The sequence below is a fragment of the Ambystoma mexicanum genome, chromosome 2q (assembly GCF_040938575.1).
Source record: "Ambystoma mexicanum isolate Mex_15411 chromosome 2q, UKY_AmexF1_1, whole genome shotgun sequence".
NCBI classification, from domain to species: domain Eukaryota; kingdom Metazoa; phylum Chordata; class Amphibia; order Caudata; family Ambystomatidae; genus Ambystoma; species Ambystoma mexicanum.
Window position 1 is genome coordinate 1,489,929,976 of NC_090924.1, and position 72,089 is coordinate 1,490,002,064.

At 48.4% G+C, this 72,089-nt stretch overlaps 1 long non-coding RNA gene across 1 annotated transcript; it reads right to left on the bottom strand.

The window, feature by feature from the left end:
• Positions 1–37,341: 37,341 nt before the first annotated feature.
• On the bottom strand, positions 37,342–44,307 carry LOC138569106 (uncharacterized). Its single transcript, XR_011303130.1, has 2 exons — positions 44,234–44,307; positions 37,342–38,639 (listed from the first exon to the last, which is right to left on the bottom strand). It is a non-coding gene; the product is annotated as an uncharacterized lncRNA (long non-coding RNA).
• Positions 44,308–72,089: the final 27,782 nt, after the last annotated feature.

A 72,089-nucleotide genomic window follows, 5' to 3' on the forward strand; every position in this document is an offset into this window, starting at 1 on the left:
TGTGCAGTGGCATAGGTAGTTTGACAGCTGCAGGGTAACACTGTTTATATTACCATATGTGGGTTAGCTGCAGGTGTGTAGTGTTGCAGTGTTTGTGCAGTGGCATGGATATTTGACAGATGCAGGGTAACACTGTTTATAGTACCATATGTGGGTTAGCTGCAGGTGTGCAGTGTTGCATTGTGTGTCCAGTGGCATAGGTAGTTTAACAGCTGCAGGGTAACACTGTTTATATTATCATATGTGGGTTAGCTGCAGGTGTGCAGTGTTGCATTGTGTGTCCAGTGGCAAAGGTAGTTTGACAGCTGCAGGGTAACACTGTTTATATTATCATATGTGGGTTAGCTGCAGGTGTGCAGTGTTGCATTGTGTGTGCAGTGGCATAGGTAGTTTGACAGCTGCAGGGTAACACTGTTTATATTACCATATGTGGGTTAGCTGCAGGTGTGCAGTGTTGCATTGTGTGTGCAGTGGCATAGGTAGTTTGACAGCTGCAGGGTAACACTGTTTATATTATCACATGTGGGTTGGCTGCATATCCAGGTTAAACTGCTCAGCCATGTTGTGAACATCAAGCAATAATAAAAACGAATGAGAGCCAAACCTTTACAGCACCTAAAAGCAGGTGCACATCTTCTGAGAGTCCCTGTAAAATAACTGTGAATCAGATATTAAAAGAGGCTATTGACTGAGGAATGCCAGACATGGGTGTCAGGCCTCGCTTCTGGTTGCATTATGTATGTAACTGAGGAGGGGTACAGTGGGTCTTATGCTGAAATTCCCACTTAATTATTCCACAGAGACCGCAAGAAACAACTGCTTACACAGCACAGAGCTTTTCACTGCAATGTTTATGGAGGACGAGGTGGTGCAGGACCTGCAGAGACCGGCCCAGCCATGGAGAATAGCCAAAGGTTGTCCTGACTGAGCATGTCACCCACCAGCGAGGCAAGGCAATGAACCTTGGCACGCTACATGCTTGACATGGACACCATGAAATGGCTGATATCCAGAGTGACCTAGATTGACTGACCCAGCAGTGGAGAATAGACAAGGGTTGTTCTGACTGAGCATGTCACCCACCAGTGAGGCAAAGCAATGACCCTTGGCCCGCTACATGCTTGACATGAACACCATGAAATGGCTGTTATCCAGAGGGACCTAGAGTGACTGACCCAGCAGTGGAGAATAGCCAAAGTTGTGTGTCCTGAGCATGTCAGCAACCAACGAGGCAAGGCAATGACCCTTGGCCCACTACATGCTTGACATGGACACCATGAAATGGCCGATATGCAGGGTGACCTAGAGTGACTGACCCAGCAGTGGAGAATAGCCAAAGGTTGTCCTGACTGAGCATGTCACCCACCAGCTAGGCAAGGCAATGAACCTTGGCATGCTACGTGGTTGACATGGACACCATGAAATGGCCGATATCCAGAGTGACCTAGACTGACTGACCCAGCAGTGGAGAATAGCCAAAGGTTATCCTGACTGAGCATGTCACCCACCAGCGAGGCAAGGCAATGAACCTTGGCACGCTACATGCTTGACATGGACACCATGAAATGGCTGATATCCAGAGTGACCTAGATTGACTGAACCAGCAGTGGAGAATAGCCAAAGGTTAACCTGACTGAGCATGTCACCCACCAGTGAGGCAAAGCAATGACCCTTGGCCCGCTACATGCTTGACATGAACACCATGAAATGGCTGATATCCAGAGCGACCTAGAGTGACTGACCCAGCAGTGGGGAATAGCCAAAAGTTGTCCTGTCTGAGTATGTCACCCACCAGTGAGGCAAATCAATGACCCTTGTCCCGCTACATGCTTGACATGGACACCATGAAATGGCTGATATCCATTGTGACCTAGAGTGACTGGCCCAGCAGTGGAGAATAGCCAATTGTTGTCCTGACTGAGCATGTCACCCACCAGCAAGGCAAGGCAATGACCCTTGGCACGCCACATGCTTGACATGGACACCATGAAATGGCTGATATCCAGAGTGACCTAGAGTGACAGACCCAGCAGTGGAGAATAGCCAAAGGTTGTCCTGAGCATGTCACCCACCAACGAGGCAAGGCAATGACCCTTGGCCCGCTACATGCTTGACATGGACACCATGAAATGGCCGAAATCCAGAGTAACTGACCCAGCAGTGGAGAATAGCCAAAGGATGTCCTGACTGAGCATGTCACCCACCAGCGAGGCAAGGCAATGAACCTTGTCATGCTACATGCTTGACATGGACACCATGAAATGGCTGATATCCAGAGTGACCTAGATTGACTGACCCAGCAGTGGAGAATAGCCAAAGGTTATGCTGACTGAGCGTGCCACCCACTAGCAAGGCAAGGCAATGACCCTTGGCAAGCTACATGCTTGACATGGACACCATGAAATGGCTGATATCCAGAGGGACCTAGAGTGACTGACCCAGCAGTGGAGAATAGCCAAAGTTGTGTGTCCTTAGCATGCCAGCAACCAACGAGGCAAGGCAATGACCCTTGGCTCACTACATGCTTGGCATGGACACCATGAAATGGCCGATATGCAGGGTGACCTAGAGTGACTGACCCAGCAGTGGAGAATAGCCAAAGGTTGTCCTGACTGAGCATGTCACCCACCAGCTAGGCAAGGCAATGAACCTTGGCATGCTACGTGCTTGACATGGACACCATGAAATGGCCGATATCCAGAGTGACCTAGACTGACTGACCCAGCAGTGGAGAATAGCCAAAGGTTGTCCTGACTGAGCATGTCACCCACCAGCGAGGCAAGGCAATGAACCTTGGCATGCTACATGCTTGACATGGACACCATGAAATGGCTGATATCCAGAGTGACTGACCCAGCAGTGGAGAATAGCCAAAGGATGTCCTGACTGAGCATGTCACCCACCAGCGAGGCAAGGCAATGAACCTTGTCATGCTACATGCTTGACATGGACACCATGAAATGGCTGATATCCAGAGTGACCTAGATTGACTGACCCAGCAGTGGAGAATAGCCAAAGGTTATGCTGACTGAGCGTGCCACCCACTAGCGAGGCAAGGCAATGAACCTTGTCATGCTACATGCTTGACATGGACACCATGAAATGGCTGATATCCAGAGGGACCTAGAGTGACTGACCCAGCAGTGGAGAATAGCCAAAGTTGTGTGTCCTTAGCATGCCAGCAACCAACGAGGCAAGGCAATGACCCTTGGCTCACTACATGCTTGGCATGGACACCATGAAATGGCCGATATGCAGGGTGACCTAGAGTGACTGACCCAGCAGTGGAGAATAGCCAAAGGTTGTCCTGACTGAGCATGTCACCCACCAGCTAGGCAAGGCAATGAACCTTGGCATGCTACGTGCTTGACATGGACACCATGAAATGGCCGATATCCAGAGTGACCTAGACTGACTGACCCAGCAGTGGAGAATAGCCAAAGGTTGTCCTGACTGAGCATGTCACCCACCAGCGAGGCAAGGCAATGAACCTTGGCATGCTACATGCTTGACATGGACACCATGAAATGGCTGATATCCAGAGTGACCTAGATTGACTGAACCAGCAGTGGAGAATAGCCAAAGGTTAACCTGACTGAGCATGTCACCCACCAGTGAGGCAAAGCAATGACCCTTGGCCCGCTACATGCTTGACATGAACACCATGAAATGGCTGATATCCAGAGCGACCTAGAGTGACTGACCCAGCAGTGGGGAATAGCCAAAAGTTGTACTGACTGAGTATGTCACCCACCAGTGAGGCAAATCAATGACCCTTGTCCCACTACATGCTTGACATGGACACCATGAAATGGCTGATATCCATTGTGACCTAGAGTGACTGGCACAGCAGTGGAGAATAGCCAATGGTTGTCCTGACTGAGCATGTCACCCACCAGCAAGGCAAGGCAATGACCCTTGGAACGCCACATGCTTGACATGGACACCATGAAATGGCTGATATCCAGAGTGACCTAGAGTGACAGACCCAGCAGTGGAGAATAGCCAAAGGTTGTCCTGAGCATGTCACCCACCAACGAGGCAAGGCAATTTCCCTTGGCCCGCTACATGCTTGACATGGACACCATGAAATGGCCGATATCCAGAGTGACCTAGAGTAACTGACCCAGCAGTGGAGAATAGCCAAAGGATGTCCTGACTGAGCATGTCACCCACCAGCGAGGCAAGGCAATGAACCATGGCACGCTACATGCTTGACATGGACACCATGAAATGGCTGATATCCAGAGTGACCTAGAGTGACTGACCCAGCAGTGGAGAATAGCCAATGGTTGTCCTGACTGAGCATGTCACCCACCAGCGAGGCAAGGCAATGACCCTTAGCCAGCTACATACTTGACATGGACACCATGAAATGGCTGATATCCAGGGTGACCTAGAGTGACTGACCCAGCAGTGGAAAATAGCCAAAGCCAAAGATTGTCCTGAGCATGTCACCCACCAACGAGGCACGTCAATGACCCTTGGCCCGCTACATGCTTGACATGGACACCATGAAATGGCCGATATCCAGAATGACCTAGAGTGACTGACCCAGCAGTGGATAATAGCCAATGATTGTCCTGACTGAGCATGTCACCCACTAGCGAGGCAAGGCAATGACCCTTAGCGAGCTACATGTTTGACATGGACACCATGAAATGGCTGATATCTAGGGTGACCTAGAGTGACTGACCCAGCAGTGGAGAATAGCCAAAGGTTGTCCTGAGCATGTCACGCACCAACGAGGCAAGGCAATGACCCTTGGCCCGCTACATGCTTGACATGGACACCATGAAATGGCCGATATCCAGAGTGACCTAGAGTGACCGACCCAGCAGTGGAGAATAGCCAAAGGTTGTCCTGACTGAGCATGTCACCCACCAACGAGGCAAGCCAATGACCCTTAGCCAGCTACATGCTTGACATGCACACCATGAAGTGGCTGATATCCAGGGTGACCTAGAGTGACTGACCCAGGAGTGGAGAATAGACAATGGATGTCCTGACTGAGCATGTCACCCACCAGCGAGGCAAGGCATTGACCCTTGGCACGCTACATGCTTGACATGGACACCATGAAATGGCTGATATCCAGAGTGACCTAGATTGACTGACCCAGCAGTGGAGAATAGCCAAGGGTTGTTCTGACTGAGCATGTCACCCACCAGTGAGGCAAAGCAATGACCCTTGGCCCGCTACATGCTTTACATGAACACCATGAAATGGCTGTTATCCAGAGCGACCTAGAGTGACTGGCCCAGCAGTGGGGAATACCCAAAGGTTGTCCTGACTGAGCATGTCACCCACCAGTGAGGCAAAGCAATGACACTTGGCCCGCTACATGCTTGAAATGGACACCATGAAATGGCTGATATCCAGAATGACCTAGAGTGACTGACCCAGCAGTGGATAATAGCCAATGGTTGTCCTAACTGAGCATGTCACCCACCAGCGAGGCAAGGCAATGAACGTTGGCACACCACATGCTTGACATGTACACCATGAAATGGCTGATATCCAGAGTGACCTAGAATGACTGACCCAGCAGTGGAGAATAGCCAAAGGTTGTCCTGAGCATGTCACCCACCAACAAGGCAAGGCAATGACCCTTGGCCCGCTACATGCTTGACATGGACACCATGAAATGGCCGAAATCCGGAGTGACTGACCCAGCAGTGGAGAATAGCCAAAGGATGTCCTGACTGAGCATGTCACCCACCAGCGAGGCAAGGCAATGAAACTTGTCATGCTTCATGCTTGACATGGACACCATGAAATGGCTGATATCCAGAGTGACCTAGATTGACTGACCCAGCAGTGGAGAATAGCCAAAGGTTATGCTGACTGAGCGTGCCACCCACTAGCAAAGCAAGGCAATGACCCTTGGCACGCTACATGCTTGACATGGACACCATGAAGTGGCTGATATCCAGAGGGACCTAGAGTGACTGACCCAGCAGTGGAGAATAGCCAAAGTTGTGTGTCCTGAGCATGCCAGCAACCAACGAGGCAAGGCAATGACCCTTGGCCCACTACATGCTTGACATGGACACCATGAAATGGCCGATATGCAGGGTGACCTAGAGTGACTGACCTAGCAGTGGAGAATAGCCAAAGGTTGTCCTGACTGAGCATGTCATCCACCAGCTAGGCAAGGCAATGAACCTTGGCATGCTACGTGGTTGACATGGACACCATGAAATGGCCGATATCCAGAGTGACCTAGACTGACTGACCCAGCAGTGGAGAATAGCCAAAGGTTATCCTGACTGAGCATTGCACCCACCAGCGAGGCAAGGCAATGAACCTTGGCACGCTAAATGCTTGACATGGACACCATAAAATGGCTGATATCCAGAGTGACCTAGATTGACTGAACCAGCAGTGGAGAATAGCCAAAGGTTAACCTGACTGAGCATGTCACCCACCAGTGAGGCAAAGCAATGACCCTTGGCCCGCTACATGCTTGACATGGACACCATGAAATGGCTGATATCCATTGTGACCTAGAGTGACTGGCCCAGCAGTGGAGAATAGCCAATGGTTGTCCTGACTGAGCATGTCACCCACCAGCAAGGCAAGGCAATGACCCTTGGCACGCCACATGCTTGACATGGACACCATGAAATGGCTGATATCCAGAGTGACCTAGAGTGACAGACCCAGCAGTGGAGAATAGCCAAAGGTTGTCCTGAGCATGTCACCCACCAACGAGGCAAGGCAATGTCCCTTGGCCCGCTACATGCTTTACATGGACACCATGAAATGGCCGATATCCAGAGTGACCTAGAATGACTGACCCAGCAGTGGAGAATAGCCAAAGGATGTCCTGACTGAGCATGTCACCCACCAGCGAGGCAAGGTAATGAACCATGGCACGCTACATGCTTGACATGGACACCATGAAATGGCTGATATCCAGGGTGACCTAGAGTGACTGACCCAGCAGTGGAAAATAGCCAAAGCCAAAGATTGTCCTGAGCATGTCACCCACCAACGAGGCAAGTCAATGACCCTTGGCCCGCTACATGCTTGTCATGGACACCATGAAATGGCCGATATCCAGAGTGACCTAGAGTGACTGACCCAGCAGTGGATAATAGCCAATGGTTGTCCTGACTGAGCATGTCACCCACCAGCGAGGCAAGGCAATGACCCTTAGCGAGCTACATGTTTGACATGGACACCATGAAATGGCTGATATCCAGGGTGACCTAGAGTGACTGACCCAGCAGTGGAGAATAGCCAAAGGTTGTCCTGAGCATGTCACCCACCAACGAGGCAAGGCAATGACCCTTGGCCCGCTACATGCTTGACATGGACACCATGAAATGGCCAATATCCAGAGTGACCTAGAGTGACCGACCCAGCAGTGGAGAATAGCCAAAGGTTGTCCTGACTGAGCATGTCACCCACCAGCGAGGCAAGCCAATGACCCTTAGCCAGCTACATGCTTGACATGCACACCATGAAGTGGCTGATATCCAGGGTGACCTAGAGTGACTGACCCAGCAGTGGAGAATAGACAATGGATGTCCTGACTGAGCATGTCACCCACCAGCGAGGCAAGGCATTGACCCTTGGCACGCTACATGCTTGACATGGACACCATGAAATGGCTGATATCCAGAGTGACCTAGACTGACTGACCCAGCAGTGGAGAATAGCCAAAGGTTATCCTGACTGAGCATTGCACCCACCAGCGAGGCAAGGCAATGAACCTTGGCACGCTAAATGCTTGACATGGACACCATAAAATGGCTGATATCCAGAGTGACCTAGATTGACTGAACCAGCAGTGGAGAATAGCCAAAGGTTAACCTGACTGAGCATGTCACCCACCAGTGAGGCAAAGCAATGACCCTTGGCCCGCTACATGCTTGACATGGACACCATGAAATGGCTGATATCCATTGTGACCTAGAGTGACTGGCCCAGCAGTGGAGAATAGCCAATGGTTGTCCTGACTGAGCATGTCACCCACCAGCAAGGCAAGGCAATGACCCTTGGCACGCCACATGCTTGACATGGACACCATGAAATGGCTGATATCCAGAGTGACCTAGAGTGACAGACCCAGCAGTGGAGAATAGCCAAAGGTTGTCCTGAGCATGTCACCCACCAACGAGGCAAGGCAATGTCCCTTGGCCCGCTACATGCTTTACATGGACACCATGAAATGGCCGATATCCAGAGTGACCTAGAATGACTGACCCAGCAGTGGAGAATAGCCAAAGGATGTCCTGACTGAGCATGTCACCCACCAGCGAGGCAAGGTAATGAACCATGGCACGCTACATGCTTCACATGGACACCATGAAATTGCTGATATCCAGAGTGACCTAGAGTGACTGACCCAGCAGTGGAGAATAGCCAATGGTTGTCCTGACTGAGCATGTCACCCACCAGCGAGGCAAGGCAATGACCCTTAGCCAGCTACATGCTTGACATGGACACCATGAAATGGCTGATATCCAGGGTGACCTAGAGTGACTGACCCAGCAGTGGAAAATAGCCAAAGCCAAAGATTGTCCTGAGCATGTCACCCACCAACGAGGCAAGTCAATGACCCTTGGCCCGCTACATGCTTGTCATGGACACCATGAAATGGCCGATATCCAGAGTGACCTAGAGTGACTGACCCAGCAGTGGATAATAGCCAATGGTTGTCCTGACTGAGCATGTCACCCACCAGCGAGGCAAGGCAATGACCCTTAGCGAGCTACATGTTTGACATGGACACCATGAAATGGCTGATATCCAGGGTGACCTAGAGTGACTGACCCAGCAGTGGAGAATAGCCAAAGGTTGTCCTGAGCATGTCACCCACCAACGAGGCAAGGCAATGACCCTTGGCCCGCTACATGCTTGACATGGACACCATGAAATGGCCAATATCCAGAGTGACCTAGAGTGACCGACCCAGCAGTGGAGAATAGCCAAAGGTTGTCCTGACTGAGCATGTCACCCACCAGCGAGGCAAGCCAATGACCCTTAGCCAGCTACATGCTTTGCATGCACACCATGAAGTGGCTGATATCCAGGGTGACCTAGAGTGACTGACCCAGCAGTGGAGAATAGACAATGGATGTCCTGACTGAGCATGTCACCCACCAGCGAGGCAAGGCATTGACCCTTGGCACGCTACATGCTTGACATGGACACCATGAAATGGCTGATATCCAGAGTGACCTAGAGTGACTGACCCAGCAGTGGAGAATAGCCAATGGTTGTCCTGACTGAGCATGTCACCCACCAGCGAGGCAAGGCAATGACCCTTGGCACGCTACATGCTTGACATGGACACCATGAAATGGCTGATATCCAGAGTGACCTAGACTGACTGACCCAGCAGTGGAGAATAGCCAAAGGTTTTCCTGACTGAGCATGTCACCCACAACGAGGCAAGGCAATGACCTTTGGCCAGCTACATGACATGGCTGATATCCAGAGTGACCTGGAGTCCACCATTATTATCATGACTACCACCCCCCCTCTGATGGAAGTTTCACAGTCGTGCATTGGTTTGGCCACTGGGACTTTCCAGAATGCAATTGCATTGGTGTAGAGAAGACCCCACTTTACCATCTGTCAGATTTTGAAATGTTGGGTTCCGTGGTTTTCAGCTACGTAGCCTGCATTACAAATCAGTACTAAATTAATAATTGTAAAGGACATATTTGATACCATGTGTTGCTCCAGTCCATTTGTCTGCACCCATATAGTTGTCAGACTGCATAAAGCCATGGACCTTGCTACCGAGCGTGTGATGGCACATAGCTCTACTGGTTGATGCTGACTCTTGGTGAGAAGCCGCTGTCCCTCCCGGTTATAGATGCTAGCGGGTGAATGGCCCCCTGAGGAAACCCTTGCGGGGAAGAAACACCACTCTGAAGACAGCTACCGGAAGGTACTGGAGACAGACTTGAAGGAAGGCTGGTCTAGTAGTGAAGGCTGGACCTGAAGAAGTAGCTATAGGCTGGATCACAAGGGCTGAAGGTAAGTAGCAGCAGGTTGGAGAACATGGCTGCAGGTAATAAATAAGAGCAACACGAGTAACACCAGGACAAGAGGAAGAAGGAAGAGGAATAGTGAGTCAGGGATCCAGAAGGGTGAAGAAACCAGACGGAAACAACTAGGAAACATCCACCTAGAAGTGTTGTGAAACGAATTGTGGCAGCAGCGTTCAGAGTACACAGCACCACAGGGCTGGGCGCCATCTTGCCTCTGACATATGACGTCATTGTAAGGTATCAGCTGGAGCTCCCTGTGGGGCGAGGGAGCTCCGGTGTGCCATTTGTGGGCCTTTGGGCCGTGGCGCAGGCAAATTAGAGACGTCCACACAATGTGAGGGTTAGCAGGGAACTGCCCAGGCCTTCCGTCTCTTTAATTACTGTACATCACGTCCCTGTGCACGGAAACGTGACGCGTACACAACATCCCTCATTTTCCTTAATGACTAAATACATAAACAGTCTCAGATCCTACAACTTACTTTACATCTGTGATAAGCTTGAGTTCATATTAGCACACATAGGGCCTCATCACGAGTTGGGCTGTATTCCCGGCTGTAATACCGCCGACTGTAATAGCCCTAGCACCGACCGGTCCGGCTGTATAACCGCCGGATCACGAGTTAGGTGTTAACAGTAAATCCCCATTCCCCATTGGGTCCATTGGATTCAATGGGGTATTTTCAGCGCTAATTATGCGGGCTAATACAGCCGGCGGTAATACAGCCAAAAACAGGGGATTTTCACCTCCAGAGAAAGGCTGGAGTTAAAACAGCCCATTTAGCACCCAACAAGTGATAGGGCCAGCCCTTAAATGCAGCTGTAATACCGTTACCACCACATTTAAGGGCTACAACCCAACTCATGATGAGGCCCTACATGGTGCTGCTTCTGCGTCTTCCTCCGCGTCACACTTTGCTGCCGGCTAGGGGGCCAACTACTCTTCTTCTGCTTGGTCAATGGGCACTGGACCCTGTGCTGTCTCCCCCACTCAGTGTAGCATCGGGGAGGCGTGCGCATCGTCACTCTCAGTCTGTTGCAGGTTCTGATCTACAGTCCACATCTCTTCTGGGGCACGCTTGAACCACAATTCATTCCTCGTGATGATCTCATGATCTCTGCTGCCTATATCATTGTCCCTTCTCTCCTGATTACCCTGCATGGTGCAAGGTCATAACAGGTTGATAGTTTGGCTTTCGTTGCACTCTTCAACACCAATATCTGGTCCCCCACCTTGTGTCTTGATTTCCTTGCGCGTCGCAGGGTGCTCAAGCGCTTGGTGGCCGCCATCCGCCTGCAGTAGGCATGCTCCTTGTTTAGTTTCCTCACCGACCGGCTGGGTGGTGTGGTATTGAAGAGTTGAGAATTGTTCCATACATTAGATCTGCTGGTGGCATGTCTGTGGAGCTATGCGGGGTCATCCGGTAGTTTCACAAAATCTGGTACAGGTCCACCCTCCATGGGCTGCTCTGGGCTTTCTTTTGCTATGCATGACACTTGTTTATGCTTCTCATGAACTGTTCAGTATCACCATTTGCTTGTGGCCACCTTGGAGTAATGTGGTGATGGCGAATGTGTAGACCGTCCATGTACTTTGTCAGTTCTCTTCCTTGACATGGCAGACCATTGTCGCTCTTGATGTATTTCGGCAGTCGATGTGTAGCGAACATCTTTTCCAGAGGTTGAACTAGCCGCCTCTACCGCTGTTAACTGTATGATCTCCACTTCAGGGTATTGTGATTAGTCGTCTATGATGACCAACTGATGTGTTCCCTCCTGCACCATGCAGAAATCAATGCTGATCTCTTCCCTTTGCGCTGAGCCCCTTTTCACAGACTTTATTGACTCCGGCCTCAGGGGTGCACTGGTCTATTTGGGGAAACCACACCATGTGTTGTATCCTCGCCTTGGTTCTCACCATCACTTGATGTCCCTCATGTGCCAAGGTAATTATTCATCCTGTAGGCTGGTAGGGATGAGGATGCATGTGCCTTTTAGGATGAACCCCTCACTTGTGATGGATAGTTCCGGGTGAACCACAAACGTCCCTGTCAACAAGTCTCTGGCAGCTTCTGGGCGGTTGTGGCCATTTCGGAGGAATGTTTTCAATTGGCCTGAAAGTATTGAGATTTTTATTATGTCGCAGCATGGGTCAGCGTGAGTGGCTTCTAGAATGTCAGTGATGCTGACGGCTTTGGGTTTCATTGTACTGACAATTTGGCAAATGTGTTCTTCTGTCTCTCAGGATTCCTTGACCTCAACTGGTGTGTCAGCCATCGGGTGCTTGGATAGGAAATCCGCCGGGCTGTCTGCTCATGCTTGGTACACCAGGTCAAAGTCATACTGCTGGAGGTGTAGGAGCCATTTGCCAATCCTGGCCGGCCGGTGAGGTGATGATCCAGTGAATATTGGCAGTAGTGGCTTGTGGTCCGTGTACGCCTTGAACATCCGCCCATAGAGGTAAAAGTGGAAATGTCTGCAACCCCATAGAACTGCGCTGGCCTCCTTCTCTATGTGCGAATATCTCTGTTCTGTTGGTGTCAGGTCACGTTACGCATAAGCAATTGGATTCATTTCAACAGGGCTGGCATCCACATATAGCTGTGTCTATAGTGTGGCGTCGTAGTATGCCATGGTGTTGTCCACCGATCTTATCCCTAGGAGGCTGTGCACCTCTGTGGGCGTAGTGGGTGGTGTTGCTCCCTTGACATCTATGACTTTGAGCGGGTCGGCCGTCATCCCTTTATTGTTGAACATGTAGCCAAAAAAAGTGATCTCCTTCAGGAATTCACACTTCTTGTGAATGGTGAGTCCCGCCATGTCCAACCTGTCGAGTACCATTTCCAGTCTGCGCAGGTGTTCTTCTCTGGTGCTGCCATGCACAAGGATGCCATCACTGACATTTAACACCCATGGTATGCCTTGAATGACCTGCTGGATTGCTTGCTGAAACACTCTGCCGTGGAAGATATGCCGAAGCTCAGCCTCTTGCATCTTCTGAGGACAAGGTGGGTCAAAATTATTGTGATGTATCTCGAGTCACAGTGCAATTTCAACTGGTGGTATACAGCATTGTGGTCCAGTTTGGGAAAGAAACTGGAACCTGTGAGATCCATTACAATTTCATCCAATGTTAGGGTGATGTGTCATTCTCTTATTATGGCTGCATTTGGCAGGCGCATGTCGATACAGATCCACACCTTCACTGTGTTTTTTTTCCTAACCACCGTAGGTGATACCCACAGCCGTCACCCACTCCCAGGATCCCCCACAAAAGACTCTGAGGTAAGTTCTTTGAAAACTAGCTGCTGCATGTCAAACGGTGTCCTCTTGTGTGGTACGGCTCTGGGTTGTGTAGGGGAGGAGTGGTCCAAAAGACCCCCCTCCTTGCCTACATCTCCATCCCGGGTGAGGGCCATGGCTCATCGGGCGTTCCCTCCTACCACCAGGGCCCAGGTGGTGGATGGCTCACCTGCTGAAGACATTGCCCGCATGTATTAAATTTAGCTAGGCCTCAGAAACCATTTTCTGTCTGCTAAAGATGGTGTGAGCTCAGCGCGCTGCAGGGCGGCCCCCTCCTTCAGATAGTTTCAGTCCTCCCTGTCTCCGCAGCACCATGGTAGATCCGCTGCAAGCCCGTTCCCACGAACAAGACGGGCATGATCTAGCGTAATACATTAACATTGTAACAGTTCACCTTCCGCAGTGTATCACTGCTCCCACAATGACCCGGTCAGCAAGGCCTGGGCGATGGGAAGATCTGTAGAATGGTCATCTGCTGAAAGCAGACAGGTACCCAAGTATGAATGTAAGAAGCCACTTTTAACACATGTATCCTCTCCATACAACCACTCTTACTAAAGAAATCTGTGAAATTGTGTAATTATCGTACATGACACCAGCCGTGAAGGACCCACACCCCTGCAGGGGTGTGCAAATGATTAAAGCATTTCCGGGGGATTATTCTTCATAAGTATCATCGAAAGCCCCACGCCCCGCGGTCCCGCGCCACAACTGAACTGATGCTGCTAGGGTACACAAGAAAACGAATGTAACCATACCCATGACACATGTGAAGAGTGTGCGAGAATGCACTCGTCACACGTGTATGTCTAAGCCCCTCACGTGCCACCTCCGCCACGTACAGTGGCGAGTTACTTTCTGTGTACTCCACCAACCCCCAATACTACCTCACTTACTGCAAATGTATATGCATATAACTAAATACTGTAGTTGTTAAAACATAGTGGCCCTCATTACGACCCTGGCGGAGATCCATGGTGCAATTTGCACCATGGAACATGGCGCAGAGCTGCCAACTCCGCCATGGGGGTTGGCGGACTTACCGCCCCATTCCGACCTTGGCGGGGCGGTAAGTCCCCAATCCCCATTTACCCTTCCCCATTCCCATTTTTGCCCCATAGGGTATAATGGGAGTGGGGAAGGCGTTAATTACGCCACCGTAGAATACAGTGGCTTAATTAACGAGGGGTCCTGTAGCGCCATGGATTTTTCCGCCCGGAAAATCCGGGCGTAAAAATCACCATGGCGCTACGGAAAGTCCTAATCTGGCGGAGAGGTACGCCATGCATTACGCTGGCGTAAACCCCTCTCCGCCAGGGTCGTAATGAGGGCCAGTGTACGGATAAGGTGCTCAGACTGAGTATAATCGAAACACATCCAGCAAAGTTTAAATGCATGTTTCAAAATGATTTTGAATAAGTATTATAGAGTGTTCAAATGTTTGTGATGTTTTTACCTAAAATCGGCAACACACGAGGGAGATACCTTTGTGAAATGAATGCAAGGCCGTTCCCCTCCCACCCAGTGAAGGCTGCCAAGACATGAGAGCAGAGGCCCGCGCTGCGCTACTCCGCCTCCCCCAACCAGACTGGAGCCGCTTCAAAGATTTGGAGCCCCCTCTGCAGCACCCAAGGCCACGGCCCGCCACCTGCATTATTTACAGCACAGCAGTAAACCTCTGCCTGAACACACACTTCCAAAGGAGCCCCCTCGTAAACCCCGCAACCCACCGGATCATCTTAGACTTATGGCCCTGTGCAATCAGGACACCCAATACTTTGACAACACACAGCGGAACATCCATAACAACTTCTAACAAGACAGAAAGACCTGTACCGCCCGTCCCAGGCCCTGATGCTTAGCACCTCGACCTATAGCCCCGGTCAACAGGACACTGGTAACCATGTCCTGACGTATTACCTCCAGACCCCTCACAAGGTACATTCCTCCTGTGTTGCATTAACCTGTAGAATAACCTATTGGAAGATTTACTAAAGAAGATAATATTGAAATGACTGAATGACTGCGGTGTGCATGGCCTAGGGCAAATAAGTCAGGAAAAGACATTCATCTCTGACACTGGCCGCGATGGCACAACAACACCGCCCGGATGAACTCAGCCAACCTGCCAGGCCCTGCCCAACCCGCGCGGCTGCCCAGTGACGTTCTCCAGCCACAGCCAACCACATCGCAGCAGCACTTATAGTTAGTCGTCGCCACCCAATCCCATTGAACTTGTGCCCCCTATACGTTTTTTGTAAATATATACGCCTGTCTTTGCTATTGTCAGACAGAGCGCTCTCGGAGTTTGCAGAGTTCTTTGCATGCCACATTCTCATTGATAAACTCCCATTTACGCTCACCCGCACTCTGTCTTGGCCTTATTCCCGATTTAGGAGAGTCCTTCATTGTCTCTCATTGCGGGGAGGATCGTGCTGGCTGGGGACGCATGCCTTCAGTTGCACTGTTGGGTCAATGTGCAGTTTGACCAACTTTCCTTTAAGGCATCCTATGCCCCTTACGAGATTGGGGTGTTTTGTTAGTAGGTCACTGATTTCATTCGAGTCTGTAATGTGTCCCTAGATATTCTGTTCCCGCATTGACGACATATACTTTGGATGTGATCTCCTTGTCTCCCCTGCAGAGAGTTGTTCTGAAACGGCCTATGATTGTAAGTGGCGTTTTGCTGCGTGTCTGTGTGTTTCAGTTTTGGCTGCGGTTGCTTTTGCTTGAACATTGCGACTGGCATGATGTTTACGGAGGCTCCTGTGTGAACCATCATGACGGTTACCTGCTCTTGTACGTGTATTTGGCACCTGGGTCTCCTGTTCTTCTGCGATGTTCCGTTGCCTTGTTCCAGAACCGTAGTTGGTGGGGCAAGTTGTACATTTTGTAGAGTGGTGCCCATGTGAACTGCTCTGGCATGCGATAGTTCCCTCTGCCGTCCGTACTCCAATATTCTTGCGAGCGGGATGCCTTTTTCGCTCAGAACTATGCATGGCAACTTTTCAGAGTACATGCCATTATGGATCTCGTGTCTGATCTCTTTTTCATGTCGTCGAACTCACAGGATAGGGCCAACCGCCAAAGTCTATTGTAGTAAGCATCAAGGGGCTCATCCTCTGACTGGACTGTGGTGCAAAAGTGGAATGTCTCATAGTCGGGTTTCACCTTTGGCATGAAATGTGCTGTTAGTGCGTCCTTTGCCGAACAGTATGTATCTGTGCCATCTTGCACGGCTAAAGAGTACATTCAGTAAAAGGTTCAAACTCATTTTTCTCGGCATAGTTACATCTTTACAGTCCATTGCCATCACAATGTTTTGTATCCAGGTCATCCATCTAGGCCCAACCAGTGAGGGGTCTGTGTCGGGGTCAAACAGACCCACTGCTGCTGTGGTGCCACCGTGATCTCGTGCTGTTGCTGGAGAAGGGAGTGATGCCGCTATTCTCGCGGGCGTGCCTGGCCTGGGTGTGGAAGTGCTCTCTGTCCCATTTTCCCTCTGTGTATTCCCTGTCGCTGTGTGGTTGGGTGGTACCTGGGGCATCCTGCTCACCTGCTAAATAGTTGCTTTAGTGGATCCAGCGTTCTGTTGCTGCAGGACATGTGTGCCTGCATGGTTGGGTTCATGTAGAACCCTCCTGGGTCTGAATGATGTGCCTGTGTTGCTTGTCGCTGCCTTGCGCAGCGTGATTGCAAAAATTGTCTTTCCGCTTTTTTATGTCATTGAAGGAAAAAAATGATTGTGCTTGCGTAATTTGCATCGTGGCCTCGTCACCAGTGTTAGGTATCAACTGTAGCTCCCCATAGGGCGAGGGAGCTCTGGTGCGCCATGTATGGGCCTTTGGCCACGGCATAGGCAAATTAAACACATGCACACAGTGTGAGGGTTAGCAGGGAACTGCCTGTGCCTTCCAGCTCTTTAATTACTGTATGTCACGTCCTGCATGCACAGTGACATGACATGTACACAACATCCATGGTGCAGCATACTGCGGGTGCCATCTTGGAATGGGCAATACAGGCCCGAAATGCAATGTGGATACATGCACCATTCGGACCAAATGGACCAGTGACTCTGAGGTTTTTGATATTCACTTACACACGTGGCTAGAATTTGAACTAACTTCAAGAACAATACACAGACATAAATACTATTCTTAGTTTCTAAGGTACACCACACTGTGCCCTGTTCATGCTTGCATAGAATCATTTTGCTAAAAAATCGACTGGTTTTGATTGCACAGTACTCTGCACTCATCGCAATAACTGGCAAAAATGCATATTGAAGCAAAAAACATGTGTTCACAATCTGCTCATGGTATCTTTCCAACCTTCTGTGGGGTAATCGATGTTCAAAGTGCCCAGTACTGCCCACCAACGCTTGCCAAGTGCAACTGGTTAAGGGCATCAATAGAACCCATTCCAAAGAAAACATGCATTTCCAGTGAGCATGATCTTGTGCTCATTAATAACGTATGTTACTGTGTCTATAAAACTTGGTTTACAGGGCAATCCCTGGGAGTGGGTGACTGTCGGTGAGTCACACTTACCTTGGAGTCTGTTGTGGGGGATCTTGGGAGTGGGTAACTGCCGGTGGGTCACACTTACCTTGGAGTCTGTTGTGGGTGATCCTGGGAGGGACTGCCAGTGGGTCACACTTACCTTGGAGTCTGTTGTGGGGGATCCTGGGAGTGGGTGACTGCCAGTGGGTCACACTTACCTTGGAGTCTGTTGTGGGGGATCCTGGGAGTGGGTGACTGCTAGTGGGTCACACTTACCTTGGAGTCTGTTGTGGGGGATCCTGGGAGTGGGTGACTGCCAGTGGGTCACACTTACCTTGGAGTCTGTTGTGGGGGATCCTGGGAGTGGGTGACTGCTAGTGGGTCACACTTACCTTGGAGTCTGTTGTGGGGGATCCTAGGAGTGGGTGACTGCCAGTGGGTCACACTTACCTTGGAGTCTGTTGTGGAGGATCCTGGGAGTGAGTGACTGCCAGTGGGTGATACCTTGGAGTCTGGTGTGGAGGATCCTGGGAGTGGGTGACTGCTAGTGAGTCACACTTACCTCCGAGTCTGTTGTGGGGGATCCTGGGAATGGGTGACTGCCAGTGGGTCACACTTACCTTGGTTTCTGTTGTGGGGGATCCTGGGAGTGGTTGACTGCCAGTGTGTCACACTTATCTTGGAGTCTGTTGTAGGGGATCCTGGGAGTAGGTGACTGCCAGTTAGTCACACTTACCTTGGCATCTCTTGTGGGGAATACTGGGAGTTGGCGACTGCCAGTGGGTCACACTTACCTTGGAGTCTGTTGTGGGGGATCCTGGGAGCGGGTGACTGTCGGTGAGTCACACTTACCTTGGGGTCTGTTGTGTGGGATCTTGGGAGTGGGTGACTGCCGGTGGGTCACACTTACCTTGGAGTCTGTTGTGGGGGATCCTGGGAGTGGGTGACTGTTAGTGAGTCACACTTACCTTGGAGTCTGTTGTGGGGGATCCTGGGAGTGGGAGACTGCCAGTGGAACACACTCACATTGGAGTCTGTTGTGGAGGATCCTGGGAGATGGTGACTGCCAGTGGGTCACACTTACCTTGGAGTCTGTTGTGGAGGATCCTGGGAGTGGGTGACTGCCAGTGGGTCACACTTACCTTGGAGTCTGTTGTGGAGGATCCTGGGAGTGGGTGACTGCCAGTGGGGGACACCTACCTTGGAGTCTGTTGTGGGGGATCCTGGGAGGGGGTGACTGCCAGTGAGTCACACTTACCTTGGAGTCTGTTGTGGGGGATCCTGGGAGTGGCTGACTGCCAGTGAGTCACACTTACCTTGGAGTCTGTTGTGGAGGATCCTGGGAGTGGGTGACTGCCAGTGGGTCACACTTACCTTGGAGTCTGTTGTGGGGGATACTGGGAGTAGGTGACTGCCAGTGGGTCACACTTACCTTGGAGTCTGTTGTAGGGGATCCTGGGAGTGGGTGACTGTGGGTGAGTCACACTTACCTTGGTGTCTGTTGTGGGGGCACCCCTGACTACAGCCGACACTTTATCGTCCAGACGGATGCCTGCGACCCCGGAATTGGAGCGGTCTTGTCACAGTTAGATGACAAAGGGAGAGAACATCCTATCATATTCATCAGTAGACAACTCAAGGGTAGAGAACTTAGGTGGGCTACTGTTGAAAAGGAGTGTTTTAGTATAGTTTGGAGCCTTAGGCATTTTAGGCCCTACCTTACGGGGTCTACCTTCAAGGTCCAAACAGATCATAAGCCCCTGAAGTGGCTTATGCAGATGAAGGGTGAGAACCCGAAACTGCTCAGTGGTCCATTAGCCTGCAAGGGCTAGACTTCACCATAGAGCACAGACCAGGGAAGAGTCACGATAATGCAAATGGCCTTTCCAGAAGGTATGTTGACCGTCTGGATGAGGGTGTCTATCCCATGGGAGATTAGGCACCCTCCAACTCAGTCTGGGAGGCGGGGGCGACTGAGATGCTAGAAATGCATCGGTGGGACAGGGCCTCCATATCCTTGTCCTTTACTGCTTTTATTCATATGTTCTGTCGTGTTTTCCATGCAGGAGTCCATGTGGGACTCCTGGCGGTGCAGCTCTCTCTCTTTTGGTGAACTGACCCGTGGGATACCCTTATGGCTCCCATGGGTGGGGGTGCAACCCTGTGCCCCTAGTGTATGTTTTTGGGCACCTGTGGGTGGCCCGCAGAGCAGGGTATGGGCTGGTGGCAACTCCATGCTGAATTTGACAGGTGCGCGGAGTATCCTCCATTTTGGGATACCCCGGCCCTGCCATTGGGATCAGTTGATTCCGGATGGAAAACAAAATGGCCCCTGCGGCCTCTTGCTTTCTATTACCCATTACCTTGTTTTCCCAAAGTCCTGGGAAGCCCTGACTCTGTCCCTTCCCCCTGACTGGCTGTTGGATGGAAGTGCCATATATGGTGTTGTTGTGAAGGCCCGGCCAGACTAGCTGGAGCCTTCCAAGTCATGTATGTTGTGGGTACCTCCTGTGGGTGGGACCTGGGTGAATAGAGTGTGTGACGAATATGCATTCTGTGTTGTGGATGTCTAGTATCTGGTGGTTGACACAATGGGCCTCATCACGACTTGGGCGGCGGGCGGTATTAGCCTTACCGCCGAACTCCCCGGCGCTAATAGCGCTGGATCACGAGTTTGGCAGTAATGTAAGTCCCCATTCCCCACTGAGCCCATTCGGGAATGCCCCATTCCCCATTGGGCTCAATGGGGAATCTTTGCGCTCATACCACCGGCGGATTTCCCGCCAGAGGTAATAGCGCAAATTTTCAGCGGATTTCGCCCCAGCTCAGAGCTGGGGCGAAATCCGCCGAAGCCCTGATTCGGCGGACCCTTAAATCCGGCAGTAATAGCGCTACCACCAGATTTAAGGGTTACCGCCGAAGTCGTGATGAGGCCCAATGACTGAGACAGCTCTGCCCGAAACCGGTATGAATGAAGTTGGGAGTGTTGAATGGCTCGGTACTTTTCCCAATACACATACATAACTTGTTGTGAGTGTCTGGAGAGAAGTGAATGGCCTGAATACCTCGTGTGCCTGATTGGCTGCCTGCCTGCATGAATGCCCTTAGTCGTGATTGGATGCTTGAGTGTGACCCAGCGGAATGAATGGGAGATCAACAGTATATCTGGGGACCTCTCACTGCTAGGAATCTTGTTCAGAAGCTGAAGTCCACTACGACGAGTAACTGGAGTAACTGAAGCTTGACCTTGAAGCCCCACTGGACGAGAAGAAGTGCTGTTGTTCTCCTTCACAATCTGAAAGCTTCTGTGTCTCCAAGGACTGACCCAGAGAGGACCTGGTAAGGTGCCCTCTTCCCGAGCTACAAGGGACCATCGTGCACCAGCTGATCTTTGCCAAAGCTCCCTGGTAGACAGACCTTCGACAGGCTGCCGACCCGAGACAGGGACTGCCGCGTAATCCCAAAGAGAAGCACCCAGACTGTTGTCCGCCACTGTCGACGACCGCCGTCGCTGACCGGAGCCGCTGTGCTCCCGTTTGCCTAAGAACTTAATTTGATCATCGGACGCTCTCGTCTGCATCGTCTGCCGCTTTATCCCACTGGAGAAGGTCCGACCGTTGATGCGCCGAGGAGCATCCACCGGTGGGTTTTCCACCACCTAAAGACCACAGAGACGCCGACGACTCGACGCCCTTGCTGGGCCACAGTTCTTCATCCTCTCTTTGCGGTCCAGGACTATCGTCACTGAGGTGCCCCGCACGCCTCTTCCTTGCAGGACGCCAACGCTCCGCCATCGACGAGCACTGCTAGGAACGAAGCTGCCACTTCACTGCCGTAGTTCAACCTGTTCTCCGTCGGACGTTCGACGACCCGTGACTCCTGCCTTAAAGGGAGGGCACTCAAGAAGGGCCGTCGATTCCCCGACACCGAACGCCGAGTTCCTCGACAACTCTCGACGATCCGTGGCTCCTGCTTTAAAGGGAGTCACTCAAGAAGGATCGGTCGACGCATCTTCGGAGAACTCTACTCCACCAGGTACATTGGGGGGGGTGAAACCTTAATAGGAGGAAATAAGACTATTGAACAATATATGGACTGGGCTTGTGCTATATATCTTTATTTACAGGTTGCCCAGGTGGGGGGATCTCCACACAGAAGTGTTCCTAGCGGTAGGGGTCAGCATTCTGCCTATTGTTTCAACCATCTTGCGTTCCTTCCTATCTCTATTGCTGGTTTCCTCGTTATTGATCTGTGTGACATTTTAACCGTACAGTTGATGCACTTTAATGAGATTTGATAACATCGGTGGTACCACTTTAGAACTGTATATATTTATCATTGTTGACTTCCGAGTACAAAGTGCGTTATTGTGATCGTGTACATACCTTTCAATATTAATTATTTAAAGACTGTGTTTTCAGTAATACAGTGTGTGGACATTCCTTTGTGGGGGTTCAGGGACTACACTGTTCTTAAGAACCAGCCCGCATCACCTCCTGAGAAGCTAGGCCTTGATTGCTCGTCCATTGCTACCTTATAGAGAATCTTGGCTGGGGTCTTCTGTGCCTCTCCTCTATCACATAGAGAGCAGAAGTATAGACACCCCCTACCAGTCTTTACAGCGACCTCCGGGTCATAATGGTGTCTTTGATAGTTGGGTCTATTTTGAACATTCTTCTTTTTGATTTTGTATATTTCTAGGAGCTGTTGGTATTCAATTGGGTCTGCTGGCCCTTCTGCCTGGTGCGAACTTAGTAGTTCAGTTGCTGCAATAATATAAGTGTTTCTTAGACGTAATCTGTTACATCCAGGTCCTAACGCAAATTGTTGTTTCTATTGTTTGCGTCGGGCTGGTTTAGTCCGGTGCCATTCTGTCGAGATGATGTTGTGGTCGCTTTGATTAGTCTTGCTAACACTTAGAGTTTCGATTTCATTTGAGAGGGCTTCAGAGGCAAAGATGTAATCTAATATGGCGTTTTGGGAGCCTCTTTCCCAAGTCGGCTTGGCAGGGATGTCACCCTTTGTAACTACATTCAACATTATTAGGCTTCGGTTTGTCATCTCCTCCAGCCATCTTTCGCTTTTGCACCTCTCTTTCTGATTTATTGGTGCCTTGAAGTGGTTGGTTTCAATTCATTTCATATTAAGATCGCCACATAATATGATTAAAGCTTTCGGGTCTCCTCTAAGGATGTTATCGATGACATCAAGGAGATCATCTTCGAATTTTTGGTGGTTTTTGGGGGTTGCATACCAATATACATTTAGTAAGTGGAAACTTGGTATTGTTGACTCTTTTTGTTCCACTGGTTCAATGCACACTGCCTGCAGATATGGGGATATACATTCTGCTGACCTAATTCTTAACCCACAATTTCTTTTGACAAGGATTAATTGACCTGACATAGGGCGCCCTTTGTTTTTCTTGATGGCTGGGTTTAACATGGTTTCGAAGCCATCAGAACACAGCATTTTTCAGAGCCAAGTTTCTTGCATGCATATCACGTCAGCATTTGTTAGAATTTCTGGCATCGTTCCCAAGAGATGTGAAAAGCCTCTCGTGTTCCAAGTGGCTACCGCCAAGTTTGACTTTTGATCTTGGCATTAGCTCTTCGTTGGGGCATTCATCCACATTGCTTTCCACTTCTTCGCTCATTGATGCCTTTGAGTTCACAGATAAAGTGTTTTCCACTGTTATTTTTATTTTCTTTAGTCTTATATCCTCATTCGAGGGTGTGGTTTTATCCTCATCTTCTTCATAGCTTGACTTATTATTAGCCTTGGCATTGGTTATCTTTGTCGTTGTCGGCGGTTTATTCCGGAGGACTTCCTTACCCTTTTCTGTTGGAGATTTGATGATCTTTTGGGTTTCATGTTCATTCACCTCCAGGGCATTGTCCACCTCATAGATTTGTTAACTTGCGTCCAGCAGTTGTCGTTCACACATCATTATCCTTAGCACAACTTTCTTGTCATTGATGTGTAATAACACGAATGTTTGATTCATGTCAGGAATGATCTTCGCTCTATCAATTAGTGTGCTCTTTATGGATTTCAGCATGGGAATTGTTTGAAAAAGCTGTAATATGGTGTATCTATTCAATGAAGTATCGCTTTTCTTATTTTCCATTCTTTCTACCAATATTCTGTATGGTTCAATTGTTGGTAAGCCGTTCAAGGCCGAAGGTAAGGGCTTGGACAATTGGCCGTCACTTTCGTTGAATTTTTTGACAGGAGTCTCTTCTGTGGTTTGCACGGTGTTCGGCTTCTTTTTCGACGAGTCAACATTAGCAGTGCTTTGCACGGATTCATCACTTTACTTTTTCTGTGTTTCTATATGGTTGCTAAGCTTAGTTTTCGTTTTCTGTAGGCTAAGCACTCGTTTCTCTTCTAATGTGAGGAAGATGTGTGATTCTCCAACCTTATCTTTTGCACTCCCTTTTGGGGAGGGGACCTTTCTTGGGGTTATGGGCCACGCAAATACTCTTTTTCCTTTTTGCCTTCTCCTGTGGGCGTCCGAGGAAGTTTTGGATCGACATCTTGATCGGGCTGTATGATTTTCTTGTCCATTCTCCCTTTTGTCTTTGCCGCATTCTCATCATCTATTGCATCTTCAGCAGGCGAACTGTATGTTGACATATTCATTAACTCCTCGATTTCATCATCTGCGATTATCTCCGGGGTGGAGTTGGGTTTCGCCATTCCCATTTCTCCAGGTTTGTCATTTGAAACCTGGTCTTCTATATCCATACTATGTTTTTTTTTAATTTTTGTTCTGTGTTGTTTACTGTGATGTTCAAGGCTTTGATGTTTCTGAAGAAGTTTGCTGAGCTTCGCAGATTTTAGTTCTTCTGTATTTGCTGGTTTTTTGATTTTTTTGGTTTCTTTAGTTTACTCTGTATCGAGTCGTCAGACAAACCCTTGGAAGGCTTTGCAACTCCCAACTGTAATTTGGGTTTTTCAAAGATGTCGAACCACTCTCCTTCAATTGTTTTTTTTCTGCAGCTGAAGAGTTGCTTTCTGGTATTGTTATTAGCGGGTCAAGGTCCACTTGTTCTATAATGGAGTCATTTGACAACTCCTTGCTCCCTTCCTTTTCTTTTATGGACGAAGCAACATCCAATATCTCCTCAATTATTGGCAGCGTCTTCAGAGTAGTAGACTTTACCGTATCATCTTGTTTAGACCTTTTCGTTTTATTATTCTTTTCATTGGACTATTCGAATTCTCCGGAGTAATTATTAGATCTTTTCCGTAACAGCAGTTCTGATGTAGGTTTTTCATGTGTGACACTGTTGTTTGTACGGGCGATTGGTTGGTTCTTCTCACACTTGGTGGAGTTGCAATAGGATCTATCTCAATCACTGTTTCCAGAAGTGGGTGATTTTTGCTACACGGTCGTTCATGATCTTTTTCGCCCGTGCCATCACGTTCTTTTGTAGTAGTAAGAGTGCATGTCTTGTTACCTCAGCTAAAAGCCTCTTGTCTTCAGAGTTGTTCTTTAGAGACTCCTTCAGGGTTGTCAGTGAGATGTCATTGCCTTGCCTCGTCATCACGACCTGTGACGTCATTTCTATCAAATCAGTCTCAAGTTTGACAATCTTAGAATTGAGTAGGGCGATCAAAGTTGTTTGGTCTCAAAAGTTCTCATTTAAGTTTTCATATAACTTCATCAATAGAGCCACCGCTATCGTTGTGGCTGACATCAGGATTGGGCTTAGATTTGAGGTTAGCTTTCCCAAGAGGGCTGATGTATCGTTTGGGCTCCTTGCACTTCTCGGGCGTGTCGAGTGCAGGCTCTGTTTGATTTTCATTCTTGCAAATGAGGGGCTATCATTGGCCTCTGACTCCGAGGCTACTGCGGGCTCTGGCTATAGTGTTCCATTGCCAGACTCGGGCACTTTTTTCAATTGGTTTCCCTGATATTCCTGTGGACCATGAGGTATTTCGGTTGTCAATCGCTCCTTCGTTTTTAGCTTGTCTATTTCTTGTGTTCTTTCCAGTCCCTTTGAAGAAGTAATGAAGTGCGGGAAGCAAGCTGATAATGGAGCGCAATGTATGAGCGCAGAGCATTGCATTTCAGATTGGGTGCTAGCCCTCCTCGATTTTCTCAGTGCCGCTGCCTCTTCAGCGAGCACTGCAGTCGACTCTGATAAGAGCGGCTCTTTCCCTCCACCCTCCGCATCCTCCGCCTCCTCCTCCTCCTCGTCCTCCTCACTCTCACTCATACTCTCACCTTAATCTTGTGCTTCGATGTCTTCCGAGGGCCACCGCGCAGATGGAATCCGATCCCTCCTCAAGTTCTACTTTCCGCGATACGGCGGCTGTTCAGCTGGAAGCCGTGGCAAGGTAAGGGGATCGATGGGGAGCATTTCTGGATTGACATCTCTTTGCGATTTCTCGCCGATAACTCGCAAACTTGAGGTTGGGGCGTATGGCATTGCATTCAAACTTTGTTTTACTTGGGCACGTGTGTTTGCTGGTGTTCCGGTTCTCATCATTGACATAAGATATATGTCAGGCGTTATCCCCCAGCGCCCTGCACCCAGCAAACAGCCAAACAGCACAGCAGTAAGTCTAGCACCCTCAACTCACGCGGGCTCAACGCTGCAAGGACGGCTGGGGTGCACTTTTAAGAAATCACTTCCTGGTGGGCGGGGTCAGCAGGGCGGGATTACCCCGGGATCGACTCCAAAGGAAAACAGGCAATTCCAGCAGCGAGTTTCCTTCCTGTTTGTTCGGGTATGTTCAGGTATAAAAAAAAACAGATTGCTCAATATGCTCAATAAGTCTAGTGCATCCAGGTAATGCACACAGCCAAACAGCACAGCAGTAAGTCCAGCGCCCTCTACTCGCGCGGGCTAGTGGTAATTTTGGGTGTTGCTCTGTGTGTGCTCATTGGGGACCGTCAACCACCTTCTCTCCTCCTTGGACTTAGCCTTGACTGCTCTCCATTGCTACCTTGATTCAGTCTGACTAACTTCCCAGAGTTAGAGTGTTTCCTGTGGATCTAATAGGGATGGCCTCCTAAACATCTGTCTACCAGGGCAGAGTTTAGAAACCCATTGTAACAGACAGTGAAGGCCTTTTCACCCTCCATGGGCCATAAGAATTCTTTAGGTCCCCTTGATATTATTTTCCCCATATAAAGGAAAGCTTTTAATGAAATGAATAAGTCTCCAGCAACAGTTTGAAATGACAAATTGTGCAGAGTTGAATGTGGCCTTGTCTCAAAATGGCGATACCCTTGCTCAATGTTACAAACAAAACTTAAAACTAATGTTCTCATATATACGCTATTCTGCTGTACGTTCCACTCTTCATTGCTTTTCTGTGTCATCTGTGTATTCAGCAACCTAAGGCTCCCTGAAGTGCAGCAGAACAAGTTCCCTGAAGTGCAGCAGAACAAGTTCCCTGAAGTGCAGCAGAACCAGTTCCCTGAAGTGCAGCAGAACCAGTTCCCTGAAGTGCAGCAGAACAAGTTCCCTGAAGTGCAGCAGAACCAGTTCCCTGAAGTGCAGCAGAACCAGTTCCCTGAAGTGCAGCAGAACTAGCTCCCTGAAGTGCAGCAGAACTATTTCCCTGAGTGCAGCAGAACTAGTTCCCTGAAGTGTGGCAAAACTATCTCTACACTACTTGAGTTCACAATCAACAAAACAACATGGCAGCTATACAACAACAAAGGCATAAGAACCATTACTAAATGAATGTTCTTATTTTATATCTCAGCTCTTGCTTGTGTGGTCTGAGAGGCAGTGTGTGATGTTGCATCTGCCCTGCCTGCACCATCACAGGTGGCCTAATGATATGCACCTGAAAGCCTGACATGGTTTCCTGAAAAGGACAGAGGGTTCACATATCACCGCCATCCACAACATACTCTAATTTGCTATGTACCGATACTGAGGAGATCCACAGGGTTTTCCAACCCCCTCATGGAAATCTACGTGCTAGAACACACGTGCTGTGAATACACAAGTGGTCCCGGAACTAAATGTTAGTGCTGATACATTGAAACAATTGCTCGCATTAGAGGTTGCTCTTAACGGAGTTACCTCAGGATCTAGTGGTACTGTATGTCCTACTGCAAAAGCTAACAGAGATGAGATAGCGTAGCTATGGTAAACTGAGAATTACATCCTGGAATTGTTGTGGACGTGCAAATTTCCAGAGGTGGTATGGTAAAGATAAATCCAGCAAAAACCATGAAATATTTCTTTTGCAGGAAATAATGCATATGTCATCTTTTAATATTGAGGGCTTTGGTTCCTACACTATGGAAGCTACTAGGGGTCCAAAGGGTAGGCCGTCTGGTGGTTTAGCTGTACTCATAAGCAATCGTTGTAACTTTGATGATAAGTTGTTGTTAAGAGATGATAGTTTATTGGTAATCCATCTAAAAGTTAAGGGACTTCATGATACAGCTTTAATAATTATCTGCCTTTATTGGAATAGAGCCTGTATCACCTGGGATGGAATTTTGCAAGTACTTGATGGGATATTGGAAGACATATTCTCAACTATGCAACATGTGCAGATCATCTTAGGTGGCGATTTTAATTCCTCCTGCTATGGGACCAAATCTTTTGGAATGTGTATGGAAAATGGGAGTTTACCAATAACTGTGATAAATGGCAAAAAATGGGTACGGCATTTGTTAGGTTGGGACATGCAACTAGCTAAGCCCGAGCATGGATCCCCCTTGTATTCCTGGAAACGTGGTGATCGTAGCTCTTATATTGACCACTTTTTCATATCTTCTTACTTTTATAATATATGTGAACCAACCCAAATATTACACTTTGGTTATGGGGACCATCTTGCCATCTCTATCAGCGTAAATATGAAAGAGTGGAGTTTAGTTAAGGAAGAATCGTTGAAATTGTTGGAGACTGATAGACCTGGTCTGTCCATACGGTGGAACAGATACATTTGCAGAAAATTGATTGATAAAATCAAGAATGATGTAACTCTTCTATCTATTAATTGGAATCATGAGCTATATAAACCCGAAACGGAAGCTAAACTAAATTATATCATTCAAACAAATTTGTTAGATATAGCATATGCCCTTAGACCATCTGTTACTTGGAGTGAACATCGGCATGCTTTTGACTTAAGAATTTATAATCTAAAACTCAACAAAAAGTCCAAAATTAGGGAATTGGCGAGATTGAATTTGAGTCCCACAGTGTATGGCTTGGAAAACAAGTGTATCATTGTTTCCTTCAAGAATCAGATCAGGCTTTACAGGCATGAAATGGCCATTAAGGATAATCAGCGAATGATGCATAATATATTGGAACATGATACTAGGAATATCTGGTCTCTCATTAGAAACTTGCATGTTACCAGTGTCTCTTGTAAACCTTCCATTCTAGCTGCTACTTGGGTTATCTACATACGTGAACATTTTTTATTACCAAAATCATTCCGAAATATTCCTCACGTTGAATATGCAGAATTTATTTTGGAATGTTGTCCATGGTCAGTTGAGGATGTGATAGATGCTATCCTCAGGCTGAAAGACACTAAAGCTTCTGGCCCCGATTATATCCCGGCATGCATACTTAAACATGACCCGCATTTCTGGGCTCCAATCCTAAAAATTTAATTTGATTCAATTTTTGCTACTAAAAGAATTCCATCCACTTGGTGCTCCGCAATTATAGTCCCCATTTATAAGAAGGGTCCCTCCAACGATCCCCAAACTTTTAGGCCAATTGCGATTACGGACGCCTCTGCTTAGATTTTTTCTCAGCTTATTCTAAAAGAACTTCAAGAATACTTATTTCAGAATGATACTCTGTCCAAATTTCAGACTGGTTTCCCTAAGGATATGGGGTGTACCTTGAATGCCACTATTCTATCTATTCTTCAGTGTCAAACCAAAAAAAAGGGAATTGGAGCAGTCTATATGGCTGCGATAGACCTCAGTTCAGCTTTTGACACTGTTATAAGATGTCTTCTATGGAAGATTATGATCCATCTAGGGATTCCAGTACATCTGGTGGCGTTGACAGCTTTACTACACTCCAACACAAATTATATGGTCCGTGTTATTAAAATAGGAACCCTTACAGATCAAATCCCTACTGAAATTGGACTGGAACAGGGTTGTTCTATGGCCGCGATATTATTTCATATTTATCTCTCTCAAATTGAAATTCTCTGGAAAGACATAACATGCTATCCGGCTAAACTTGGACATCTCAAACTGAACTGTATTAGTTTCGCAGACAATTTATTATTCCTCGATAGAACCCCGTTTGGGTTACAGAACAAGCTGGATGCATTTCATCTTTTTGCAGAGGAACATAATTTGAAAATAAATTGGGCTAAATCTAAAATTTTTGTTTTTGCGGATGGGAAGAAAACTATCAAAAAGTATGATTGGGTAATTGGTATGGAAAAATTAGAGGTGGTTAAAGAACTGCGTTATTTTGGTTACTCTATTACTGATCTGTATTCTAAGATATGGTGGTCTAAACTGTTAAGGGAAAGAACTAAACCCTTGATATCTCAAATGAGCATATTATTCAGGAAATATTGCAATCATTCTCTGATACCAATCATTAAGTTTTATTTGCTGAAGATCAAACCTTGTATATTATACATTCTCGATTTGTGTATGTTTGATATGGAGGATGTTCTCGACATGATCCAAGGGCAAATGTGGAAAAAGGTTCTGGGTATTGCTAGATCTGTTCCAAATGCAATTATTCTCCATGAAATAGGATTGTTGCCATTGTCTGCTAAGTGGAATTGGAGACGTTTGAACAACTACAGAAAGATGTTAGATCCACCTAGGAACTCACTCTATGGTGATCTTGGTCAAGTAATAGAACATGGTTCCTTATTGGAATTAGATAACTTTACTAAGAAAATGGATGACATTTTAGAAATCACAAATATTCCTAAAGAAGACTTTTTACTGTGTCTACCTGCAAACAAACGCACATTCCAACTCTTGGCTTGGTGTCGGCAATCTGACCAAATTGGTAACTTTAAGATGTATAAAGAATATGCGCCATTTAGAAGGAAAATGGGGGTTTTACCCAGGTATTTGTTCCAATTTCCTAATTTTTTAGAAAGGAATGTATATATGCGGTTCCGTTTGAACCAATTTCCTACTTTTGAGTGAATTCAGAGCTGGGTTGATAAAGGTGTGAAGTTTGATAGACAAGGTGCAGATTGCAGATTTTGTCAAATATATGGTGCCACTGAATCGCTGAAACATTTGGTAATCTATTGTAAACACTTCGATGAAGTAAGAAATAGACATCTAAGAAGCTACTTGTATTCCGATACCGAATTCTCTAAACTAACCTTATGGAATAGGTGTATGTGGGGGAACAGTTGTAAGTTACTTATCAATCTGACTCATTTTTTAAAGGTTATAATGAAAGCCATTTCTGCACAAAATGAATTAATGTAAATCGAAGTCATTTTATATTTTGCTGTCTTGTAATATGTAATGAATTGAGAATTTATACTGTTATATGTTTTCTTCTTTTAAACAAACAAAAATGTGTTATAAAATTTTAAAGTTTCTATTTTGAATCAAACACAATAAAAAAATAATAAAAAGAAAATATATATCATGTACCGCTACTGAGGAGATCCACAGGGTGATCCAATCCCCTCATGGAAAGCTACGTGCTAATATCGTGTACCACTACTGATGAGATCCACAGAGTGTTCCAATCCTCTCATAGAAAGCTACATGCTAATATCGTGTACCGCTACTGAGGAGATCCCAAGGGTGTTCCAATCCCCTCATGGAAAGCTGCGTGCTAATATCCTGTACAGCCACTTGTGATGCTGGAAATGCATCGGAGGGACAGGGCCTCCGTATCCTTGTCCTTTACTGCTTTTTATCGTGTGTTCTGTCGTGTTTTCCACACAGCAGTTTATGCCAAAAGAGAGAGCGGTGCCGCTCTCTCTCTTTTGGTTTGGTGAATGGACCCATGGGATACCCTTATGGCACCCTTGGGTGGGAGTACAACCCTGTGCCCCTCGTGTATGTTTTTGGGCACCTGTGGGTTGCCCACAGAGCAGGATATGGGCTGGTGGCAGCTCCATGCTGAATTTGACAGGTGGGCGGAGTATCCTCCATTTTGGGATACCCCGGCCCTGCCATTGGGATCAGTTGAGTCCTGATGGAAAACAAGATGACCCCGGTGGCCTCTTGCTTTCTATTACCCATTACCTTGTTTTCCCAAAGTCCTGGGAAGCCCTGACTCTGTCCCTTCCCCCCCGACTGGCTGATGGGTGGAAGTGCCATATATGGTGTTGTTGTGAAGGCCCGGCCAGACTAGCTGGAGCCTTCCCGGTGATGTATGTTGTGGGTACCTCCTGTGGGTGGGACCTGGGTGAATAGAGTGTGTGACGAATATGCATTCTGTGTTGTGGATGTCTAGTATCTGGCGGTTGACACCCTCACTGAGACAGCCCTGCCCGAAACCGGTATGAATGCAGCTTGGAGTGTTGAATGGTTCGGTACTTGTCCCAATACACATAACTTGTTGTGAGTGTCTGGAGAGAAGTGAATGACCTAAATACCTTGTGTGCCTGATTGGCTGCCTGCCTGCATGAATGCCCTTAGTCATGATTGGATGCTTGAGTGTGACCCAGCGGAATGAATGGGAGATCAACAGTATATCTGGGGATCTCTCACTGCTAGGAATCGTGTTCAGAAGCTGAAGTCCACTACGACGAGTAACTGGAGTAACTGAAGCTTGACCTTGAAGCCCTGCTGGACGAGAAGAATTGCTGTTGCTCTCCTTCGCAATCTGAAAGCTGCTGTGCCTCCAAGGACTGACCCAGAGAGGACCTGGTAAGGCGCCCTCTTCCCGAGCTACGAGGGACCATTGTGCACAACTGATCTTTGCCAACGCTCCCTGGGAGACAGACCTTCGACAGGCTGCCGACCCGATATAGGGACTGCTGCGGAACTCCAAGGAGAAGCCCACCACCTAAAGACCACAGAGATGCTGACGACTCGACGCCCTTGCTGGGCCACAGTCCATCATCTCTTTGCGGTCCAGAACTATCGTCATCGAGGTGCCCCGCATGCCTCTTCCTTGCAGGACGCCAACGCTCTGTCGTCGACAAGCACCGCTAGAGTCGAGGCTGTCGCTTCCCTGCCGTAGTTCAACCTGTTCACCGTCGGATGTTCGACGACCCGTGACTCCTGCTTTAAAGGGAGGGCACTCAAAAAGGGCCGTCGATTCCCCGACACCGAATGCCGAGTTCCTCGACACCTCTCGACGATCCATGGCTCCTGCCTTAAAGGGAGTCACTCACGAAGGATCGGTCGACGCATCGTCGAAGAACTCTACTGCACCAGGTACATTGGGGCTTAAAACCTTAATAGGAAGAAGTGAGACTATTGAACATATGGACTGGGCTTGTGCTATATATCTTTATTTACAGGTTGCCCAGGTGGGGGGATCTCCACACAGAACTGTGCCGAGTGATAGAGGTCAGCGTTCTGCCTATTGTTTCAACCATCTTGCGTTCCTTCCTATCTCTACTGCTGGTTTCCTCGTTATTGATCTGTGTGACATTTTAACCATACAGTTGATGCACTTTAATGAGATTTGATAACATTGCTGGTACCACTTTAGAATTGTATATTTATCATTATTGACTTCCGAGTACAAAGTGCGTTATTGTGATCGTGTACATACCTTTGAATATTAATTATATAAAAAGACTGTGTTTTCAGTAATACAGTGTGTGGACATTCCTTTGTGGGGGTTCGGGGACTACACTGTACTTAAGAACTCGCCTGCATCACCTCCTGAGAAGCTAGGCCTTGATTGCTCGACCACGTACCAATAATAGAGAATCTTGGCTGGGGTCCTCTGTGCCTCTCCTCTACCATATAGAGAGCGGAAGTACAGACACCCCCTACCAGTCTTTACACTACAGAGAAGATCAACAGGGTGTTCCAATTCCCTCATGGAAAGCTACATGCTAATATCATGTACCGCTACTGAGGAGATCCACAGGGTGATCCAATCCTCTCATGGAAAGCTACGTGCTAATATCGTATACAGCTACTGAGAAGATCCACAGGGTGATCCAATCCCCTCATCGAACGCTACATGCTAATATCGGTTTTGTATCTGAAGTTACCGGTTCAGCAAAATCCGTAGGCTTCACCATTGGCCACAGCTTGTCCGTTCAGAAACACATAGGGGGTCATTACGACTCTGGCGTTAAGGGTTTAATGGCGCCGTAAAAGGTGTCGGTGCCGTTAAACCCTTAACGCCTGATTACGAGGTCCCTTTGAGGGACCCGACCTTAACGGCTGGTTTTACCAGCCGTTAAAGTATGGTGCCGCAAAGGGACCTCGTTGCTAATTACGGTACTACAATTAGCGGTACCATACTTAGCTCCTTCCCCAGTCCCATTGAGCTCTATGGGGCGAAAATGGGAATGGGGAAGGGCCATGGTGAAATGGGGAAATACCACCCCGCCAACTTTGGAATGGGGCGGTATTTCCCATTTCACCATGGCGGACTCGTTACAACACCGGCTCCAATCATGGTGCTAATAGCGCCATGGTTTAGCGCCAGGGTTGTAATGAGGGCCATAGCCTAGAAGGGTGTCAATCCATTCGTCATTCTGGCAAATGGCCTCCTGATGGGCCCCCCAGCTGCCCACTTGGCTCCCCTAAAAGCAATCCACATACTGAAGAATGTGTTATTGCAGGTTCTGGACGTTCAAATTAATCACCCCAGTCCTAGGCAAGCTACATTGGCTTCCTCGCCAGGCCAGGATACTGTTCAAGACTGCATGTAATATCTACAAAGAAGTCATGAGTTGCACACCAGCATATCTGATGGCTAAGCTCCATGTATGTGGTGGCAAATGGACCACCCAGCTCGAACCACAACTCGCAAGCAAATAGAGGACACTCAAAAAATCCTCTTTCCACACATCTGCTATTTGGCTTTTGATCCCAGTATCTGCTTGTAATAGCCCCATAATACTCCAATTTCGCCAATCTCTTAAACTGTAACTTTTTTCAACAATCCCTGGCCAAAGACTAATCCCAATGGATGTACAGACCATAACTCCCAGTACTGAGCTACTGTTAAGATGCCACCCAATATGCTGGCTTCCAACACCCTGTATAAAGCTCTGCTGTTCTCGAGATAAATATAAGTAAGAAGTGGTGAGCATGGGGAAGGGGGTGGAAGAAAAAGGCCATGGGAGGGAAAGTGCACAAAGCAAATTCATTAGAGAGATAATTATGAATTCTGAGAAATGCCCTGTCTATGGAGGCCGAGGATATTGGTGGAGGTAATAATCCAGGCAGGGACCCGACATGGCTTCTTGAAGGAGGCAATGGGTTCACATATCATTGCCATGCACAAGCATACACGCATTTGCTGTGTACAGCTACTGAGGAGATCAACAGGTTGTTCAACTACTTTCATATAAGCTATATGCTGGTATAGATGTGGTATCTGGTGATATCATATCTTCTTCTCCAGTATCCCCTACTAATCCCAGATCATGGCAGGATGTGTGTACCTCTTTCACTGTGCGTTGAAACCCTTTCAGCCTCCGAGAATAACAGGTCTCATGGACTGTCACAACTGGAACAAACTTTCCATAGAGCTGGGCACCAATCCCTACCATCCCACTCAACCCTAGTGCTTCTGGATGAAGGAAACCCTAGTGTTCCTCTGTCCAGAAGAAAGGGGGAGAGCAAACAAGGGAAGGTCAGGAGCAGGGTCTTCAAAGGATCACTATGAAGCACCACTGAACACAAGTTATCTGTCGGCATTAAATCAGCAAGGGCCAACAGTAACGGAGATGTACACGGCGTCCGGCTGACACCCTCCTATCCCTCCTTGTGCCACATAGACATAATAGTATAGAAAACACTGCAGCTCAAATGAAAATCTGTTCGAGATATAGAGTATTCACAGGGGGTGAGGGGGCATTTCAGGAAGAAGCATTTAGTAAGTGTTCAGATGACGTAGGAGGGTGCGAGCAAAGAGGGCGCATGCAGGGAGCAATGGAAGACATTGCACGTAGGACTGGGAGACTTGCTGGATTGGGGCAGCAGCGCAGCACAGTAGTGCGCAGGAGGAGCTGTGGGCTGTTTGCAACGGAATATGGGAAGGAGAGCCATAGCAGAGTGAAACCAATAAAACATGGAATACTGCAGACGCAGGAAACATAACAAAACAGGGAGATTGGGAACAATCAAAATATTTGTGTTTGAATTAATTCATAGTGTCAGCTAAGGCAGCTTGATTTTGAGTCCGTTTAAGTGCTTTGGGTATGCCATGGTGTTAATATACAATTGTGTTGTTAAAGGACTTTCTGTTCTTGCAAGCACTACCGCATGTAAAGGATTGGTCACAGTTATCATTCATTGTCAACGACCATTATCCAAATGGGGTCGATGCATCAGCAGTCTAAAGTCTACATTCTTGTCTTGCTTTGTGTAGGTGTCTCTGTAGGAGGGGATGTGACAGTGCAGTCCATTGCAGAGGCAGTGACAGCAATACCGCCTGAAAACGAACATGTGACGGAGTCAGAAGATCAACATGAGGATACAGAGATACTATGCATTATGTAGAGGATGCACCCATTCCGGAATCAATGCCTGTTGACATCCTGCCCACCCAAACACAAGCCGAGGAGTCCACTGATACAAGAAGTGCTGAAGGTGTACAGAATGACGATCCTTTGCTTCAATACTCAGAAAAGCAGACCTCAAGAGTGAACTGATTGCAGTGAGGAAAGGCAATTCGGTAGCTCATGCCGACATGATGGCTCTGGCGGGGGCCTTGATGGACATGAAGGGTGATATGTGTAAAGTCTGTACATCTGTTGATCGTGTGGCCAGCGCAGTGGGCAGGAGTGCAGAAATGCAGTGTGAATTAATGAAGGAAAATGCACAAATTATGAATGCATTGAAAGAGGCGGTACACATGTGCTCAACTGCTGCAAAGGTGAATGCATTGTGGCTTCAGAAACTGACTAACCTACTGGAGTACACACTACTAACAGCAAGCATGGCTGCCCCTGTATCTCAAGAGGAGATGCACCCACTACCTCGAAAGTTGCCAAGGAGGAAGTCGTGATGCCTAGCAGACCTCTGCGACAGAGTAAGAGGAAACTCAATAAAAAATGACTAAAAAAGACATACATTCTCAGAAGTCAGATGCATCACATTTGGTTGTTGGTAGATTGTGGTCGGTTGTCGAAGTTCAGAAACACTGGTTTTCCATGGCAGTTCATGGGTTAATGATTATCTGTTTTTTAAATATGGTGAAGTGGAGTGCTTCGCACACACACATGTTGTGAATGTATGTCACATGCACTTGTTTATTGCAGTTGCGCTCATTGTTTTTGCACACATTTGAACATAATGTACGTTCTTAAATAGTTGTGGTTATGCCTTTGCATGATAAAGCGTGCTTTGAAAATGTTCTCCTTTCGGCATGTGGGTCAATAAAAGTTATTTATCATTGCAAATGGAAAGTTACATATGTAATTTTATTGCAAAAGTTATTTTTGAAGGAATTGTACATTTACATGCTTTTAGATATTGCTTTTACGAGAAAAAGTTTTCTATAACATTACGACGCATATCTCCACCTTCCATCGCACACTCCCCATTGAGTATGGGGTCCCCCACCTCCTCCTCCAATATCCCATCTGCTGGTTCTGGTAGTCTGCGGCGAATTGCTAAATTGTGTAGCATGCAGCACAACACAATAATTTTACAAACTTTCTCAGGTGGGTACATAAGGTCCCCTCTAGACACATGCAAACACCTAAAACGACTTTTCAGAAGACCAAAAGTACATTCTATTGTATTCCTGGTTTTGATACGTGCCGCATTGTATTTCTGTTCTGCTGCACTGCGTGGATTCAAAATTGGGGTCATGAGCCATAGTTTAAGAGGGTAAGCTCCATCCCCAGCAGCCAGCTGTTGTCTGGAGACATACTAGACATCACCACACGGTGGTTGCTGCTGGTTAAAATGTATGCATCATGTGCAGACCCAGGGAAATTGGCCTAGCAATGTGTGATTTGCATGTCAGCACTGCAGGTCATCTGAATGTCATCTGAATGTTCAGAGAGTACTGCATCTTCCTGTTTCTGAACATTTGCTCTCTTGCATGCGGCGGTACTATGCGGACAAGTGTGCAATCAATAGCTCCAACAACGTAAGGAAAGCCAGCAATTGCGAAGAATGCACATTAACAGACGCCAACTCTGCTGCTGTTTGTGGAAACGGAATGAATTTCGACATGTGCTGCAGAAGGGCTTGTAGCACCACATTAAAAATTTTGCAAAAGGTTGCGACAGCCCTGCTGACATGGCTACAGTACCCGGATATGACCCAGTTGCACAAATATGTAGAACCGCAAGCACTTTTACTAGAGGTCTAATGGCAGTAGTCTTTTTGGAGGTAGCTTCCACATCACCCTTTATCTGGTCCACCAAGTATAAAATTGCTGCAGTGTCCAGCCTGTACAGGCTGATAATTTGTTCAGATGATATGTGAAACAAATTCACTCGTGTTCGAAATATACGTTCCTTACTTCGCCCTCTCCTTCCTTGCCTGGCCCGCTCCACATCCGGTGGGATGATGTGTACAACTGGACCAACTGCTTGGTGGCCTTCGTTGTTGGCATTCCTATGACAAACTGAAAAATAGGCTGCCACTACACCGTCCATCGTTCCACACCACCAACTGCACTGCAATCACTGCAATGCTGCCCTCTGCGTAGTATCTTCACACTTGCAGCCGATGTTCTGTTTATTCCTACACATAACACAGAAACATAGGTCAACATGCACTTGTGCAGAGGTTTTTAGAACTACAACAGAACAAGAATTCGGTCAGCAAAAACTGTCTACGGGCTGAATGCCAAACCAGTTCCATAGAAATATCTGTGGCAAGTGATTCAATCCCCTACCCGGCTCCTCCTAACCTTTCCAGCTACTTGATAATGATGTGTTATTTATGTAGTGCTTACGTCTAAGTGAGAGAACATACATCCAGCACCCTATTGATATTTCTACTACACCCACACCATAGCAGTAGCCTCTGCATCATTGTATATCATATGTCCCACACATACATACACAATCTTCTTATGTGTGCCCTTTATAAAACTTTAAAAGACTATCACATGAGATCTACTAACTACGTGGCCATTGGTGCACCTGCTATTTACATCAGGACATGCCCTTACAATCAAGTCCCACCACCTGTGTCTGCAGGGGGCATTTATGGAGGGGTCCTGTACAGGGTACCAGCCACTGGCAGCATAAAGCACTTCCAGGGCTTCCCTTTACAGTGTACAGCACTGCTCATGTGATAATTGCTGTTACAAAATCACCATCTATTAATAAAAAACAAATGTAGCATACACACAAATGCTATACTAGACCCACCTGTCACAAACAAACAACTGCTTCTTGTGGCACTCCTCCGTACGGCACCAATTGTGTACCGTACTTCAGCGCCAATTTCAAGCGCTTTTGAAATTGGAGGAGTGCCACAAGAATAACCATGCAAAGGCAGACTTAACGAGAGTGCTGGTTGCTAGGTCGGTTTCCAGCCCTTCCTAGCAACCTGTACCCATATTCCTAACGTGGCACAATCATTCCGAGTTCGGAAGATTGCGCCGCCTTCAGAATAGGGTGTAATTATCGAAAATGTTGTTAGCCCTTTTTATGACATTTTCGGTAATTACCACCAACTTGAGAATCGGGTCCTTGGTCTGACAATTCTCTCATTACCTTCATTGGAACATTTCTCCGAATCAAAATTGCTACACCTCTAGATCGCGTGGAAAAGGAGGATCCATAGACCCTCCCAGCCAAACCCTTCTTCAGGATTTCTGTTTCATCTTTAAGAAGATGAGTTTCTTGAATAAAACAAATGTCACTCTTTAGCTCTCTTAAATGGGTCATTACCTTCAGTCTTTTTTACGAGTTATTTAGTCCATTAACATTCCATGTAACCACACGTAGGTCATTTGCCATCTTCATCACCCCACCTTTAGTGTCTAAATTTCCAAATAAAGGCGCTTCAGCCAAACGCAATAAATCCTCCAAGCGATTAATAGATGTGAACCTACCCCTCTGAAATAGAAGCAAGTCAGCAACAACAGATATATTTTACAAACTAAATATAACACCTGGACACCTCTCCTATAAACCTATGAACATATAATACTAATAATAAATCAACCGAAAAACCCTCATATGAGACAAATATCTCCCCATCTATATTAAATTCAAAATCATCCACCATCACATTTGTATGTTAATCACAGTAATATCTATTCATCCCCCAGTCTATTTAATAGACATATATAGTCTCAATAATTGAGCAAGCCATTCACAGCTCAAACCACATCACCATTAATTTCAATCAGGTCAAAATCCCAAATAAACACCATCCTATCCTACATTCCACTCTGTACACTCCCTTTCAAATCCACAACAAGTTTTGCCCACTCATGTCCATTCACTTTATCATAAACAAGCTGCATTCATTTCAGCTTCCAGGTTTAGTCAATCATAAGAACCAATATCCGTATAAGACTCATATAAATATCCGTCAATATGTTTGGATACCCACTGAGTGTAGCTTAGCAATATCAAAAGTATCTCAGCTGTCTCCCAGGAGCCGGTCCCTCTGAATCAAAAAGCCTTTCATACAGACCTATCTAACACTGCTGCATTTCCCAACCTTCTTAATATAGCCTGTAGCACTAGAACATCTGCCTCCATTTACTCCCTATTAGTAGATATTCCTCAACATCCTAAACCAGTATAGCCTCTTCAGCGTTCCTAAAACCATAACTGATATCAGGAACAGGCTTGCAGACTCCTTCATGAATCACATGTATTACTCCAAGTATAATTATTATTCCCAATATTTAGCTATAGGAAATTGAGCACCCGTAGGATACTGAACATCATGAATCAGTGGTAGATTATCACCAACTTCAAACACTTGTAGCTAGGCAAAGGTTCATTACGAAGCATCTGGCCTAACACCCGGAATCAAGATCATATTTTCCACAACCCACTAATGATGTATAACCCCAAGCCCTTTTGAAATTACCTGTGGATGATACAAATATTTTCAGTGATCATTGTCAATCCACATGCTTTTAATGGATCTAAGGAAGCCATTAGAATAAGGTATCAGCACCAAATATCATAGTAATCACCTATCGCCCACATCACGGCTCCCCTACGATGGCATCACACACTAATAGCCCCATTTAAACCCTGCATCCCCCCCCCCCATGTCCAGCCCACCGTCATCAGAGAATCAACCAGTTCCTTTAATGTTCATCTGATACTGAATACCTAAGTTGAGGATCAGTAGAAGTACATGAGTCAAATAGAAGGGTGTAGGTAACTCGTGGCAACTTGTAAAAACCAAATATGGGTCAATATGTTTACATATAAAGACCATCCCTCATCTGGCGAATTCCATTGAATATTTCTATGTAATCCCACATCTCCAGCCATTGGTTAAAAAAAAAAACCCACACCCCAACACCCCAACCAACTCGAAAGTCAATGAGACCATTATTGACCTCAGTACACAGCATCCCACCAGAGGAGCCATCTTCCTGGTAGGACACATTGGAAATACGCAAGTAGCAACACACAGCAAAAAACATTTGTCATCCATTCCAAAATGATCCAGGTACACTTAGAACATCTGTATAATATATAATGATGGATACATTAGATACATTGAACCTAACATATGACTGGACAGGCGTGAATTAACCAGCTATTCCTTGAATGATGTCCAACATTTGCGATGTATACACATGTGACATCCTACACAAGCCTCTATAAATAATTTTAACTATTGCATAAGTGAGGACTCTGTCTTTCCTGTGGACTTTTGATGGATAATATCTGTATCTGTAGTCCGAGTTATTTAATTTGTCATTCATGTATTGCAACTGTATGATATTTGGGGAAAGGTTTTGATGGTACAACAAAAAAACAGAAAGAAAAAATCAACGTGATGAAGGCTCCTCTCAGTCTGACCATCCCCCAACATATGTTGGCCCTGGGAGATGTGAAGAGTCTTCAGTGAGGTGGGGCGGGGGAGCTCACAGCGCGGGGATGGGGAAGCACATGAAGCTCTGCCATGGAAGGCACGCCAGCCACCCGCGTTCTTCTCGGGAGCCTTGGACTTGGCGGACTACCTGTCCCGCCACACCAACAAGGAAAGGGAAGATGGACATGGGGAGGTGGTGGAGTGCCAAGAATTCATTCACAACATTGTAGAATGTGCCATGCCAGTGGCGTTGGACAGGAATGTAGTGGCACAAGAATCGGCGAACGATGAAGTGTTCAAGATCATCTAATCTGCGATTCGGAGCGGGGAATGGAGAGATATCCTACAGAACAACACAAGGAGGGATGACAGAGCCCAGCGGGATCTCCAGGCACTATGGAAAATTTGTGATGAACTCTCCATCTCTGAGGACAGTTTGCTGCTAAGAGGGCGGCAGATAGTTGTACCTCATTCGCTGAGGCCCCGAGTCCTGGAGCTGGCCCACACTGGACACCAGGGCGTGGCAAAAACGAAGGCGAGACTATGACCAAAAGTATGGTTTCCAGATCTGGAGGGCCTCGTTGAGGCGCATGTGAAAGGATGTTTGCCATGCCAAGCAGCAAGTCCCCTGGAAAGCGCACCACCGATTAACTCCATGGAGCGGAGTGAGAGGCCGTGGGGTACGGTCCACGCAGACTTTTCAACCGGAAGGGGCATGTACGTTTTAGTGGTAATAGACCAATGGTCGAGGTATCCGGAGGTGGAACTTGTGGATTCAACAGCCAGTGACCATACCATCCTGGCCTTAGAAAAGATGTTTCCCACGCATGGACTCCCGGAAATTCTCTGCTCAGACAATGGGCCGCCTTTCACTGGGAACCAATTTGCGCAATATCTGAGAGAAAGGGGTGTACAGCACCGAAAAGTGTCACCACTCTGGTCCCGGGTGAATGGAGAGGCCGAAAGGCTTATGCGAACGCTCAACAAGGTGTTCCGCATAGCAGCAAACAGTGGAGGGGAACTGAAGAGGAATTGTTTCGAATTTCTCCGAGAGCACAGAATGATACCCCACCAGTCCACCGGAGTGGCCCCAGCTGAGGCTCCATTTGGGCGCTGTCCGAGGGGGCTCCTCCCGGAAGTGGAAGGGCGTGAGCTGGGTGTTATAGACAATGACAGAATGAGACAGGAGCGAGTAGCCCACAACGAGAAGGAGAGCGGAAGGAGACGACTGCAAGACAAAGCGATAGTGGTGGGAGACTTGGTGCTGGTACGCAACCGCAGGCCCGTAGGAAAGCTGTCATTGCCATACGAATCACAACCGTGGTCTGTTACCCATGTCAAGGGGTCCATGGTTATCGCGGCGAGCAAAAGAGGGACTATCACCAGCAACCAATCATTTTTCAAAAAAATTGACATCCGGCCCCGAGATGCAGGGTTGATGGGGCACGCACGACCCGAGAACGATGTTGAGATCCCTGAAGATGACCCGCCACTGGCAGTCGGGACCCCGCTGCCTATCCCACAAGTGGAACGGCGGTACCCTGCGCGACAAGGTCGCAACCTGCCTGTTAGGCTCAAGAACTACGTCCTGGACTCTGGAGACTGAACAGGTGACTGTCACAAGCCAATAATCCACTGTTGGGAAAGTTAACGTTGTTAGTTGAGTATGTTGAAGTTGCAAGTTATTGCACTATTTTGTTTAAAGAAAAAAAGGGATGTTATGTCTTTAACGGAGTGTGCGCATGCACGAGCCTCGTTATGGCCACGCCTGCGCATTTGAAATAAAGACGGTCTGTGCTGCAGATGCCGCTGGGACCTTGGAACGAACGGACGTGTGGTTACTGATGTCAGTGTATGCATGCATGCGGATGCTAGTACGGGGCAGCCAAAGGCACGGGGAACCACATCACACCCGCATGTATGCAGCAGCAACAGAGGTTAACTGTACAACCTCCTCTCCCAAGAATGGATCATAGACGAGGACAGAGGCGGGTTCGCTCACCTGCGAACGGCAGCTGCGGGTCCGCAATCACGGGTGTGGTGGGGAGTTTCCTGCAGGCCACAGAGGTGTATTAGCAGTTGGATAGCAAGCGTTACAGGTTCTCGGTGTGTCAGGTCTCCGATTCACATGCAGCGTGTCATCAGGTCCGGCACTCAAACCAACCAGCGTTCCTTCCGATACAAGAGCCCTGAAAACTCGCTAATCACTAACCCAGTCATTGATAGAAACCAAGTTAAGAATATATACATGGATGGAATATATCCAGAGTTATCCGACAGCCGTACATTCGTATTATAAAGGCACTCACTTATGTGATATGAACACGCTGCACTGTTGGTGGTTTACGGAGCACCGAAGACAACATCATGAAGGTTAGTGTTCTTTTGAAAAAGGAAAAATTGTGTTTCTTTCACCGGTTTCGTATTGTCAGCGCCATTTTAACTATCAAGTGGAATTTAATAAATAAAACGTTCAATGTGGTAGTGTTTGAAGCAAATGAAACGTACAAATTAAAAGCACTAAATGCACTTATCCTTCAGTGGCTCCAGCCTTTTCATGGCCTCTTTAGGGTCAGATGTGCTCCTTTCACCATCCGGTAGAGCCAGGGTTAGCAGATTTGCCCTATTTTTATGTTCTGCTGCCTAAAAAGTAAAACTAACCCCAATGCAATCCTATGAGAACATTCATTTCTCTCGATTTGTGTGGTGACCTTGAAAAGATGATTCCCAAAGCAAAAAAGAAAAAACAGGAAATGCAAATTCTTTCAGATTAAATCTGTGGAACAGTAGAACAAGTGGCTGAATAGATAGCATTTGTCCCAATATAAAATCTCAAAATTTTGACAGGACACTTTAGTCAAAAATATGGAGAGTTCAAACATAGCTGCATACACTCTGGGTTTTTGCTGTTGTCTGGGAGGGACATTGGGGTCTCTGCGTTTTCTGGCTGTCCGAGAATCTCCACTCACGCCTCCATGTGATTGGCTACAAGAAGACTATGGGCCTCATTATAAGTTTGCCGGTCCGGGAACTAGGGTACCGGTAAGCTTGCCGGTACCCTAGTTCCCGGACCAGCAAACTACGAGTTGTGCTCGCAGGTGCCTTTGTGCCTGCGAAGTGTGACCTGGCGGTCAAGGTGGCTCCCGCGAGCACAGCATGTCAGATGTACCGGCACCGTTAATGACAAGCCGGTGCATCCGGCTTCCACATTCCCATTGAGTCCTATGGGGCTCAAATGGGAATGGGGAAGAATATTTTCCGCCGCCCAGGAATGGGCAAATACCGGGTCCGGCAATGCTGTAATGACTGTGTTATTGGCCATTTCTGGGTGCCCAAAAAGAAATAATACCGGCGGCAGCAGTGCGTGTATTACAGACACGCCTACCGCCAGCCTCGTAAAGTAGTGGCTAATGACATGTGTCAGTGGAGACAGTAAGGCTTTCCAGGCTCTGCTCACATGACAGCGGGGTGGGCGGAGCCGCTGGCAGAGGCAGAAGGGGGGCTCCCTGCAGAGGGAAGTGGCAGATACAGAATTGGATATATAGGCTTCCATTTACACAGACCTCTGTGTGCATCTCTGTGGGGCCACCCTAGGGTCCCAACTTTGGAATCAGGGACCCACAGCCCCCTCCCCCCACAGTGCGAGATGAGAGCCCCAGGAGCAGTGCGATATTATGGCCCCATTCCATGGCAGAATGTGGGAGCGGAAGAGGCTCCCCAGCTCCCTGGGAAAGGCACCCAGTGTGAGGCCAGCAACCCCCCCTCCCCAGGTGAAGATTTGAGCATGTCACTCAGTGGGGCCAGTGTGAGTCCGCGTGGGCGTGGCCTTGTGAAGGAGTGGGCGGGGCTCCCGCTCGCCTGGCTCTGGCAGGCATGAGTTCAAGTGATTTGGGTATTTATTTATGTTTCTTCTGCGCATGCCCTTCCCGTACAGTGTTCTGAGTCTACCCGGAGCAGATCTCAGTGCGCATGCGCTGGGACACGTTCTCTTGCGTGCCATGAGCTCGGACCGATCGCATTTGCATGCGCTACTGATCGGTTACTCGCCAAACTTCGCTCTTCCACTATATCCTTTCTGCGCATGCCGTTAATATTTTCACGCAACACTGCGCAAGCTCTGTAAAGTAAAATCAGAAATGCTCATTCTCTGATGATCGGTAAGCGCAATGCGCCTGATGTAAAGTATATCAGCACTGCGCATGCTCAGATAATCCGTTTCTCCGCACGGCGCATTCTGCCGGCTTCTCCCTTTTGTGCATGCTCTTGCAAGTTCTCAAAGCATTACACACGCCCGTTAATGTGATGGTGACCCTGCGCATGCCTTGTAATGTTCTAATTACTTACCGGCAATCTTCATTACTCCTAGTCCCAATCTTCCTCGTCACAGTACTTACCTCATGAGGCACCCGCCTCTGACACAGGACCTTCTTCTATTTCTTCTTATTTCTATAACTCCTCCCCCACACCCACGTCACTTAGTTTCATATTACCAAGCCGTAGCATGGGACCTTCCCTGCAGGGAGGATGAGGAGAGGGGGGGGGGGGGGGATTGGCAGTACTGTGACGAGGAAGAGTAGGACTAGGAGTAATGAAGATTACCGGTAAGTAATCAGAACATTACCTCCACGTCCACTCTTCCTCGTCCCAGTACTTACCTCATGAGGTATACCAAAGCAACAAACGGGGAAAAAGGTCCCAATGAGACACAGAGTCAAAACAGTGCAGACACACACACACATTTAATAACTCCAAATTTACATCCCCACAGACAAAACTCCAACCCCGAAGGAACCAACCCCTGAGTGGGAGACATTCAATCTATAGAGGTTAATGAAGGTGCTCTGATCAGCCCAAGTGGCAGCTCTACATGTCTCCTGTAGAGAAACCCCCCTAGCATCGGCCCATGAGGCCGCCAAACCTCTGGTGGACCACCCCTGAACGTGCGCAGGCACAGGCAGGCCAGAAGCCACATAGGCCATGGAGACCACAACACAGATCCATCGGCTAATGGACACCACAGATGCCTTACGCCCAGCCCCAGCCAGGCCAAAAGTAATCAGAAGACTGTCAGAGCGGCGGAAAGGGGCAGTTCTAGCCAAGTACTCCAACACCGCCCGCCGCACATCAATGCTATGCCAAGCCACTTCCTCTGGCGTTTGCGGATTTTGAAAAAAGGCAGGGAGAACCAGATCCTGAGAGGTGTGAAAACGAGAAACAACTTTAGGGAGAAACTACAGATCACACCTCAGCACCACCGAGTCCGGCAGAACCCTCAGGAAAGGGGGGTGACATAACAGAGCCCCAATCTCCCCAAGCCTACGGGCAGAAGTTATGGCAATCAGAAAAGCAGTCTTCAGCGTCAGATGTTTCATATCAATTTCGGAAATGGGCTCAAAGGGAGGCCCTTGAAGAAACTTTAAGACAAGAGGGAGATCCCAAGGAGGAAGCCCCTTATAAGTACAAGGACAGGAAGAAGAAAAACCCCTGAGCAACTTCCCCACCAACACCTCCCCATCCAAGTGCCCATCATAGTCCCCCAAAAGAAATTTGATGGAGGCCCACTGAGAGCGAAGCGTGGAAACCGCCAGGCCCTTGTCAAACCCATCCTGGAGGAATTGAAGGATAGCGGGGAGGCCAGAACATAGGGGGGGATCCCAGACCGCCCACACCAGTCCCGTAAATGGTTCCAATGTCTGCCGTAAGCCTTCAGAGTGGAGGGTCTAAGAGCATTCATTATGGAATCTACCACAGGACCAGAAAACCCCTGAGATATCAGCCTAGCCCGTGCAATATCCACACTGCCCATTGTATCTGGCGGACCCCCAACAGTAGCTCCCCCAGAAGGGGACAAGGCCACTTCGGAACCAGCCAAGGCTCCTGGCACCGAAGCTCCAACAGAGAAGGGAACCAACTCCGGCGGGGCCAGTACAGAGCCAACAACAATACAATCACCCTGGACACTCTGGCGCGCTGAACCACCCGAGGCAGAAGAGGAATAGGTGGAAAAGCATAAAGGAGACCCTGAGGCCACTGCACAGAGAGGGCGTCCTCCCCCCACGCACCCTCTGTCTGAAAACGAGAGCAGAAGAGGGGAACTTTTGCTGAGGCTGGAGACGCAAACAGGTCCAGAATAGGGGTCCCGAACCTGAGACAGATCTCTGCAAAAATCTGGGTCGACAGGACCAGTTCCACCGAGGAGGGAAACCGGCAGCTGAGTAGATCCGCCTGAACATTGTCCACCCCCCTGATATGCGAAGCCACCAGGGGCACCAGATGTGATTCCCCCCAAGCACCTATCTGAGCTGCCAGGGCATTCAAGGAGCGGCTGGAACCCCCTTGGCGGTTGACATAAGCCAAAGCTGCCGTATTGTCCGCCCGGACCAAAACTACCCGGCCCATCAGCAACCTCCTGAAGTACACCAGAGCCCGGAGAATGGCACACAACTCTCGCCAATTGGATGTCCGATGGCTCTCTTTTCCGGATCCCACAACCCCTGAGCAGAGAGGACCCCCAACGTAGCTCCCCAGCTCCTTCCACTGGCATCGGTAGTAAGTGTGGTCACAGGAGGAATGACCAGGGACACCCAAGCCCGTAGTTTCGGAACCCCCAACCACCACTGCATGGAGACCCGCAGCGAAGGGGACACCGGAATCAAAGCCTCGAAAGCTTGAGATGAAGGGAGCCAGTGGGAGAGAAGGTAGGACACCAGGGGGCGTAGATGAAGACGGGCCCAGGGAATTAGAAACACGCAAGAAGCCATGTGCCCCTGCAATTTCAGCAATAGGCGGGCCGGGACATACTGCCTCCTGAGAACCCTGCCCAGAACATACAGCAAGCGACGGACCCTCTCCAGGGACAGGAACACCCTCCCCATCCTGGTGCAAACCTGTGCACCAATGAAAACTAGATCCTGAGAAGCATCCAGTTGAGACTTCTGCCAGTTCACCAGGAAACCCCAGTCCTGCAATTCCTGGCAGACCAATCGGAGATGAGAAATGACAGTCTGCCGGCAGGATGCTTTGATCAACCAATCGTCCAGGTAGGGAAATATCTGAATGCCCCGCAGATGTAAGTGCGCCACCAGGGGAGCCACTAGCTTGGTGAAAACTCTGGGGGCAGATCGCAGTCCGAACGGGAGCACCCTGAACTGAAAATGTCGGGATCCCACTGCAAAGCAGAAGAACTTCATGTGCCAAGGACGGAGAGCCACATGGTAATAAGCGTCCGGGAGATCCAGAGATGTCATCCAATCCCCCTTTAATAACAACGGAAGAATGTTCTGTAAAGTCTCCATCTTGAAGTGTTCCTTTTGGATGAAGCAGTTCAGGGCTTTGAGGTCCAGAATTAGACGGTACTTCCCCGAAGGTTTGGGGACCAGGAACACCCGTGAGTAGAACCCCTGACCCTGCACAGGGAGAGGAACGGGCATGATGGCCGCCTTCAACACTAATTCGGAGAGCGCGGCGTCCATGGCCAACCTCTTGAGCCGAGACCTGGGAACCACAGTCCGAACCATGCAATGCTGGACAGGAGGAGACGGAAATGCACTCGATACCCCCATTGTACTGTGTCCAGAACCCATGAGTCGGAACACCACCTTTCCCATACTGGAAAAAACTGCCAGAGCCGCCCGCCCACCGGCAATTCCAAACCGTCAGGACTTAGGTGCCGGGCCAGGACGTGAAGAGCGTGGAGGACCCCGACCCCCCCTAGCTCTCCGAACAGAATGTGATGAGGAGCCAGGAAAAGACCTGCTGGTCACTGGACCAGCCCCAGAGGAAGACTTCTTGGCTGTTGAAGGAGGCTTGCGTCGAAGTTTGTCAGCATGTTTGTCCGCCCTAAAAACTTTGTGAACCTTATTCTCAAGGCAATCACCAAAAAGCCTGGACCTAGTGAAAGGAAGTTTCAGGGAAGCCGCCTTCTGAGACCCATCAGTCTTCCAGTCCCTTAAGTGCAAATGCCTCCGGGCAGAAATACCAGCCCCCATGGCCATGGCTGAACCACGCACCCCATCAAAAGCCAGATCGGCCAAAAACTCAACCTGTCTCTGCATGTCTGCAACCAAAGGGGCACAATCAGAGCCTTCATTGACAGCCCTTTTCAATCCCCTGAAACCATTCAACACTGTTTCAGCTGTGTAGGAACCATAGATATTTGCTCTAAGAGCCAGATGCGCCCCTGCATGAACCTTCTTAAGGCCGGAATTAACTCGGCGGTCCACTGGATCCCGGACGGCCGCCTCCTCGGCCGACATAGAGGAGCGACCCACCAGGCTGGCGAGGATATCATCGACCTCGACTGGATCAGACAGCAAGGTCTCGCCCTTAAAAGGGTAAAGTTTGGACATGAAGCGGGGCATTGCAATCTTCTCCGGGTCATGCCACTCCCGGAGGATTTTATCCCAGATATCGGAAACCAACGACAACCCCTTCCTAGGGGTATGCCTATACTGGCGAATAGAAGGGTCGGCCCCCTCCACCGGCACCAGGGGCTCTGAAAATCCCATGCAATCCGCAACTTGAGCCAGCACCTCCTCCACTCTCTCTCTGTCCAGATACTTCCCTTCAGCATCAGCCGAAGAGGAACAAGAAGAGGCCGATGACTCAGCGCCAGAAGAAGAGGAGGATGAGGAAGACAGACGCCTGCGCTTGTGTCCATGAGCACGTGTGCGACTCCCTCTACGATGCTTAAGCAGCTTCTTCAACTCCTTTCTGGTCAGGGAAATACGCTTAGCCTTCTTCTTTCTCTTTCTGTGTAACTCAGGAGAAGAGGAAGACAAAGAAGAAGAAGCCAGGGCCAGATGCCTGCTCTTTGCAGAATGTTTTCCCATGTTGAGTAAGCTCAGAAACAGTGACCAAGGAAGCCTGCTTCACCAAAGACCCCTGTACACCGAACCAAGGCTCCACATACAAACAATTGCCAACGTGCCTCTCCCACATTCAAATAGAGGCCAGAAAGAACAACAACCAATAGGAACAACATCAATTAATTCCTATGGCAACACTGCTTGCAGCACCAGAGGAGGAGCCCACCCTCCTCCGGAGCACGTGGATCAAACAAGAAAAAGGAGCCGCCAATCCGTGCACAGCCGCCCATGCAGCATGGCCATGCAACAGGAAAAACATGCCCCCATTCTCCTTACCTTAACCCGGGTCCGTTCTCCAAGAACCCGGGCCATGATACCCTGCGTTGGCCAAAGCCCAGCAGAAACCAGGCAAGGCAGCCGGACTCGACCGGGTCCCAAGCCCCGCAGGGAACCCAGGAGTCTTGCCACACCTGAGGGAGCCAAAGGCCCTGCCACACAGCCCAACAAGGGGGCCAGCATTCGGAGTTCCCCAGCGCCCCGCGCCGGGAAGAAAAAACAAGCCCAACCTGTCGGAGGCAGGAAAAATTAAACTAAGTGACGTAGGTGTGGGGGAGGAGTTATAGAAATAAGAAGAAATAGAAGAACATAGCTCTCAACTCACCCACTTTTGGCAGGTGTCACCCGCCTTCAAAGCAGATGAATCACCCGCCAAGTCCCTCATATGCCCATTCACTTCAATGGGCCTCTCACCCGCCAAAAAGAAAATCGGGTGTTTTCACCCGCCTAGGTGTTACAAAAGGTTGGGAGCTATGGAAGAAGGTCCTGTGTCGGAGGCGGGGTGCCTCATGAGGTAAGTACTGGGACGAGGAAGAGTGGACGTGGAGGTAATGTGATGTTAGCACTGCGCATGCCTTGTAATGTGATATTAGTACTGCGCATGCTCTGTGATGTGATCACGCACTGCGCATGCCTTGTAAAGTGACAGTCACTGCGCATGCCTTATAATATGATGGCAGCACTGCGTATGCCTCATAAAGTGATGTTAGCAATGCGCATGCTCTGTGACGTGAATTTGCACTGCGCATGCCCTGTTCTGCTGCCGGGGCGTTTCTCCGGGGGATATGATGGTGGGGGTGGGGCTGAGGGTGGGTTATGATGGTAGGGGTGAGGGTGGGTTATGATGGTGGGGGTGGGCTATGATGGTGGGTGCGGGTTATGATGGTGGGGCTGGGTGTGAGGGTGGGCTATGATGGGGGGACGGGGCTGGGGGTAAGGGCGAGTTATGAGGGTGGGGGTGGGGCTGGGCTATGATGGTGGGGGTGGGGGTAGAGGTGTGGCTGTTGGTGGGGGCGGATTATGATGGAAGGGCTGGGGGTGGGGTGGGTTATGATGGTGGGGTTGGGGCTGGGGGTAGGGGCGAGCTATGAGGGTGGGGGTGGGTTATGATGGTGGGGGCAGTGCTCTGTTACCCCCCCTGTCTCTCGCTCATTCACACCTCAATGCTGGGAATGCAGCGCAGGCGATGAAGCAGCCATTATAGCATCAGTTACTGCAGGCGGGTAATGCCAGCCTTTCCCGGGAGAGTCATACACCTTCCATCAACCCCTTCCCCTGCCCATGTGATGGGGCGGGGCTTGGGGTAGAGGTGGGGCTGATAGCGGGGGCGCGTTATGATGGTGGGGGCGCGGGCTAAGGGTGGGGGTGGGCTATGATGGTGGGGGTGGGTGTGGTGTTGTCACTAACTCGTGTCACATGGGGAGGGACACACGGGAAGAGAAGGGTCTGTCTAGGAGCGCGGGAGCTCAGTTCCGGTTGATGTAACGTGGAATAAAGATGTTTTGTACCACCTCTCCTGCCTCCACCTCACATGTGTAAGCCTGACCGCATGGTAGGCCTGAGTGGAGAAAGAGAGGTCCACATCTATTCTACATTGGCGACAAAGCAGGATTTTCTTTGGAACCAGCATTTTCCCTTCCCGAGGGCACCCGCGCTCATGGCGGCAGAGAAGTGCGCCACTGTGAGCTGCGTGCTCTCAGCTCTGTGAACGGAGTCAGGTGAGGAAGGAAAGACGGGAGGGAGCTCATAAGCTCCCCACCAGCTGCTCACGCTTCACCCAACACCGGGCGGTAGAGGGACATCTCCCGCCGACGGCAACGGGACACACCAGCGGGTAGGAGCGCAAAGGCTCTCCGCTGCAACAGCATTTCCGGGCGGTCAGAGAAGAACGTTGTTCTCCCGCCAACGGCAACATTTTCCAACCCACTCACAAAAGCAGAGTGAGAGCGGGAAAAAACTCATGGAGGTAAAAAGGGTGGCAAGAAAAATAAATGATGAATGAATGACACCTCCCAGCCATCACTTTCTACCGCTGGCAGTGCAACGCACCTCTGACTGTCACAGAGGTGCAGGAAAAGTGAGATACTGCCCAGATACTGCCCCAACTAGGACAGGGACTGATCAGTGCACCAGTCTTTTGCTTCACTTAACACGGAAGACACAGCATCAGGCACCCATCTGAAACAGGGTCCGTCCAGGTCTCCTGAACACGTGGAGGCTTTCACTTATCATCATCAGATCCGGAACTCAGTGGACCAAAACCTCGCAAGAAATCTGAACAGACATCATAGCAGACAAGGTCAGTCTGGGGGGAAAGGGACAAACAAATAGTGACCCCACCGGTCCAACACAATGTCGGAAGATGAGTCGCTGATGGTACCAGTAACACCGGCCCAAACATTTCCGCCAAGAATGTCCGACAGCCCACTAACCCAATTACCTACGAACTTCGACCTCAGTGACACCAGCACCCTGGGCCCACGGTGAAAAAGGTGGTTGAGAGATTGTGAGGTATGTCTAAAAGCAGTAGGCCCAATTGATGATGAAAATAAACACAGCCTATTAACTTTCGTCATAGGCTCGAATGTAAGAGACATTGTAGATGAGCTCCCCGAAAGTGACACTGACCCTTACACGGGCCTGAAAACAACACTCACAGAATATTTCACACCACATACAAACGTGGATTATGAAAGAGACATCTTTTACACCACCAAACAAAATAAAGGTGAAACCATGGATGCCTTTGTAATGCGTTTGAGACTCAAGATGAAGCACTGTGACTACAGCAGATATTCCAACGAAGATGCGTTACGCTCGCAAACCATTATCGGATGTGAGAGTGCGGACCTAAGGAAACGACTGCTGCAGAAGCTACAGAGTCTGGAAGAGATCTTAAGAATGGCTCGCTCAGATGCTGCGCTGGCATCACAGGTAGAAGGACAGGACGACATTCAAATCACTCATGGAAAGCAGGAGCGTGTCAACAAATTGGAAGGGGCCACAAAAGGCAACACCGACCCTTTCTGCTACAGATGCGGTCATGAATAACTGCATGAAGGATAATGCCCAGCTATGGGCCAACAGTGCTCTGCCTGTGGGGGGGGAAACCACTACAGGGCGGTATGCCTCATTTACCACAGCAAAATACGAGCAGCAGGAATAAACGTCCGACCAGCACCATAAAGGGATCAAAGACTGCAAAGTCCAGCCCGCTCCATGGGCTCATCACATGACACTGTGTATCACAGATACAGAGACGACCAGCCAGACAAAAGAAGGGAACGAACCTCGAGTTACTGGAAAGACAACAAACCCACAACATCCAGACCAAGGAGGCGACCTAGAAGATACGTCTGATGTCTAGTGGAACAATCTCCATCAGAGAGCGCATTGGGAGCATCAGAAAAAGGGATACCAGTATGCTCTACGCAACACTACAGCAAAAGAGCACAATCCGACTCTGATCATAGAAGTAAACAAGACAGCGGCAGAATTTCTGGTGGACACCAGAGCCACCGTGAATGTCATACCACACGCCCCACGTCTACAAGCAGCCAATTCACTCATATTTCCCTACGGCTCCAAGACACCCCTAGCCTGCAGGGGTTTCTTTACAGGGTCGTGCAGCTAAATGGACAAGCCAAAGATATCCCCATGCATGTCCTGGAAGCTACAATAGAGAGTGGATGCATTCTGAGCTACAGGGCCGCAATTGAAATGGGCCTCATCCATATCCTCTGGTGCACAAATACCTGGATCCCACCGCAAACATTGAACAAGTATTTCCAGCACTTTTCAAAGGCTTGGGGAAATTAAAAGGCCGCCAAATAGAACTGCACATTGACACCAGCAGCACTCCAGTGGCACAGCACTACAAGGGCATCCCCATAAACATACAAAAATAGGTCGAAAATGAACTGAACAAACTCCTGGAGGCTGATATAATTCAGCCAGCCAAAGGACCCAAACCCTGGGTGTCCCCCATAGTACCGTTACCCAGAAAGGACTTGTCTGACATCCGCATATGCGTGGACATGCGACGGCCGAATGAAGCCATCATGAGAGAGCGGCACCACGCATCACACATCACCGACATGGTGCTCCTCCTCAATGGAGCCACCATCTTCTCCAAACTGGACCTCAATAAAGGGTACCACCAATTGGAACTTCACAAAACGTCCAGATATTTCACAACATTCGCTACGCACTTGGGTTTATACAGATACAAGCGACTCAGCTTTGGGGTCTAGTCTGCAGCGGAAATTTTTCAGTCAGAGATCCACAATGTGATTAAGCACATACCCAACTGTCTGAACTACAGTGACATATATCTTGGTCTTTGGTCAAACCCAAGAACAGCACGACAATACACTTATGCAAGTGTGCATGGCCCTCGAGGAGGCCCGACTCACCCTTAACAAGGACAAATGTGATTTTAGGAAACAGACACTTTGTTTCATTGGCCACATCTTTTCCGCTAAAGGAATGACACCGGACCCAGAAAAGGTCAGTGCCCTCATGGAAGTGGAAACTCCATGCCCCATGACCGACCTCAGATCATTTTTAGGATTAGCAAGCTACTGTACACAATATATAAAAGACTTTGCGTCGGTCAGCAAACCCCTCAGAGTACTCACAAAAGTAGTTCAAGTGGTCCGAGAAGTGCCAGCAAGCGTTCCAGCTCATAAAGGATCGCATCGCTGATGCCAAGAACTTGGCATACTTTGACCCGGGTAAACCCACTGAACTGATAGTGGACGCAAGCCCAGTCGGCCTCGGGGCCATCTTGACCTAACTGGGCGAGAGAGACAGTCAATCCAGGCACATCATGTCCTACGCTAGCAGGAGTTTGTCTAAGACTGAACAAGCATACTCACAAGCAGGGAAGGAAAGACTAGCCGTAGTCTGGGCCTGTGAACATTTTCATCTATTCCTGTACGGGAAACCGTTCACAATAGTCACAGATCACCAGACATTGCTGTTCATTTACGGAAACCCTCAGGCAAAAATGCTGACAAGGATAGCAAGGTGGGCCCTGAGACAGCAAGATTAGCAGTTCAACATAATCCACAGGCCGGGAAAGGATCACAACCCAGCGGACGTCCTCTCAAGACACCCAAACAAAGAATGCATGGAAAACCCATCCATCGCGGATCAGTACATCAGATATGTAATACATGAAAACACACCAAAAGGGCTTGACACGCAGCATATACAACAGGAGAACGACGCAGATCAAGGACTATAGATCATTCTGAGGTGTCTGGAGACTGGACACTGGAAGCAAACGCGAACACTGATGGAAAGTACAGGAGAGGATACCAAACAAGACATCGCTTGTCTTTTGACTGTCAAAGATGAACTTGCCAAGTCTGAGGAAGGTTTACTACTAAAAGGCACTAAACTAGTAACCCCTCGCAATTTAAGGCAGACGGTCCTGGAACTGACACACGAAGGACACTGGGGCATAGTGTCCACAAAAAGAATGCTGAGGCAACAACTATGGTTTCCTCATCTGGACACTCAGGTGGAGAACTACTCAAAAACTGCCCCACATGCACAGTAATAAACCCTCACACCAGACCAGAGACATTATGCATGACCACACTACCAGAAGGAACTTGGGAAGAAATTGCGGTGGACTATTTCGGACCACTACAAGGGGGCGAACACATCATACTGGTGGTTGACGAATACTCCAGATTCGCAGACATTCAAATAGTGCGTCCACCTCAGCCCATCACGCCATTCCTGCCCTCGACAAAATGTTTGCCATCTATGGCATCCCCAAGGTCGTGAAAACGGACAATGGGCCTCCATTCACGGGGCAACACTTAAGACATTTTCGGAATACATGGGTTTCCACCACAGAAAAATAACATCTTTGTGGCCGCAAGCAAATGGCACAGTAGAGCGCTTCATGAGCAACATCAAGTGTACCACTCAAATCGCTCGACCCACAGGTCAACGTCTGGAGAAGATGCTGTGTCAATTAATGAGGGACTATAGAAACACCACACACAGCACCACCAGAAAGACACCTTCTGAAGTGATGTTCGGGAGAAACATAAGAACCCGGCTCCCGCACATAACGCTAGAAGAAGAAAGATATAGCGGCGACCAGGAGATGTGAGAACAAGACACCCGAAAGAAGACCGAGATGAAAAGAGACTCGGACCGTAGAAGGAGAGCCAAGGAAAATGACCTCGAACCAGGGGATGTTGTAGTTGCAAGACAAAAACAAAGTCGCAAGAGCATGGCAGCTTTTGACAAAGAACCCCTCACTGTCGTTCAAGTGAAGGGATCCCTCATCACTGCTGAAGGTGACAGGAAAACCACCACAAGGAACTCCTCACATTTCCGGCGGATGCCTGGAATCGTACCCACCACCAGCCCCGTCTCACCCACTCACCTTACAGAGTGGGACGCATCCTATGAGAGGGACAGAGAGGACTCCAGTGCGGAAACAGCACCCCTGCCGCTTCAGATATGTAATGAACAGACGGACCAGCGACCTCAAAGATACATAAGAAACCTCACAGACTCATTGAAATAAATTAAACTGGGACTTCATGTTTAGTATCGGGGGGGTGTAGTGCCGTCACTAACCCGTGTCACGTGGGGAGGGACACGGACATACAGGAAGGGGAGGGGCAGGATATGAGCATGGGAGCTCAGTTCCAGTTGATGTTACGTGGAATAAAGATGTGTTGGACCACCTCACCTGCCTCCACCTCATGTGTGTATGCCTAAACGCGTGGTAGGCCATGAGTGGAGGAAGAGAGGTCCACTTCAATTCTACAGTGTTGGTGGGGGTGGGGGCGGGTTATGATGGTGGGGGTAGGGGCGGGTTATGATGGTGGGAGGGGGTGGGTTATGATGGTGGTGCTGGGGGGCGGGTTATGATGGTGGGTGTGGTGGTGGGGGTGTTTGGATATTTCCATTATATATTGTCTCTGGATGTCATGTTAATGCTGGAGTCTGTAATTTAGATCATTCTTATTGTAGATGAATTAATCATGTGATGTTTGCCTTCTCCAGGACTGAGCACTTAATTAGCATGTCCTTGTGATATTTCAAGGGTCTGGTTCTAAACAAATGAGTCTTCAGCCAAAAAGTAGCTTGTTTGGACTGAAAGAGAGCCCAATTCTTTTATTAACAACTCTTATTTCTTTTAGATCAACCATGAAAAGGATACTTCTTCTGCAACTCTTTCAGACTTCAAGGAGGAGCAGGAACCTCTGGAGAAGGGCCCAACAGGTAAGTTCTATTAGGAGTTCACTTATTAACCTTTTCTGTTTTACTGTCTTTGTACTTGTTTTATTCTTGTGCTTTCCTTGGTTCAGCTCCTGTCAGGCGTTGGTCTCCGCTCTTTGTTTTCAGCCACCTCCACCTATGCTTTCTTCCTTTTCTGCCTTCAATTTCCTTGAAAAGAGCTTTTGTTTGCTCCTTTGGGTTGCCACGGTTTCAGTTCACATGACAGAATAGTCTTTTGTTGATCCTCTGGGCTGGGAACGTCTCAATAGCCAAGAACCCTGTTAGGGAGAATTCTCTGTTTAGGCTGAATTTCCTAACCTAGTGAGTCCACCAGCAGCTTTGCTGGATTTTTGGGGTTTATTTTCTTCTCCTGCCAAGAGTGAGACTCTCTTACCCTCACTCTTGGGCATGTTGAAGTGTGTTTCCTTGGTTAAACCTTGTGTTGGATGGGCTATGGGGTCTTTTACTCCATAGGGCCTCATGTATTTTTTGGATGTGGGTTACACAGCACCCTCAGTGCAGTAACACAGGGGTGTCATAGTGACCCCCCAAACATAGACTCCATACCCTGGGACTGACTACTGTCTCCCTGGGCATGTAAAGTCACCATTGACTTTACTAGTCTTAAATTGTGAACAGAACCAGTACAAACCATCATACTGTGGAAGTACTGGTAGGGGCAATTAGATTGCCCCTGGGTCTGTTTGTCGAGGGGGGATTTAGGCACCCTGGACTGAGTTGCCTTGGCAACTCAAGTTGCACTCTTGTGTGATTGGCCCAGTGGTGAGCCCCCCGGCTCACCACTTAGCATGTTTGAGAGACAGCTAGGACTGGTGAATGGGGGTTTGCTGCATAAAAGCAGGGCTTTGGGGACTGGAACTTCAGAAGTCGCCACAGGACCTAAGAAGCCGAAGAGGGAGAAGCTGAGCCGACCTGCCACGACGACACCACCGGTGGAGCCCTGCGGAACCGTCTCACCACTTTCCAACGACAGAGGAGATCTCCAAGTCCGGAGAGTCTTCTTCCCTTGACTGGTGGGGACAACCAGTTTTTGCCTTCTTTTTCGCCTCCCTGGAGCATCTCGTGGCCGCCTTACCTGTGTCAAACACCCCGGCAACAGGAATACCACTTTTTACCTCTACCGTGAAAGAGGGGTAACACCTTTTAACCGGAAAACTCCACGGCTGGTTTCTTCCCTGGTAGTGCAACGACCTTCAGCCTTCCTCCACGTCGAGATCTTCTCTTCCTCTGGACGACGCCGCAACTTGCACCCACTACCAAGAACAACTGCCACTGCTGGAGGATCCTTTCCATTTTGAAGGTACTGTGTTCCGCCCGGCTTCCCTTGCCACCGATTGTACGGGGTAGATTTAGCCTTCGGCTCTCGAACCTGGGTTAGCCTGGGACACCCTAACTAAACTTTTCTAAGCTTAACAGAACTTTTCTACTCACCTGTAAAGACTTTGGAGACTTTGTGACATTGTGTGATCTTGGGCATATTCATCCTGGCTCTCCCTAAAGTGGGCCTGGCACTGAACTTCCTTGCTCCTCAATAGACTGCCTCCTCTAATACTTACTGTGGTTCTCTGAAAAGTGTTTTGCTGTATTGCTTTCTTAATTCTGCCTTTTTCCTCCCTTTTTAAACAACTTGTTGGAGTGCCATCTAACGTGAAGCGCTCACCTCTGTCTGGAAATAAGTGGTGTTAACTAAGACTTGTCCAACAAATAACTAGGGATGTACATATAGTAATTAGGACTGTGTTTTGAATTTACTTACCTTTTTCTGTGCTAGTGTAATTTTACAAGTGTGTTTTTAAATAAATAATTATATACTTTTACACAAGCTCTGGTCAGTGTTTGCTTGTGCTACTGTGCCTCTGTACCTATTCTGTATGCTCTGTATACTGCCTAACACTTCTTGAGGGAAGTCTGACTGCTCAGCCACAGCTACCAAGTGAATCTGTGTGGTACAGACTGCTACCAAGTGGGTTTACTGCCAAACACCTGTAGTCTTAAATCTTTTGCAGTGGTCCCAGAGGGAACTGCACAGGTTTCTGCCTAACACTGGTGTACAGCGGTGGGATTTGTATTGAGTATACACTTTAGTGTACTTTTGAGATATCTTAGTGCAACTAACCACAAAGCTTAGCACTAAAGAAAAAGTTATTTTCTAACATGTCTACTATGGAAGTTTATAGTAAAGAGTCCCTTGCTACAAAAACTGCTGATTGTTTAATAGTTCTCTGCAAGCATAAGAATCTCCTGACTAAAGGCAAGAAAATGGAGCTAATAGAAAGGTTGTTAGAAAACCAAAGTCTGGATGATGGTTCAGAGGAACCTATCACTCCAGCAAATGTAGAGAACATCAATGGTATTGATATTGAACAAAGTATTGATGATCTTGGGTGAGAACCAGAAGAGGAAGATGAAACTGTTGTAGATGTTCCCTCTAGACCTCTGTCTGCTCTACCAGCTGTACCTACTGGGCCTTTGCCAGATCCCACATTTAGTCCTCAATACTATGAACTGGAGAAAATGAAACTGGAATTAGAGTACAAGAAACTTAATGCTCAAACTGACAAAGAACTAAGGCTAAGAGAAATGGAGCTCGAGTAGTAACTAGAAATGAAGAAATTATCTGTTGAAAATGCTTCTCTCTCTGGCTCCTCTAGAAGTTCCAGTGCTAAAAGACCCCGGATGCATAAAGAATTGATTGGTATGTATGAGCCTAGGTTGGATGTGTTGGATTGGTTGTCTATGTTTGAGTATAATCATGGGCTCCAGAACATCACAGGTAATGAGTTACTCACCTGGTTGTTCTCTAGGCTCCCCCCTGTTGCAACTGATGCGGTAATGGATCTGGGGGAGGAGGATAGGAAAGAGTATGAATGTGTGAAACTAGCTTTAATGGCTAGGTTTGGGAAGACCCCTTCCCAGTATCTTAGGAGGTTTAGAAGCCTCAAAAAGCATGATGGTACCCCTTGGGCTACCTGGGTGTGTGAAGGGTTGAAAAACTTAGAGGGATGGATTAAGGGTTACAAAGTGAACACTTATGAAGGAATGAGAAATCTTGTAATGATGGAGTCAATTTATGATGCCTGCTCTCCTGAGCTCAGACAGCACTTGGCTGATTCACGGGAATTAGATTCCAGGAAGCTAGCTAAGGCTGCTGACTTGTGGGTTGCCAACAGGGCCACTCACAAGGATTCTGGGGTAACTCAGAAGAAGGATGAGGGGAAGCAGCCTAAAAAGAACTCTAAAGAGAATTCTAATAATTCCAATTCCAAAGAGGGCCCCAAACAAAACCATAAGGGTAAGCCACAAGGAAAACCAAATCAGAGTAGTATACCTTCTGGTGCTAAACCAGAAGGAGGTCAGAACAAGCCTCCATTCCAAAGGACCTTTGTATCCTGTTATGTTTGTAAGGCTACTGACCATGTGAAAGGAGATCCCAGATGTAAGGGTAAACCTTCAGGGATCCAACTTGTCTCCTTAGCCTTCGCTCCAGAGGAGGAAGTCCCTATGGCAAGTGGAAACTTTCTACTACTGGCTGATGAACCCAATGGAGTCTCAGCCAGTGTTTCTTTAGTCTCTCTGGGGTTGTGGGAACAACAGAATTTAGATGTCTATAATTCTATCCCAGATAATACTAAAGAGTATTATAAGGACAGTGTCCAGGTGAATGGTCAGGAGACTCCTGCCATCCGGGACACTGGGACCAGCATAACTGTGGTGGATGAATCATTTTTCAAGGCAGAGGATGTTGCTAAGGCACCCAATTCCTCACCAAGTTAGCTGGAGGGCCTGTGCAGATGTGTCCACAGTTACCAGTTCTCATCCAGTGTAATGATATGGCTGTGAAGATACCTGTCAGTATACAATGTGAAGTACCAGGAAGGGTTCTGTTGGGTAATGACCTGAAAGCTCTTGGAGTTGTGTCACATACCCCCAGACCTCCTAGTAAAAGGTTACAGGAGCTCACCAAACCTGCAAGAGAGAAAACCCTGTGAGGTTTATCTCAGGAGATGATGACAGAAATCACTCCTCTCCCACTGGAGCAACTTACTGCAGTCACTACCAGATCAGGAGCAAAGGGGCAACCCAAGACTCCTAGGAAAAAGCCTACAGCAAGCACTCCAGTGCTTCCAACAATGACTTCCCCCAGGTTGTCCAAAGTTACACCTGTAACTCCACCTCCAGCTGAGGCTGAGAGGGAGGTACCACCCTGTATGGTTGAACTAGACTCTGAAGAAGAGCTAGTAGGAGGATCAGAACTTATTGGAGACCTGGAACCGACTGACCATCCTGAGCTGCAGTCTTTACTGGCAGAAGGTGGACCCAGCAGGTCAGCATTTCGTAAGGGACAAAGAGAATGTCCAACTCTGGAGGGCCTCCGCCAACAGGCAGCTTCTCAGGCTGATGGGCAAGAGCCTGGGAAGTATAGGTTACACTGGGAAGATGGCCTCTTCTACAGTGAACCAACTGAATCTGAACCTGGAGCCTACCAACGCCTGGTAGTACCCCAAGAGAACAGACAACAGTTCTTGCAACTAGCCCACGAGATTACTTTGGCTGGTCACTTGAGTTTCAAGAAGACCAAGGAAAGGCTCTCTCTCTACTTTTATTGGCCAAAGATGGGGGCCGAAGTAGACAAGTATTGCAGGAGCTGCCATACCTGCCAGACATCTGGTAAGGTTGGTTCCAAGAATGTGGCACCTTTAGTGCCTCTCCCAGTTGTGGGAGTCCCATTTGAGAGGGTAGGGATTGACATAGTTGGTCCCCTTGATCCTCCAACCTCCTCAGGCAACAGGCTTATCCTTGTTGTAGTAGACCATGCTACTAGGTACCCTGAGGCAATTCCTATGAGGATTGTTACAGCTCCGGCTGTAGCTAAGGCCCTCCTTGGTATCTTTACCAGGGTTGGGTTTACTAAGGAAGTAATCTCTGACAGGGGGTCAAATGTTATGTCCCACTACATGAAGGCCATGTGGAAAACCTGCAGAGTTACTTACAAGTTCTCAACCGCGTACCACCCCCAGACCAATGGATTGGTAGAAAGGTTTAACAGAACCATGAAGAGCATGATAGGTGCTTTAGAAGAACCCCTTAGAAGTGGGACCTTCTACTGCCATGCCTTCTCTTTGCTTATAGAGAAGTCCCTCAGGAGGGAGTAGGTTATTCTCCCTTTGAACCTCTCTATGGCCATCCAGTCAGAGGCCCCTTGGCCCTGATTAAGGAGGGGTTGGAGAGTGCTCCTTCCCCCAAGCCAGTCAGAGTGACTGACTATGTGATAGGTCTCCGGAGGAGAATGTCACACATGATGGCAGAAGCAAGTGACAACTTGAAAGCTGGACAAGCTCTGGTCAAGCATTGGCATGATCAGAAGGCTAACATGGTTGAGTTCACTCAAGACCAGCTAGTTCTTGTAATGCTTCCAACAAGACAGAGGGCCTTGCAAGACAAATGGATGGGACCCTTCAAGGTTGTGGGAAAACTTGGCGAGGTCAACTATCTGGTGGATTTGGGCAAACCCAGGGAAGCTCCTAGAGTCTTCCACACCAACCGCCTCAAAGCCTATGTCTCTAGACCAGAAGTAGGAGCCTTGCTTCTAGCTTCATCAGAAGGGGAGGAGGAGAGTGAAGCTCTACCTGACCTCCTGAGAGGCTTACCTTTGGACGACAAGGTTGAAGGAGTTAATCTCTCTTCAGATCTGACACCTGAGCAACAGGAGGAGTGCAAATCTATGTTGAATCAGTTTGCCCCTCTGTTCTCACTTTCACCAGGCTTGACCCCTTGGGGACAGCATGACATACTCACTGGTGACTGTCTGCCAGTCAAAAGCAGAGGATACAGAATGTCAGAGAATGTCAGAACCCACATCAAAGGTGAGGTCAAGAAAATGCTTGATCTCGGGGTAATAGAGCCCTCTACTAGTCCATGGTCTAGCCCAGTTGTGTTAGTACCAAAGGCAGGATCCAAAGAATTGAGATTCTGCGTGGACTATAGAGCTCTTAATGCAGTCACCAAGACTGATGCCCACCCTTTGCCAAGGACAGATGAGTTGGTGGATAAACTTGGTGCAGCCAAGTACTTCAGCACCCTGGACCTTACGTCAGGCTATTGGCAAATAGCCCTGACAGACCATGCCAAGGAGAAAACTGCATTTTCTACCCCAGTTGGCTTATACCAATTCAAGGTTATGCCTTTTGGACTCAAAAATGCACCTGCTACTTTCCAAAGGATGGTGAACCAAGTTCTAGCTAGGATGGAGGACTTCTGCATGGCATACTTGGATGACATTGCAGTCTTCAGCCAATCCTGGGAGGAACATGTGAACCACTTAGGACATGTTTTGCAGGCTCTTGAGCAGGCCAATCTGACCATAAAGGCAAGTAAATGCCAAATTGGACAGAGTAAGGTAGTCTATCTTGGACATGAGGTAGGAGGTGGAGAAATAAGGCCTCTGCTCAGCAAGATTGAAGCTGTGCAAAATTGGACAACACCTACTACTCAAACCCAGGTGAGAGCCTTCTTAGGCCTCACTGGGTATTACAGGAATTTCATAGAGAACTATGGGTCCATCGCTTCTCCACTGAATGTAATCTCCTCTCCAAAATTCCCTAAAAAGGTCAAATGGAATGAGGAATGCAATCAGGCCTTTGAAAACCTGAAGAAAGCTCTTTGCCAAGCTCCAGTACTCAGAGCTCCTGACTACCACCAAACTTTCATTGTACAAACTGATGCTTCCAATGTAGGTATAGGTGCAGTTCTTAGCCAACTGGATGAGAAGGGTAGGGAGCACCCCATTTGCTTCATCAGTAGAAAACTGAAGGATCCTGAAACAAGGTGGGCAACAATCGAAAGTGAATGCTTTGCTATTGTGTGGGCACTGAAGAAGTTTAGGCCATACTTGTATGGTTCTACTTTTGTCATTCAGACTGACCACCAACCCTTGAGATGGTTAATGCAAATGAAAGGGGAAAATCCAAAACTATTGAGATGGTCAATCTGCCTGCAAGGGTTTGCTTTCACCATTGATCACAGGTCAGGGTGTCACCATCAAAATGCTGATGGACTCTCTAGGATGTATGTCATCGACTAGAGGTATGAGGTTCATCCAGGAGTGGATTAAATCCTCCTGTCCCTTAGTCTGGGGGGGGGGCGAGTGTTAGGGAGAATTCTCTGTTTAGGCTGAATTTCCTAACCTAGTGAGTCCCCCAGCAGCTTTGCTGGATTTTTGGGGTTTATTTTCTTCTCCTGCCAGGAGTGAGACTCTTTTACCCTCACTCTTGGACATGATTTGAGTGTATTCCTGTGACTTGTAATGTGCTTATGGGCTATGGGGTCTTTTACTCCATAGGGTGTCATCTCTTTTGTATGTGTGTTACACAGCACCCTCAGTGCAGTAACACAGGGGTGTCATAGTGACCCCCAAACATAGACTCCATACCCTGGGACTGACTACTGTCTCCCTGGGCATGTAAAGTCACCATTGACTTTACTAGTCTTAAATTGTGAACAGAACCAGTACAAACCATCATACTGTGGAAGTACTGGTAGGGGCAATTAGTTTGCCCCTGGGTCTGTTTGTCGAGGGGGTACTGTCCCGTCCCCCCTCGCCGAGTTTCTGGCTGGTGGCAGTGGATACCACGGAAATATTCCACCGGAATATTTCCCTATGGGATTTCCCATTGATTTTAATGCACCACTTTTTGGTGCAATGTTAAAGATACCGCTGGTTTATTTATTTAATATTAATTCACCGGTTGGGATTTTTTGCCAGAACTCGCCGCCAAAATGGTGTCTGGGTTCACTTCATTAACCCTGAACCTGAGTCGAGCCTTTGTTCCACTTTTGGCGGGCTTCTGCACAGAAGCCCTCCAAAGTGGTGCCACTGTGTCTGGGTCTACAGGATGTGTGGGAGGGGGATTTAGGCACCCTGGACTGCGTTGCCTTGGCAACTCAAGTCGCACTCTTGTGTGATTGTCCCAGTGGTGAGCCCCCCGGCTCACCACTTAGCATGTTTGAGTGACAGCTAGGACTGGTGAATGGGGGTTTGCTGCATAAAAGCAGGGCTTTGGGGACTGGAACTTCAGAAGTCGCCACAGGACCTAAGAAGCCGAAGATGGAGAAGCTGAGCCGACCTGCCACGACGACACCACCGGTGGAGCCCTGCGGAACCGTCTCACCACTTTCCAACGACAGAGGAGATCTCCAGTACGGAGAGTCTTCTTCCGTTGACTGGTGGGGACAACCAGTTTTTGCCTTCTTTTCGCCTCCCTGGCGCATCTCGTGGCCGCCTTGCCTGTGTCAAACACCCCGGCAACAGGAATACCACTTTTTACCTCTACCGTGAAAGAGGGGTAACATCCTTTTAACCGGAAAACTCCACGGCTGGTTTCTTCCCTGGTAGTGCAACGACCTTCAGCCTTCCTCCACGTCGAGATCTTCTCCTCCTCTGGACGACACTGTGACTTGCACCCACTGCCAGGAACAACTGCCACCGCTGGAGGATCCTTTCCATTTTGAAGGTACTGTGTTCGCCCGGCTTCCCTTGCCACCGATTGTACGGGGTAGATTTAGCCCTCGGCTCTCGAACCTGGGTTAGCCTGGGACACCCTAACAACTTTTCTAAGCTTAACAGAACTTTTCTACTCACCTGTAAAGACTTTGGAGACTTTGTGACATTGTGTGATCTTGGGCATATTCGTCCTGGCTCTCCCTAAAGTGGGCCTGGCACTGAACTTCCTTGCTCCTCAATAGACTGCCTCCTCTAATACTTACTGTGGTTCTCTGAAAAGTGTTTTGCTGTATTGCTTTCTTAATTCTGCCTTTTTCCTCCCTTTTTAAACAACTTGTTGGAGTGCCATCTAACGTGAAGCGCTCACCTCTGTCTGGAAATAAGTGGTGTTAACTAAGACTTGTCCAACAAATAACTAGGGATGTACATATAGTAATTAGGACTGTGTTTTGAATTTACTTACCTTTTTCTGTGGTAGTGTAATTTTACAAGTGTGTCTTTTAAATAAATAATTATATACTTTTACACAAGCTCTGGTCAGTGTTTGCTTGTGCTACTGTGCCTCTGGACCTATTCTGTATGCTCTGTATACTGCCTAACTCTTCTTGAGGGAAGTCTGACTGCTCAGCCACAGCTACCAAGTGAATCTGTATGGTACAGACTGCTACCACGTGGGTTTACTGCCAAACACCTGTAGTCTTAAATCGTTTGCAGTGGTCCCAGAGGGAACTGCACAGGTTTCTGCCTAACAAACCCTTATCACTGACTGTCTCTGCAAAACTACAGGGTTCTACGTTGTTTGCCACCTTTAATGCCACCTTTAACGGACCTCTCTCTCTTGAATCCAACTCTCCTGCCTCGTTCAGGCGGAGATCATTTCTCCGACACTCTCAGCTTCGCCGCTTCAATCGCCTACTCCGCCCCTTGACTTTCGTTCAGACGCTCATACTCTTATGCGCTATTGCGGTTCACAGTGTCCGCATTTCTTTTGAACCGTGCAGCGATACCTGAGGATCTACAACGGCGTCTCTCCTCCCCTTCTCAGTATAGCTGGCGGACGGTGACTTGGCTCCGCCCCTTGTCTTCCCTCTTCAGCTCAGCTCCTTCTCTTTCCCGCATCAGGAGGCCGACTTTGGCCCCGTTGTCAGGACGCTTCGCTCTCCAGAACCAAAGCGTCACGGAGCTTCTCCCCCTCCTCCTGTCAAAACAAGCGACAACGGTCGCTGCCTCAGCAAATATAACTGAGCGCGACGGCGCTGCTCAACTTGTATCAACTTGACAAACTCAGTTCGGTATTTTGTTTCCTTCAGGCAAAGTAACCTTTACACAAACTAACAACAGAAATCCGCGCAACGGCGCAGGAATAATTCTTCCCAGTCGAACAGCTGTTCTCAGTACGCCCAGCTGAGACCGTTGGGATCCACCTCCTCCTCGTCACCCCCGGTTTCCTAGGATACCAAAACACAAACTTGGTTAGAGGAAAGTCCATACAGGTATTACTTCCTGCTTCCATATACATGCTTTAATAGGGCTTCCCACTGTACATAAAGCAATGTAGAGGCAAGAGCATAGACCACACATTGTGACAGTCCTCGTGTTCAGCAAAAGGCCCAGAGCACAGAGAGACCTGCTGTGATATATGTCTGCCTCTCTTTGCTTCTGTCTCCTGGCTGCCCACTCTCACCCTCACCCCGCTTTCTATACACTCACCCCTCCTCCATCGTGCCCTGTGGGTAGCCTAGGAACCAAAAGTGGCCCTGGAAAATGCACTGAGCAAAGAAGCATAACAAACAAACCCAACCCCCAGCAGAGAGCATGGATGTGGTAAAAGCGTTCATTTTGGAGCACATTTATGTATAAAAAGTGATTAAAACATCATGTTTTTATAGCTTGACCCCAAGAATTCTACCCCCCTTCTCTCCATCACTAATCATACCTTAATGTACAGGCCAAAATAATCTCTGCCCCCACCACCCACCCTTTGCCCCTGTCACAAACCATATCTTGATAAGCTGCCCCAAGAAACTCTGTCCACCCCCCACTTCTCGCCTCGTCACACACCATAGCTTGATATATCAAATCATAACCCTCTCCCTGGAAGGCCCCTCACAACCCTAATCCATGCTGGATCCAGAATAATGTACATGTGGCGTTTTAAGTGCAACATCCTCCTTCCAAAATAAGGGTATATGTGTTCCGGCATAGGCACAAGACCCAGTCCAATAATGGCAGGTACGAGGCAGGTGTACAGGCTTTAGGATAGATGTAGGACACAGAACAGGTACTTCTACCCCAGTATAGGCACAGGACCCAGACGAATAATGGCAGGTACGAGGCAGGTGTACAGGCTTTAGTATAGATGTAGGACACAGAGCAGGTACATCTACCCCAGCATAGGCACAGGACCCAGACCAATAATGGCAGGTACGAGGCAGGTGTACGGGCTGTAATATAGATGTAGGACACAGAAGAAAAAAAAAGGATGTAGGACACAGAACCGGTACTTCTACCCCAGCATAGGCACAGGACCCAGACCAATAATGGCAGGTATGAGGCAGGTGTACAGGCTTTAGTATAGATGTAGGACACAGAACAGGTACCTCTACCCCAGCATAGGCACAGGACCCAGACCAATAATGGCAGGTACGAGGCAGGAGTACAGGCTTTAGTACAGATGTAGGACACAGAATAGGTACTTCTACCCCAGCATAGGCACAGGACCCAGACCAATAATGGCAGATACGAGGCAGGTGTACAGGCTTTAGGATAGATGTAGGACACAGAACAGGTACCTCTACCCCAGCATAGGCGCAGGACCCAGACCAATAATGACAGGTACGAGGCAGGTGTACAGGCTTTAGTATAGATGTAGGACACAGAACAGGTACCTCTACCCCAGCATAGGCACAGGGCCCAGTCTAATGATAGCAGGTACGAGGCAGGTGTACAGGCTTTAGTATAGATGTAGGACACAGAACAGGTACCTCTACCACAGCAGAGGCTCAGAACCCAATCTCAAACTAACAGGCACAATGCAGGTGTGCAAATGCAAATCCAATGTCCCAAATGGGACACAGGTATAAGCTACAAAAGCTTTTCAAGAAGGGCACTATGCCCAGAGTATTGACTTGGGTGTCATGTGTTTTTGCTATGCTGCAAGATAGTTATATTACTGGTCCTGCGGTAGCGGCCATGTAGTTATGGTTAAGTTGCTCAACCCGTAGGAAGAGCACTTTTTGTGCGACTTATAAGTTCTCCCCCCTCAACCCCTCCCCGGACGAATCCTCATGAAACTTTGCAAAAAAACGATATTGGCCATGTCAGATTGATTCTGCAAAGTTTGGTGAGGTTACGTGAAGGGGGCCAAAGCCATAAGAGGGTCCCAAAATATGTGGTTTTTCCCCTGGATGCAATGGAAAAATGATTTTGACGATGCCTACAGCCCAAACCGCTGGACGGATTTTCACCATATTTGCAGCAGGAGTGGTGGCTTGGTCCCGAAAGCGTGCTTTTGTAAATTTGGTGTAAATCCGTCCAGTAGCTTTTTTTTTAAAAAGGCTAAAAAAGTAGGTAAAAAGAAATTTGTGATATCTGGGTTTGGTCCGCGGACTCACTTCCCTGTTTAATCCGCTGGCGGGACTCCAGTTGGTCCAGCGGTCGGCGTGATGTCTGTGGACATCGGACGTGGCCGCTGATTGGTCAATAAAAACATGAGGTGCGTCAGATTTTTGGGAACGCCCACCATGTTGGATTCACAGACAGGGGCCGGTGTTGGTAGAAACATATTAAAAAAACACAACATTGCACTTGTCAAACTGATGAACCAATATATTGGGAGGTGAGGGGTGATGATGATGGGATGGGACATAGCCTTAAAAAGCCAAAACACGTGTGTTTTTTCAACTCCACCATCCGCGAACATTCAGAATGGCCGGGGCAGTCCTGCGTTGTTCGCAAACTTCTCAGATGTTCAGGGACATCCATGCCTATTTCTGCATTACACGGTTGGTGAAAAGCAGTTTTTGTATGGCTGACATTGGCGCACTCAATGAAACTGCATGAAATATTGGAATTTCATTCTAGATCTGACTATATGGTAGGGTAATGTTTATAAAGCGCCTAAACACAGGCACGATTTTCAAAGCACTCAAGGAGGGTGGAAACATGGGGGATACAATGGTCGCTCAGAGCCCTTGAAATTCGGAGACAATAATAGTCTGCAAGGGTGAGCGCATATAATACATGTAACAGTTGAGACACAGCAAATAGGCCTGACAGCGATTCTGCAGTTTACCAGTGCATTTTGGGGTGAAGACAAGGGAGAACCGACAGACGATCTTCAGGCACAGTGTATTTGGATCGTGCAAGTGCACAGACGGTCATAGGGAGGGGGAGGTCCAAGAGCACCCAGTCAGTGTCGACTGGGGAAAGTGCAGAGAGAACCACACTCTAGTGTAATTTCTCAGTGCAGTAAGGGTGGGTGGGGTGTAGGGCCCTGAGGCAAGTGTGGAAGAAGACTGGCAGGGGAGCCTGGGGCCAGCGAGACTCTGAGGTACACCGGGAGGCCAGTCAGCAAGCTGTAAGGGAGAGGAGGGAGAGAAGGAAGGAGCAGAGTGCTAGGTCAGCAGGGTAGAGGGAGAGAGAAGGAAGAGGAGAAGAGGAAGGTCTTGAGGTGTTTCCGTAACTTAAGAAGATCAGGCTCAAGACAGAGAGCGGCAGGGAGGTTGTTCCAGAGGGAGGCACCTGCTGAGAGTAAGAATCTCCCTCCAAATCTCTGCTTGGAGAACCGCTCACTCATAGACGGTTGGAGGTAGATGAGCGGAGGGCTCGTGAGGGACCGTATTTAGGGAGGTAGCATTGCAGGTAGGTAGGTTCCAGGCCCCAGAAAGCCTTGTGGACAATGCAGAGGGTCTTGAACTTGATCCTTGCAGCCACGGAGAGCAAGGGATTTGAGTGCTGAGAGATGCGGTTCCTGGGCCTGAAGCCAAGGATAAAACTTGCGGTTCTGTTCTGGATAAGTTGCAGAGGGCGCCGGGAGGAAGCAGGGATGTTGAGGAAGAGGCTGTTACAGTAGTCCAGCCTAGAGAGCACCAGGGCACCAGGACTCTGGAGACAGTGAGCCACTGGGGGAAGGTGAGAAAAGGTGGAGTACCTCTGAGGAGGAGGTATAGCTGATAGACTTTTTAGAGATGTCTGAAATGTGAGAGAAGGAGAGAGTGGAGTCGAAGATGACCCCAAGGT